Here is a 70,680-nt window from a genome sequence, read left to right as displayed (position 1 = left end):
TTAAAGAGAAACTTTGACATGAAAGACATGGGTCTAGCCGATGTAATTCTTGGAATGAAAATTCTAAGAACATCCGATGGAATCATCTTAACCCAATCTCATTATGTTGAGAAGATATTGAAGAAATTCAATGCCTATGATGGCGCGCCGGTTAAGACTCCAATTGAACTCAATGTTCACTTGAGCAAAAACAAGGGCGAACCCGTTGCACAAGAAGAATATGCACGGGTCATTGGGTGCATTATGTACTTAACTAATTGCACTCGGCCGGACATTGCTTGTGCCGTGAACAAGTTGAGTCGCTACACGAGTAATCCAAGCAAAGAGCATTGGAGAGCTCTTGTAAGGGTTTTGAGATATCTAAAACATACTCAAAATCATGGGCTACACTTTTCGAGATACCCCCCGGTACTTGAAGGGTACTGTGATGCGAATTGGATATCCGACAATAAGGACTCACTTTCAACAAGTGGATACGTCTTTACTATTGGGGGTGGTGCTGTCTCATGGAAATCCACGAAACAGACATGTATAGCCCGTTCAACTATGGAATCGGAATTCATAGCTTTAGATAAAGCCGGGGAAGAAGCCGAGTGGCTTAAGAACTTCCTTGAGGATATTCCAGGTTGGTCTAAGCCAGTGCCACCAGTGTTGATTCACTGTGATAGCCAAGCCGCTATCGGGAGGGCGAACAATGGCTTCTATAACGGTAAGTCTCGACATATTCGTCGACGACATAATACCGTAAGACATTTGATCACAACAGGCGTGATTACAATTGACTATGTGAAGTCAATAGATAATCTAGCGGATCCGCTAACCAAAGGGTTAAACCGTGATCAAATGAATAAGTTGCTAGAGGGAATGGGTTTGAAATCCACAAACTAAAGAATTGTCATAGTGGTAACCCAACCATGATGACTGGAGATCCCAAGAACTTGGTTCAATGGGAAAACTAAGCTATGAGAGTTCGTGAGAAACACTCATCTACATCTATTCCCTAGAGAGCAATAGAGTGTTTGAAAACTTGCCTTGTGGTGAGGATAAGTCTATGACTTTTAATGATTTCTAAGGATCTCAAGGAGATTGAGTTCTCAAAGAGACCGAGTAGGGCAAGATACTCGAGTAGGAATCACCTATGTAAGTGTGAAGTGTGGCCGCTTCAAATTACACACTTATGAATCCAAAGTGGTGTCCAAGGCCGCAAAGGACACAAAACGTGAGAACGGATGAGGTTGAGGTGTTTAAGTGTTAACACCATTGTCTCGGTGCACGCCGTGGGGGACTAGTTCAAAGCATCGCGCTACTAGGCCGCCTGTGTATCCGATGGCGTTGACTATGGAAGGTTCAAAGCTAAAAGCTACCTATCCTTATGCTTATATACCTCTCGAGGGTTGAGCTTGTGTCTGCATGCATTTGCATTTGGCTATTTCCACTCATGTGGGGGATTGTTGGAATCTATGCCCGGTCAATGAACTTTGACCAATTATAATTTCAACGAGATATTTAATTTTGTGAAATTAAATAATATAGTGTCGATCTACGTTCGGAGTAGATGACCGTGGTATATTTATTTTCTCAAATCCGATTCCCGGTGAGTGAGAAATAATGGATTAAAGTTGTGCAAAATTGCAAACTTAATGAGCTATGAGAGAAGCTTAGGGAATAATTAAGAGAGTTAATTATCCCACATTGGAAGTTACAACCTTATTAAACTAGTATTTAATAAGAAGGATTATTACATGTAATAATTATAGTGGACTAAGATGGGCTGTAAGAGCCCACACGCGCGCACACGCGCGCGCCGCCCGCCCCGCCGCGAGCCGCGAGCCTCGAGCCCGCCCGAGCCCGCGCCCGCGCCCGTGCTCGTGCTCGTGCCCGTGCCCTTGTCCTTGTCCTTGGACTTGGATCTTGGCAATTGGTCTTTGGGTGGTCTTTGGGCTGTTCTTTGGGCCTGGTCGTGGGCTTGGTGCTTGGGCCTAGTTGCGGGCTTGGCCCAAGTCTAGTGGGTCTAGTTCTTTTTAGACCACCACCGTTTCCACGTCAGCGAGCCAAGCGGGATGCCACCTCGTCAGTATGACGCGGTAAGCCAACGTGGCTGACACGTGATAGTCCACGTCGTGAACGAATCTAGAAGCTTCTAGACTCAGCCTCTCTAGCTCTGAGCGTGTAACGGCTCGTAACGCCCGAACGTTACAGCTCGTAACCGACGACCGTTACGGTCTAGCATTAATGACGGCCATTATGGCCGTTGACCCCCTGCAGTGGACCGAGCCTATAAATAGGCTAGCCATTCCATGCATTCTACACACATCAAACACTAGAAAGCATTCTGCATCATAAGCTCTCTCTCTCTCTCTCTGCATTGTTCTTCTGTCGAAGCTCTGCCCTCTCCTCCATCCAGTTCGCCGGAGCTCTGCTGATAGCGGTGCTGCTTCACCAGAGACGCAGCCGTTTTATCTTTGGGGACGAAACGCCAATCCGAAGAGCACTACCGGGGCGTATCTCGTCTTGCGGAAAGAGGCCTCCTCGACTCGGCTATTTCCTGTTCTAAAGTTTGTAGTTTCGATTTCCATTTGTATTTTTTCGTTTCAGTTCTTTTCTGTATTCCTTTTTGGGTTGTATTACGCCCTATTATCTCTTGTAACTCCCTAAAACCAACAGAAATATCAAGTGCTTCAGTATTTGGGAGACTATCGCACATCTCACTTGGGAGCAAGCCTGATATGCTATTAAACCTAATTCTAATTTTTCTAAGGGAAGACACATTGAAAATAGCATGTGGTATGGGCCCACTCAACCGATTATGGTTCAAGTTTAATATTTGTTGTAACATCCCGAAATTTCGAACCCTAATTTTAGAGCCATAAAATTTTTATTGATGGCGTAGGAGACGTGAATTAAATGATGAATGAATTTATTTCATGAGTTCTTATGACCAAGTCGCGTCTAGGATTGAGATTTGGGTTGAAAAGTCAAACTCGTTGAGTATATAACGTGGCTTATGAATATTTGAATTAAAGGTGAAATTATGTGGTGAGCGAGATTATTAGGATATTTTCATAAATACTATAACCACGTTTTTATTTGAAATTTTCGACCCCTTTATATTATTGGAGAGAAATCCTATTTTTTTGGATTTAATTTATTCCTTGGGATATTTATCCAAATTAAATCCAAAACCCAATTATTCTCTACTCCTCCATGAGAAAATCGACACCCATGTTTATCCTAGGGTGATTTTCGAAAATCCCCTAATTTTGGGAAGAAGAAATTATTTTATTTGTTTAATTGATCCCTTATTTGATTCCTTCCATACATAAATATAAATATTCTAGCAAATCTTACCATATATCAAGGAGATCTTGCCATATCTTATTTTAGTTAATATTTAAAATTGATTCCTTATGGAGGAATCAATATACACGCCTATTTCCAATTATTGGTGGGAAAATTATTATTTTATTTTGCTCCGTGATATTTTATTCTACTCCGAAAATATACCAAACAAAATCTTGGCTAAATAAATAGCCAAGATTTTCGAAAATTCCTTATTTTCCCACCCTAATTCACGCCACTTTTTCTTCCTCCCTACTTCAAAATATTTATTTTATTTAATTGTGGAGAATCAAATCTTACCAAATATTCTATTTAATTACCTAAAGATTTTATTGAACCCTATAAATAAGAGGCAAAACCTAACCCTAGACCACAAAATTTTTGCCCCCCACCCCATATCACACGCCTCTCATCTCTCTTCACTCTCTCTCAATTTTCTTCTACTTTTCTCCAATAATTCTTCATCTTTTGAGAAGAATTAGAGTTTGAGCCTCAAGAATTGTTGAAGAATCAAGTCTCTACTCCGTTTCTACCGTTCGTTTTGGCAAGAAAAGGTACCTACATATTAATCTTTCTTCATCTAACCGATTAATCGGTATTCTTGAACCCCCCATGCATCTAGATTGAGTGAAAGTGGGATAAATGGTATATAGGAAGTGCATGTGCGTGTGTGTGTGTGTGTGCGCGTGTATACGTGCGTGTGTGCGTGCGTGTGTGTTGTGACGTATGAATAACGCCCATATGTGACATAAGTCGATGATAGATCTAAACAAATTTGTTGAGTGTATAAACTATATGATGAACGTGTCTTGGTTTTGAATGATAAATGTAAACCGGATCGGTGGGAAAAGGGGAAGCATTGGGACATGCATGAATTAGGAGTTGATGTTGAAGCTAATACATGATATGTGCATATGTGATTAAAAGGTGAAACTTTGGTTGCGAAGCCGGAAAGAGGAAATCATACTTGAAACCTAAGCAGTCAAGGTGGGCTTTACTCACTAAACTCCTTTATTTTTTTTCCAAAATATTGATTATGGTGTTATAAGGGTGGTTTAAACTGTTGTGTCATGCCTGTGATTGTTTTGATGATGTTGTGCGCCTGATGCCTAGTTTGAGAGTTCGTTCCATTGGGCTATAGGGCTATGGATATGTATAAACGAATTCGGGTCTGAGTAGAGCCGCAAACCCTACCAGGCTAGTGTACACGGTGGGATCGGGAGCCGTCCTTGCTAGTCGGCCGGTCTCGTGGGCGAAAAGTGTGGCCACACTTTCGTCGCACTATGGAAATGTTGTGATTGTGGAAATTGATGAGGAAATTGGGGAATTGTTTGACTGGCCAGTCTATGAAATTATTTTTTGTGATACTCGATGATATTTCTTTTGATAACTGCAAAAACTCGAGTTCACTATGGTAAGGGTGGCATAATTAATAAAATATTTTGGCATGAGTCCACTGGGTATTTCATAATACTCAGCCTTGCATGTATTTTCCTTATGTGCAGGTTGAACGGCGACGAGCGTTAGCGGGTGTTGAGCAAATTTAATTAAATAAGATGGATATTTTGAACTTCGAGTGTGGTCGTGTCTTCATACATGGCTTCACTTTCTCTTGGTTGCTTCCGCTGAATTAAGAAACCTATTATTATCATTTGGTTGTTTTGAACTTATTCCTTTTGAATTAGAAGATCGAGACATATTGTGTTTTGTTGAATTTATGTCAAACCCCTAACTTTTGATCATAGTTTATGGTATCTATTCTTCATTGTTTTTCTTGAGTAAACCGTTGACTTATTGCTTTGATAGTTCGTTTAATACCTTGGTCAAATCTCTTTAAATGAAACCCTAGCCTATGTTCGTAGTGATTTTAAGTCCGACTTGGTAGCAGTCGCCGTATTTATTGTACCCTAGAAATTCGGGCTGTTACATTTGTAGCCTGGAATTGTTAAAAAAAGACGCAGGAATTGTACCGAAGAAAGTGTTGTTGTACAAATAGAGTTCCTCCAACTGAGATAAACTGCCCAGCCATGTTGGTATTTTTGTAGTAAATGAATTCACTCCCACATTCATCCACTTCAAAAGACCCATTTTGGAAAGCTCAAAGGGTAAGATCCCCGTGAAACTGTTGGAATTGATGTTGAGAAACGAAAGGTTTCTGAGATGTGGAGCAACAGTTCCAACAAGCTCGTAGCCAGAGAGATTAAGAGTAGTGATGCGACGGTGTTTGAGGCCACACGACCACTGGCGGATCCAATTCATAACAAAGGGGGACAAAGGTACCCCAAAAACTCTAAATAGCCTAATGGTAATCTGCTCAACTTTCGTAGCATCCGTACGGGATCGAATTCTAGCAGGAACAATTGTTGCTATTTTATCTTCATTAAATGCCGCTATATTCTACCCCTCTTCATGCGCTATATTCTATCGTCATTATTATTTATAGTTTCTAATTATGTTAAATGTTGGTTACAAATATATTAGTTTATTTGCACGCTGTTTTGTCTTAACTAACAATTACTGTCTCTATTTTAGGTTTGATTACATATAATAACTCTATTTTAGGTTTGATTACAAATAATAATTTATTATTTACTCTCTCATTTGTTTTATTCACAATAAAAGTATGGTTAGATATAATTTTTAGTATTATTTATAGTTTCTAATGCTTATATTTGATACAATTATTTTAAAAATATGATCGTTTTATATTTGTTTATATATTTAAACCAGAATAAATTCTTAGTTATATATCTAAGAGCCTCTATCTCAATTAATGAAAATTTTTAAGTAAAATAAAATAATAATATATTTTTATGCACAACAAAACGAGTCACTAGAAAATAAATAATGGAAATAATAGAAGAGGTTAAATTGAATTTTAAATCTTTATCTCGGTGAAATTATTTATCGCACCCCCAATATGAAATTTCTGGATCCGCCACTGCACATGACACACCAACCCAGTTACAAACTGATGTATTTTGAGACCAATTGTTGCTCAAGATAGCATAAGGGTCGGAAGTGATGGAGTTTTTGAAGAAAATAAGTGCATGTTTATCAGTGGTGATAGAATTCAAGGAGAGGGCAAAGCTATGTAATAACAAGACTGAAACGGCAAATGACAAAGTAAAATTCTCCATTAGTTTTCTGCTTAGTTTCATTTGGTAGACGGTGTTCTTTATAATGGATTCTTTATAGTTATCCTTTTATATAAAGGGAGTATGATTTTTAATTTTATATATATTTTTTGTTGATGTTATTTGAATCCATTTGATTTGTTCAATGAAATATACGCCAAAATAAGCATGTGGAATTTAATCCGATTCTTCTAAACGTAGATGTGATGATTTAGAAGAATGATACTTGGGTGTTACTTTCTGTAGCTAGAAAATGATAGGAGTATTGTAATGTGGAAATTTATAAGTACTAACAAAATTAAGAACAGGGTAAGAAACAAATGAAAACAATTTCCAGACCATCAACATGTGTATATATTGTATTGTGTGATAAATGGGACAAACGACGGTCGCCGTGTCAACACAACTAGGCTCACTTCTATTTTGTTTTAAAATAATGCAAACAATTAAAAAAATATAATAAGATAACTATTATATGTTGTTTCAATTAGATTCACAAATATGAAGATTTTGAGTCGTCATACGTAGTCAACTCAACCTGTCATTAGTGGGAAATATATTTTTGTATACAGAGAACAGTTTGGATAGCTAAATAAAATTAGAGATTTTATAATAAAAAATATAAAAATTGATAAAATTCTCCCATTTCTAATAAAAATCTTACTTATGTCAAAGTACAATTCAGTTGGCATGACACGTATCTTCATATCGATACATAATTACATATCGAGTTGGGGTTATATGCCGGAAAAATACCAAGGTTAAATTTTATATATTTTGAATACTTTTCTTATTATTTGATGATTAAGTTCTCTATATAATCTTATTCTCACATTTTTTTTTCTTTTGTGTATTATCCTACAAGCCTAATCTTATTTGCAATTATTTTTGCAGAAAAAAAATTCAATTGGATTTGCCCTTCTACATGTCATTGAAGTGCAAAATATCACATCCCATATCATGAGTAAATTAAGTTGCAAGCAATGTATAATTGCTATCTCAACTTAATTAGTGTAAGGCTTAACTACAATAAAAGAATCTGTTAAGGATTAAGAACGCTAAGGACATTAATTTATGTTTCTAAATATTAACAGATTAAGAACGCTAAGGACATTAATTTATGTTTCTAAATATTCTTATTATTGGTGTCATAACTAAAATTAGAAAATGCAAATGGAAATGTCCTAAAAAAGTACTCCCTTCGTTCCATAGTAATGGAGGCGTTTCTTTTCGGCACGGAGATTAAGAAAAATTGTGTCAGGTGAGTTAAGTAAAGGTAGAGTAAAGTGAGAAATGAAAAAAGTAGAGAGATGAAGAGAGGAAAAAGTAAGAGAGAGTAAAGTAGATGTGGAAAAATGTGTTGATTTTTACTAAAAAGGGAAATGACTCTATTACTATGGAACGTACCAAAATGGCAAAATGACTTTATTACTATGGAACGGAGGGAGTAAAAGGTTAAGTTAATTTGTCCTTAATATAGATACGCTTTCTTTTGTGTCCTAAACTATTGTTACCTTTAAAAAATTCCAACATAAGTAATTGGTCTCAATTTTTTTTTTCTTAAAAATTATCCCTTCCCGGTAGTTGATGCATTTATTTTCGGCACTCAGTTTAAGAAAATTTGTGTTAAGTGAGTTTAAAGAATAAAGTAAGAAATAAAAAATGTGGAGAGAGGAAAAGAGAATAAAGTACGAGAAAGTAAAGAAAGTGAGAAGAAGTGTGTTGATTTTTATCAAAAAGGGAAATGATTCCACTATTATGGAACATATGAAAATGGTAAAATAACTTTGCTATGGAATGGATAGAGTACTTTTTTGTAGCGCTTATTGAAATGTCCCAAAAACAAAACTGTGGTCGAAAATATGAGAAACATAAATAGTGAAGATCTACTATGTATGAGTTTTGGGTTTTGACTGGCTCAGAGATCGATCTGAATAGTTTTATACATGCATTAAGGGCTAGTTAATACTGATTACTTATGGCTATAAAATTCATCTAAAATTTTGCCGTCCATAACTTTTTTTTTGGTTAAAATTATTCGAACAAATACTTATGTATCAACTACGACATCATGATTTTGCTTTGTTATAAGATATTTATAATTATATATATTGACGAAATTCTGGGAAAACTATTTCAACAGTCTCTTTTACGTGATCAACAGGGCAAATGAGGCTGGGTCGTCGTCGACTCAAGTTTTCGGAAACATGATTTTACGTACGTTAAACAGGAAAATAAATCTATCAAACAGTGCATTTTTGCAATTAATTCAAGATGTTCACGAGTGACATAGGATTTTAGGAGTTGTTAGGTGGAGAAAAATAAAGAGAAAAAAGTAGTTGAATATTTTAATAAGGTGCGAGCGAGAGAAAGAGACTTACTTCCAAATATAGAAAATGGACATCTTGTGTGGGACACACAGAGAAGGAAATTAAGGTAGACATCTTGAGTGGGACGGAAAGAGTAGTACTCCATCAATCCCATTAGAAATAAAACAATTGTTTTTGGGCTCGGTGTTTTATGTACTTAGTATTGTTTTGTGAGTTAATAAGGAGAGAATAAGTAAAATAGATGAAAAAGTAGATCATATATATAAATTTTTTATTATTTCAATAATTATTGAATCTATATATGTATAAGCGAAAAAAAAAGGAAATAAATAGATTTTAATTAACACAAAAAGGGTTAATTAAGGCAAGTAGCTTACAAAATTTGATTGGGGCCGATCTCTAGCAAACCTTGACCTATTATTATGAGCTTGGCCCGATAAGATATGGGCTCTAAATAAAAGGGGTAGGGTTCGAACTTACAAAAATCTATAAAGCCCAATATTTGCATTATTTACCTTTATTTATGGTTCTGTTATTTAAGTATTTTCTAATATGAAATATAAAGAATACCTTTCTTTTCTTTGTACGTATAATACAATAGGAATCCATAAGCGGTAAAGAATCTGCACTTTTTTGGGAGACGTTTCTAAATATGTACTCCCTCCGTTCGCCAAATATATCCCACTTTGATCCGGTACGAATTTTAAATAATGTACTAATAAAAAGTGAATTGAAAAAGTTTATAAAATGTGAGTCCTACTTTTATATATTAGTTTTATAATAAAATGTGAATATGAATGAATTAATAGAATATGAGATCTCCTTCTAAAAATGATAAAAAAGTGAAATGAAGCAAATTTTGTGGGATGAGCAGAAATAGAAAAATGGGACAAACATTCAGGCAGTGATAGAACTACATAGGGCCAAGCCCCCGGGGGCTTGGCTAGCACCGGACCCAGAATTCCCTTGCTACAGTCGTCCTCCGCTAGGTCTCCGCCCCAGATAGCTTGAGGTCTGAGGAGCCCTCAATCCAGACAGACGCCGATCTGAAACTGGAGATTGAGAAAAGGGGGAAGACGACTATTTGGGCTTTCATTGTTTTGGGCCTTTTATTTCATTAATTGAGCGTTTGTAGAATAGGATTGTTTATTACTCCCTCCGTCCCGGCTAAGATGACACATTGCTTAGCCGGCACGGGATTTTAGGAGTTATTGGTTAAAATGTTTAATTGGAGAGAGAAATGTGGGTGTAAGTATTAAAGTAGAGAGATAAAGAAAGATGGATATTTTAATAGGAGTGAGAAAAAGTGGTTGAGTGTATTAATTGGAGAGAGAAAGTTACCAAAAAAGGAATGTGTCATCTTAGTTGGGACAAACTAAAAAGGAAAACGTGTCATCTTAAGCGGGACGGAGGGAGTAACATTATATACTATCAAATTTCTCTCTCGTAGGTAAGATAAAACAAAATAAAATAATAAAATTAATTGGTATTTGGACCCACTTGATAGTATGACAAAATTAGTGACATTATATGTTGTAAACTAAAAAGCTAGTAAAAAAGTATAATAATGAAATTAATTTATAAAATTATTTTCTTACTTTCCTAATAACAAATTATTGTTATTGCTTACTTTTATTATGTATCAGTATTTTTTTAAAAAATCAAAGAATACTCTCAAAAAAATTAAGGAATAATACAAGTATTTGAATTCTAAATTCAAGTTAATTGACACTGATTCTCTCGATCGTAACAATTTATGTCAAAAAAGTAATTTTTTTCAATAAAACTTACTCTCTCCGTTCGATAGTAATTGATTCATTTTGTCCTTTTGAAATATTTTATAGCAATAGAGTCATTTTCCTTTTTAGTAAAAATCAATACATTTCTTCTCACTTATCTCTACCTTTTTCATTTCCTACTTTATCATTTCTTTACTTAACTCACTTAACACAATTTTTCTTAAATCGCGTGTCGAAAAAAAATATCTCCACTACTATGGAACGGAGGGAGTATTAATACTTTAAATTAGCAAAATAGAATGAGATACAAATGGATGGCTGATATCTTGTATACACATTAGAAGAGAAATTTCAAACAAAAAATGAAAATGATACCTCTTCGGCGATACATGTCTACTCGTCCAAAACCACTATCATCTAGTGTTCGGTAAAAATTGTGCATATATTACATGTAAAATTCCACTGCATTTTTTGTGATACTCCCTCCATCTCTCTGTAACTAAGTTGTATTACTTTTTGGTTTATTCCACTGTAGCTAAGTCATTTCCTTTTTTGGTAAAAAAGTATTTTATTCTCTCTTCGTCTCTCTATAATTTTTCTTAAATCTCGTGCTAAAAAGAAATGCTTTTATTACAGAGAGACGGAGAGAGTATATTTTTTTTAATTTCAGTCCCCGCTTGGTTAAATTTTTGGTTCCATCACTGCATTCAGGGATGGAGGGAGTACAATAGGCCTCGTTTGATTGCCCTGATAGCCATAGATAGGGCAGCTTATCTCGACACTATCTAGTTTTTGATCGCCCTGATAGCGCTGCACAACGACCCGGGATACAACCTCCAACCCGGTTGTAATTAAGATACATATCTGGAGATGGTGTATATGCCTACCCAGGCTTTCGCCTCCGATAGTCCTCTATGCTACCGATCCAGATTTCGTCAACAACTACCCATTGTCTAAAAGACCCCTCATTTAGGTTTTGAAACAATTTTTCAAGCAACTTGTTCGTCAAAAGCTTCTGTAGAACTGTCAATTTTGCAACTTCGCCGACGATTTTGATAGCCCGCGCCGGTCCGTCGACGGAAGTAGGTTACAGCTTTCAAACATTTTTCTTATATTTGGCATCAATCGTATTTGTGATTGAATCATTGACAACTTGCTTTAAATTCAGAGCACTGTGAGCAATCGATTGCGCTGCGCCGGCGTTCTGGGAGCTAGTTTTTCCGTTGGAAATACCGAATTTGAGTCGCATCTCCATGGCCAACGAAGCTAATTCCGGCAAAGTACGCAAATAATTCACCTACCACCAATTGAACCCAAATGAACTCACCTATTTGCAGTAAATTTAGATATCAATAATTCACCAATTGTAGTTGTTTGTTTTTTGGGTAGCTATGTGAATTGAGTTTGCCCAAACTAAGTGCTTTGTGCTTCACTGTTTAGACTGGGATTATTTTTGTATAATTTGTGAATTTATTGAGCGAATGGCATTATTACTGCTAGTTGTAGACCATGTTGCTTGGCTTTGTGTTGCATTGCAAAAGTGTTTAACATAGTTGTGCTTATTTGAACTGAGTTTGTTGTCAGTTTAGGCTTCATTTTACACTGCACAAAGTATGCATAAGATAGAACATGGAGCCTTCTTCGATGAAAAGAATCGACGAGAGGCGCGGACATTTCATTTTGGGCGCCACTCTGATTTTAATTGGAGGGGATATAAGAGGTCAAATGGGGCAATATGAAAATAACTTAAGGGCAAAAAGGACAAAGCCCCTTCTTATAAGTAGTTTGTGTGTGGGTAATCAAAAACAGTATAAATTATCCGATGTGCCTTATCTGACCAATCAAACATCTAACTGAGATAAACACTATCACCAATATCACTCAAACCCATATATAAACACACTATCTCATCCAACCCTATCACCAATATCACTCAAACCCATATATAAAAACACTATCTCATCCAACCCTATCAGGGCAATCAAACGAAGAAAAGTTTCAACGCATAATCATGCAATATTCAATCAACTGAAATTTAAAAGTCCTAAAAAGTAAAAACGTATCAAATCCGTGTGTATCAGTCACCACTAATAACTAGTTACTCAAAACAAGAATTTATTTTGGCCAAATTTTCTAGTTCGGGATCCCTTGATTAAATCGTAAAATATTCATATTCACATGAAAATCAAGGATTTGTGCGAATTCATGTATAAAAATAAAAGGTTTATGTGGAACCGAAGTTTCATACAATCACATAAACTGAACGATTTCACGTGATGGTACAAATTCATGAAACAATATCAAAAGTTCACAAAATGAAAGATTTTACCGGATGCAAAAAAAACAAAGGTTAATACAAAATCAATTACTACAAAATTTGGTCAAATTTTGGTCTCCATGATTTTTAATTTCAGTGAAAAATATTATGAAATATCTAAATTTGCAATTATTCCATTGTAGACTGTATACCATCTATAAATTTCTTAGTAATATCACAATTGATGCGGAGCAGGAAACTTTGTGATTTGTTTTAAATATTTTAATCTCCAATTAATTAGTTATATTTTATTAGTTAGTTTCCTTTTATTAATTAGTTTCCTTTTACTGTTAAAGTCATCGTAAATGATTCCTTTAGGGTTTAGAATTCCTTCTTTAAATTAAGTTGTAATCGTCATTAGCCGTCATCTTGGTTTTGAGATTAATAGAAACGGATCTTCGATCCCTCGCCCTGCGCACTCTGTGTCAACAATGTAGAGTGAAAGTGATCGGAACAGTCCATAAAAATAATCTCACTTTTAGATAGAATAGATTTTAACGCAAACTTGAGAGAGATTCCATTAATCAAAAAATAAGTCTATTTTTTTTGGACACACTAGAATGATGAAAATAGTACTTACAAAGGGTAAATATTAAATTAAATTTTTATCCAAGTCAAAAAGTAAAAAAAAAAGTTACATTTCACACTTCTATAATAAGATCGATAACATAAAGCAGTAAATTACGATACCATAAAGTAAGTACTGATAAAAGTTACAATAATGTACACAATTGAAAGAATTCCTATCTTTATTCGTACTCTTCCTAATATTATAAAAATGAACATAATGACAAAACCTTATGAAAATAATTTGTGGTGTGTAGATCATGACCAATTTTGCAAATTTCAACACCCAAATTTTAGGAAACAAATGTAAACGATTTCCAGACTGTCATGATGTCTATACATTGTATTTACGTGAGCAACGGCAATATGAGTCGTCGTCTTTGTCAACTCAACTTGGCACACTTATATTTATGTTTTACTAATGCAAGCAAATATACAAGATAGCTTTTGTATGTGGTGTCAATTATATTAACAAAAAATGAAGATAAACTTATTTAGAAGATCGTACATATAATATATAGAAAAATATATAAATGCAACCTAATATAATATTGATATGGTCGCAGTCGAATTCAATTGACAAGATGGTTATCTTCTAATCAATATATAGGGAGTTGGGCGTACATGCCGGAAAATCCAAATGGAGGTTGAATTTTTCTAAATTTTGAGTTTAAGATTTAGATCGGAATCCCGTTTGTAATGATTTACAAGTCTAATCTTATCCTAACCTTTTGTTTCTTATTATCTCACAAGCCTAATTTTATTCTAATGTTCGTCAACAGAATTCCTAGCTATTAGTATAAAAAAATTTCAATAGATTTTCACTGCCCTTCTACTACAAGATACTACATGATACTTCATTCGTCCCTACAGGGGCGGAGTCAAAAATTTATAGGGAAGGGGCAAATTTATATATGAGGAAATTTTAAAAATTTGAGGAGGGGCATTTAGTGGGAAATTGGAAGAAATAAATGATAAAATATACAATATATACATGGATATGAAAATACGAGGTGGGGCAATTGCCCCTCTTTCTACAAATGTAGATTCGCCCCTGCGTCCCTATATAGTAGAGTCAATTTTTTTGGTAAAAGATTTAAGAAAATTATGTTAATTAAGTTAAATAGAGAGAAAGTAAAGAAAAAAATAGTTTAATAAAGTGCGTAAAGAAATGAAAAACAAATAAAGTAAAAGAGAGGAGATATGTTGCTTTTAGGGTTTAGGACGAAGAGATTACTATTTAAGTACTAATTAATGTGAAATCGATGTTTGAGTCTTCGTCAACGCGCAGCGGACTATTCTTCTTCGAAGGATGGAATAAACTTTTTGAATATATATTGTACTCCATGTATAATTGGATCCTTATGCTTTGATAACATCATCGACGTATATGTGGTGGGGAAATTAAGATTGAATAATGGAAATAATAATAGAAAAGAATGAACGATTATATTCTATTTTGGGTTTAGCCAATACATATATTGTTCAACTCTAAGCTCTTCGAGTCATCTAGTGCATGAGTACGTAAATTTTAAATTATATATATAGTATCCCTCTTTCTGCTTCTGGTCATTTATTTGATGGTTGAATGAAAAAACAAATCAAGATATTTACATAATTTGTAAAGTATGGAAATAAAAATATATGTAGATGTGGAAAAAATTAAAGCCAACGTAGATTAAACATGAAAATATGAAAACATGAAAACATTTTGGATTTTGACGAATTGTAGAAAAATAGTAATATTAGTAGTATCTGATTTTCCCAACAAAATACAGGTAGAATTTCATTGTGATTTTATAATGATATGAAAATAGTAATTATTATTGATATTGTTATGAGTTTTGTTGTTAAAAATGCAAATTTAAGAGAAACAAAAAAAATAATATTTGGGTGCTTCCTCTTACTCGCAATCGATTATGTGATACGTAATTTATGAAAAAACGTATTAATTGTTTGGGTGTTTGATACTGGCATGGTTAGAATTTTTTTCCATTTTCTTCCATTCTATAAAATTAATCTTACTCATATTTTATATTAACCATTTTTTTAATGAAATGAGATCCATAATCATTTTCTATCATTTTTTTTTTCTTTTTATATCATTTCTATTTTACTAATTGTGCATTAAAATTTGCGTATTATCCCATAACCTTTATTTGTAGAAGATGTATGGAGTATTACACTTTTGGCAATATGTTAGGAACATACGAGGAAGATGGATGATGGCTAAGCCGCCTCAAGTCTCAACCAACCCTATGCATATGAACTTTCCTTTTTTTTTATTTTTGACACTTAAGTAAGTGAATCTTCCTAATGAATTGTACATTTATAAATAGCTATGGTACATCCATGAATGAAAAAGCAAGCACAACACAAATCCCACAAAATACAAGCAACATATTTTGATGGAGTGCAGAAAATTCGAAATAATCATTGTTTCGGCCGACAATCTTCCAGACGTCCGGAGCTTTGGGAGGATGAAAGTCTACGCGGAGGTGTCTATCAATGGAGAACCCGACACAAGCAGGCTTACCACTGTAGACACGGAAGGAGAGACAAATCCTAGATGGAACTTCCCTCTCGAATACACGATTGAGGAGGCCTCTCTCCAGAATCCGGAATTGGTGGTTGGGGTGAAGCTCTATTGTGAGAGGACACTGGGAGATAGGTATATCGGTGAGGTGAATATATCGGTCAAGGGTCTCTTTGACTATGGACCTAGGGGTGAAAATGTGTTGAGCTACACCGTGGATGGGGCTGGGAACGGGAAGCTTAACATTTTGTATAGTTTTGGAAACAAGTTTATGGCACCAAAGCCCTCCTTTGGAGAGAAGGTGCTTGATGTTGGGCTCAGCGTGATGGAACAAGGGACGTTGTTCTTCTTATCTGAAGACGTTTAATGTTGATTCATGTTGTTTTATCATGTCAAGCTTAGCTTGTTTTACAATTGCTAGACTATTGATAATTTGTGATAATAGTATCAAGTTGTTTTATCATGTCAAATATTGTTCGTTTTAAAGTTTCTACTTTCTAGAGTGTTGATAATTTGTAATAGTAGTATTCAGAAAGAGTGCGACACAAGGACTTCTCGAAAAAGTTGTATAAACGTTTCAGTTTGTTTTTAAGTGGAATTAAATTTATATTTTTAATCTCTCTCTTAATTTGTTTTCCCACCCTGAAATTTGAATTTCAATGTTCCCAACACCTAGTTGGTCATATATATTCCCAAAATGTTGTCTGACTTGTGGACACAAAAGTGAATAAATGGTTTTATTCAGCCATCAGCCACTAGTAAAGAAAACTTGTTATTTGGTTATTTCACGATAGATTTGGTATTTCGTACGCTCGTTAATTTGTCTTTGTAATCAGGCGGGGTCTGTTTTCACTCGCCCCAAAAAAAAATACTCTTTCTTTCATCATTGAAAGTCATATTTAAAATTGTTGCCAATTTAAAAATATGAAAGAAAGTAAAGTAAAAAGTTAGTCAAAGTTTCCACTTGTACAATGTTTTAAAATAGTAAGTAGAAAGATCAAAATTTGATAATTTAATAGAAAATGACAGTTAGAAACATTGAGAAACAGAAAATAAAAATTGGGGTTAGAAAACTGGAGCAAAATACGCTAGTAATTCTTTATTTTATAAAACTCGATATATATGGACATACGGTGTCCGCCAACATTATAAAAATATCTATATATCGTGAAGCTATAATTCTTAAATTTTCTATGAAAATGTGAAAAAAATATAAAGAGACCCTTATTGACCAAAATAAAACAAACAGAAAAGAAGAATGAGAAAGAAACACTATATCTCAAAATAATTTCTTCCCCCTGCCATTAACCGTGCGAATTTAGAGACTTCCGAATCACTATAATTATTTATCGCACATTTCAAATTGAGAAGAATAGTTAAAATTCATTCTTCCTGAGGATCCTACTTCATATGGCATTCCATTACATTCTCAAAGTTACGTTACCCAACTTGTCAAAAAAAAATTCATATATATTTTTACTTCCACGTGGGATTCGTTGCTTCCATCACACCCACGCCGGAGTTCATGATAACACCTCCTTCCAGTCGAATCACAGTGTGCACTTTGATCTGTCGCAATTCTCTATTAGAGCATCTCCAATGGTAGGCTAGCCACCGGCTAGCCGACTAACGTGGTTAGCCGGTCGGCTAGCCGAACCATTGGAGTAGGCTAGCCGAATTTCGGCAAAAAAACCGGCCAAGGCTAGCCGATTGCGTGTGGCTGGCCGATGCGCTGGCCGCCATTGTGGCGGCTCGATCGGCCAGCGACGATTTTTGATTTTATTTTTTATTTTTTTTTAAAATTTTTTTAATTCTTTTTTTTTAAAAAAAATTAATTCTTTTTTTTAATTTTTGAAAAACTATATAAACGCGATTTTCTCTATCTCTAAATTTCTGTACAAGAGCAACATCTAGCGATGGATAACAACAACTAGCCCAATACAAAATTAAGACCTAAAACAGAAACATGTCATACCTTCGGGTAGAGTGGGGCGGTGGCTCGTTCGGCTAGCGGCAAACGAAACAGCGAGACCCCCGTTCGGCTAGCGGCAAACTATAACGGATTCAAGGCATACTAACATTTTTTAATGTATTTTTTTAATAAATTAGCGAGGAGTAGAGTGGGGCGGTGGCTCGTGTGTGGAAGCCCGGATTTTTTTTTATTATGTAATTTTTTTATTTTTAGTTAATGTACTTTTTTTATTTAAATAAAATTAATGAATTTTCTCGTATATGTCTCGTAAATTTAATTCGGTAATTTAATCGTGATTTTAATTCCGTAAATGTAGTATATTTTGAATTATTTTTATTGCGGCTGGCCTATGGCTAGCCTATGGCTTACCTAAATCTGATGTGGCAAGTGGATTTTTAGTGCTGCTGACGTGGCAGGAGAGAGAGTGGCTGACCTATTGCTAGCCTATTTAGCATTGGAGCATTGGAGATGCTCTTAATAATACTTTAATTATTTTATATATCTATGTCTTTCTTTATTTACTATTTTGTATTAAAATTTCATATTATCTACTGTCAGCACGAGTACACGACATTGGATTCAATTGGTCATATTATTTTATTTCATGTTTGTTGACTCGTATGGTTATTGTTGACTAAATCAGGTCTTGGGCAATGAGTAAATCGAGATCAACTTGCCTAAATCATGAATTTATTAACTCATCACCACGTACACTACTTCAACTTGGCCGTGCAACTTGAAACAAGTGATAATATTTAAGGGCTTCCACTAGTTGAGTTATAACAACATATATTAGGAGATTTATTTATAAAAGATTCATAGTTAAACTAAGGGCATGATTATTGTTGGGGCAAACAATATCTCACATTAAATAATGAATAAAAGTTGCAAGCATATATATATAGGCTCTCCTAACTACATTTGTTTGAGGTTATTTGGGGAGTACTCCAAGAGTAAAACCGTGAAAGCTTCGTCCAAAGTGGACAATATCATACTAATGTGGAGTTCGGGTGTGTATCACCAATTCCTTAACAAATATATACGGGTAAACCAATTGGGTAAGGTCATAAGGTTGCTTGAATAAATGAATTTGTATCTAGCTCGTATTAAATCTCACATTTCCATTTCCACTATGTTGAAATCTAAACCACATTCTACTACATTCTACATCGGAAAATAAATAAAGTTGCAAGCAATATATAAGTATTATCCAAACTTCATAAATATGAGGTATTTGGGTAACTAACTTAAAGCAAAACTGTGAGGGCATAGTCCAAAACAGGTTATATTACACAAATGTTGAGATGCAGTTCGAATGTTGTCACGACCGCACTTTCTAAGGATAGAAAGCCCGGTTGATCGCGACTAGGGGTAGACGAAAGAAGCGGGGAAGAAAAGGGAAAACTGTGGCACAACTGAACATGAACTGAAATAACTTGGAATATATATATATATATATATATATATATATAAATCAGAGTGCATGGTACACAAAAGGTAAACTCGACTTTTACATTGCAGCGGAAGAGTCAAGAGCAGATGACATCATGTATGTAGACACGACGCATCCAAGTACTAATCTATCGAAGGATCTTCATTTTTCTGCGCTCAACACCGCCCACCATCATCACTGCTCAACCTGCACATTTTTAAAACATATGCAGGGTTGAGTACTTGATGTACTCAGTGGACACGTGCCGAAATATATTTTACTGAAAAGGAACTAGTTTTGTCAAGCCACTACTGCTCGGGGTTTTTATCTTAAAGGCCCGAGGACACTAAAAGCATTTTCTAAGTAAAATATGTGACTGCAGTCTATTTTTCCTGGAACTAAGGCCATATCTGAAACTGTGTGAACTGGGTATGTATGAGCTTATCCCACTTACAGACCCAGATTCGCTTAAACTGAAATGGTCTAGTAGGGCCCTTGCTAGACAAACAGATAGGCAAAGTTCAAAACAAAACTTGGCAAGACAAAACACGCTGATAACTTGAATAACAGAAAGCGCATTCATAATGAGAATGTAAATAACTGAACTACAAAACACACTGGGAACGTAAACAACTCAAAGCATATCATACAAAGCTCACGTAATATCATTTCACAATAACACTTTTCATAAAAGTTGTACTTTAAACTTAAAGGCATCATTCGTATCTTAAATAGAAAGCCCACCTTGTTAGCTTAATTTCCTTAACTTAAATTTTCCTCACTCCGCACTGAACTCGCGAAGATAACCTTTTAGAAAACAACACAACTTACTAATAAGACTTCATGATCTAATACTTTAATAGGAATGCATGCCCCTAATTAAACCTTTTATTCTTCATTTACTTCTTCCAAAAAATTCTAAAACTTGCATACTAATTAAATTAGGAAATTTAATTAATAGAATTTCTTTCTTAAGATTGATTATTTCTGTGACTCGAGAACGTCGTTTCCCTCTTTCTTTCTATTTACTTAGCGGTCTCCCATGGTGTCACGGGGCGATGCCGGTCGGCCCTTCACGTCTCCACTTAATTATTTTCCATCTCCGGGCTTAATAAATTATCGCACATTTAACCGGACTTCGAGATAAAATTCCATAGTTTCCAGCCCAATCATAAATATCCTAACCTGGCCCAAAACTCCAATTAAAAAAAACAGCCCACTTAGAATTTTGTTAGAGTCCATTTTAATTTCCTTTACCAATCTTGGCCCAATCCTCAACTAAAATGTGTTGGCCCAGTTATACAATGGCCCAATTGTACTCCCTTCCTCAACCGTGACTTCTCTTCTCCCTCATTTCACCTTTTTCTTCATTTTCCCCAAAATTAGAAATCCCAAAATTGAATCTGGAGAGCAGTGGCGCGCCTCCACTGCCTCTCTCACTCTTTCTCCTTTCCGACGAATCGCCGACCGCCGGAGCTCCGTCAGCATCGTATACTCATTCCATCTCTCTCTGTGACAGAAACGACACCTCTTTCCATCTCTCGCATTCTCCAGCGATTTCACCGATATGGGAGGGGGCGTCGCCTCTCTTCCACGGCGTCACTCCAGCCGTCACCAGCGGCTGCTTGTACTCCCTCCGGCGATGCGTTTCGACACTCGGCGTCAATTTCTTCCATATCTGCCCTCGCCGTCACTTCGCGCGATCGCCGTCGGCTGTGCAGTGGTGCATGCGGCGGTCACGCCCGCCCAGCTCTCCTTGCTGGCGTTTGGCGCTGTTCGCCGCCGTCCAGAGCTGAGCAGCCGCCGCCACCGTCCTTCGCGAGCCGCGGTTGCTGCTGCGCTGGACAGCCACTGCTGGAGCTGTTCGGCCGGTGGTCTCCGAGGAAGCCCCTCGGCCTTAAAGCTACGTTCTTTTACTTCCTTTCATTACTAAGTATTTTGTTGAGACTTGGGCAGTAGCTATGTTGGAGACTTTTTGATTGTTGTGTTTTAAGGTTGTGATCTTGGAGATAAATTAGTTCACTGAATGTTATGGTTTGGCTAGGCATTGGCTCATAAAGATCATATCTTTGGCTATTGATGTTATTTCCATGACTTCATAAGTGATCATGCTTCTATGGTTCTAAGTTCTGGAAATTACTCTTGTGACTGTTCTATTTGATGCAAAGGGTATGGTGGTGTTTACCTCTTGGAAAGAAAAGGAACTGTGGTGATTGGGGAGTTCTCCTTGCTGACTTCAAACTCTCGACTCCAACTTACTCACTGTTAAACTCTCTCCCTAACCTCTATTCTTTGGCTTCTGATTGTGAAATGGATTTGTGGTGAGAGGATGGAAATGGCTGGCTATGTATTCATATATATAGAGGCCGATACAAATGTTTGTTGGGATTTGGTCAAAGGGGTGTGTGCAGAGAGCAGTCTGCTGTCTTGGCTTCTTGCTAAGTATGTTGGGAGCAGATTTTTGTGCAGGTGGGGGATCAGCTATTTTGAGCTCGGAGTTGGCTCCCTTTTTCAAGTCTTCTTTAGGCATATCAAGCTCATTTTGGGTAAGTACTGCATAACATCAAGGGGCTGTCCCCTAACTGATTTTGTTTGATGTGTAGGACACCCTGAAGCTGTCGGTGCAAGAGGGGTTGAGGTTGGAGCTGATAAAATATTTTCACAGGTAGGAGGTTTGTCAAATTTGTTTTATTCTTGCTGGTCCTCCTTGGTATTAAATGTCTTTATTTGTTCACTGCAGGAAGTGGGAAGGGGGATAGGTGGGCTTCAAGTGGCTGATTCTCTAGCTATTGGGCCAAGCATAAAAGAATTTGGGCTCAAGAGAAAATAGGCATAGCCCAATACTTGTATTTTATATCATTGTGGACTTGATTGTTTATTTGGACTTGAATTCCTTTGTACTAAATGAAATTCGAAAATTCTCTTGATCGGTCATAAACATCCAATGCTCCTTTAATCGTCTAGTTTGATCGAAGTTTTCTTCACTTTGACCGCGTAATTGAAAATAAACATAAAAATACTTGAGCTCTTGATTCATAAATCAAAATCATAAAATAGTACTTAGTTCTTGGATAACAACCCCATAAATTCCCAAAATATAACATGGACGGTGTTCGATTTAAAGTTTGACGCTCTTTCAAGAATAATAAAAGATAGCAAAAGTTGGAGTGTTACAGACTTCTATGTTGTCCTACTTTTGACACTGATGAATCCAGCACAACAATATAAAATTTACATGCACAATCCCACTATTACTATATAACATGCTCAAAAATTCCAACTTCACAACTTATACATGCCACATGAACTGTTGACATAGTATTTTACACAATATGTGTTCGCTGTGCCACAAGCATCATAACCCATTACTGCCAATATGTGTTCGGTTTGGTTTCCTTGAGGCGTGAGAGGGCCGGTGGAGGACGTGGTGGATGTCGGCTCGTATCATATAACATGCACAATAATCAAGCCGCGTTATTGTGAATACTAACAGGAAAAGCATATCGTGGACGACGTCCTTCTATAGCTGCTACAATTGTAGCATATATTTTGCGCAGAGCTGCGGCTGCTTCAATCATGTTGATTCTTTCATCTATTGAGGCAGCCGAACATTTCATTGCTAATTCAAATATTAATACGAAACATTGCTCCTTCGCTGATAAATGTTGATCTTCACGTGATAATAGAGCGGGCGCCACCAATTCAGTTGCTGTATTTTGCTCTAATGCTTCACTTACCCACTCTTTTATGCTCCCTTCTTCACTGAACATATCATCAGTTGGCCTTTTTCCAGTGAACATCTCCAGCAGCAGTATCCCAAAACTGAATACATCCCCTTTTGTTGACACTATACCTTCCATTCCAAATTCTTAATTGTATAACATGCATTCAGTACATTGCCAAGATCAGTTAAAAAAATTATAATATGCTGAAATATAACTTTAAAAAACAAGCATCATGCATCACCTGGTGCTGCATAACCGATTGTCGCCATTGTTTGAGTTTGGATGATAGTTGTCCCTCCATCAAAAAGCTTGGAAATACCAAAATCAGCAACATGCGCAATCATGTCTTGATCAAGCAATACATTGCCCGGCTTTATATCACAATGAACAACTGTGGAAGTATGGTTGTGGTGAAGATATTCCAAGGCTACTGCAACATCTATTGATATTTTCAATCTTTGTATGAGATCCAAACCATTGATATCAGAATGTAACCACTTATCCAAGCTTCCATTTGGCATGTATGTGAGAATAATTGCTTTAAACTCCATGTTACAACAACATCCTATAACTCGAACCAAGTTTCTATGCCGAATGTTGCTCAATATTGTAGTTTCAGCATCAAAGCTCTTAGTTGATCCTTGTAGATCCAAGTTGAACACTTTTACTGCAACTTTCAACCCATCAGATAGTGTTGCTTCGAATACAGAACCAAAACTACCTCTTCCAAGTAGGTTGGTTTCACTAAATGAACTTGTTCCCCGTTCAAGTTCAGTGTAAGAAATTCTTCTGTACTCAGCAGTTGGTGGTGAGATATCAGTGGTGATTGGTATTTCTTTCTTTCTACTCATTCTTATAAGAACAAGGATAACAATCACAACAACGACGGCTAAAATCACTGATGGCACCAAGAGTTTCTTTAACCATGATCTATGACGATATGTTGGGCAGGGCGGGACTTCAAATCTTATAGCACCACAAAGAGCTAAGTTGTGGGAAAAAGACTGAGCAGTGAAGTTACGAAAACGACCCTCTTCTGGAATTTTCCCTTCCAATTTGTTATTGGATACATTAAAACTTTCAAGAAAGTGAAGGTCTTCTAAGAACTTGGGTATTGATCCTGACAGATTATTGTAAGACAAATCCAATTCTATCAGACCTTTAACCTTTCCCAAGGATTGAGGAATGGATCCGCTAAGAAAATTTTTTGATAAGTTGAGAAAAGCTAATGTTTCGCAACGATCAATTAAGCTGGTAATATGACCTGAAAATTGATTAGATGACAAATCCAAAGAATTGATCAACTTCAAATTTCCAATGTGAAATGACAATGGACCGCTCAAGTGATTGGAGGACAAACTCAAAGTCACAAGGTCTGTAAGACTCCATAATTTGGTGGGGATGGTTGAATTCAATTGGTTGGAATCTAAGTTGATGACTCTTAAGGATTTAACTTCACCCAAACATTCAGGTATTGTACCAACAAACATGTTACCAGGAAGGATCAACTCACCTAAATGATTTATTTGACAAAGATCATTAGGGATAGACCCTACCAATAGATTGCCACTTAGATCAATTCTTTGGAGTTGCTTCATTTTACCAATTGTTGGTGGAATGAGTCCACTTAGCTCATTACTACCCAAATATAGTAATAGCAAAGTGCTTAAGTTTCCTATTTCTCGCGGAATAACACCAATGATGTTGTTGTTTACCGCTACAAAACTCTCAAGAGATGGGGAAAGATTTCCAATTGAAGGGGGTAGGAAACCATTTAGTGGATTTCCTGATACTTCCAAGATCTTCAAATTTGGACAGTTAGTTAGTGAAGACAAAAATGTCAATTCATGAGTTGGAAATTCTGCTCCACTCAAGTTATTTGCCGCAAGGCCAAGTACTTGGAGGAGTTTCAAATTACCAAAGTCAGGTATGAAGCCACTAAATAAGTTGCCAGATAATGACAAGTAGGCAAGTTTAGAAACATTGGTAATAGAGGTTGGAATTTTGCCACTAAGTTTGTTAACATCCAAAAGAAGTATTTCAAGATTGACAAGTGAATTCCCCAAGTCTGATGGAAGAGTACCTGAAAACTCATTGTATCCAGCTTGTATTTTCTTTAATGTCGATATATTGAATATGGACGAAGGGATGGAACCATATAAGGAATTGTTGAACACATCCAACACCTCGAGTATTGGTAGATTGCCAATATTTTGTGGTACTTCACCTGCCATGTATATCGACATAAATGAGGTAGTAACATTGATTATTTATAAGACTAAAGTGTAAAATTGGTCTTATACATTAGCTTAACAACATTTTGGTTCTATATAGTGTGTTACTTTTTGATCCAAAACAATACTCCCTCTGTCCCCAAAGTGTATAAACTATTTCCTTTTTTGTCCGTTCCAAAAAAATATGAACTTTCTAATTTTGAAAAAGTCAAACCTCAAATTACCCATATACATCATTTTATTTACAATTTATACTATTACCATTAACAACTTATACCATTACAATAATGTAGACCTCACTCTCCACTAACATTATTTTCACTCCCCTTCTCTCTCTCTCCCTTACTTTTCCTCTTATTTATTAAAATCCGTGTCAAACTCATTGTTCATACTCTTTGGGACAGAGGGAGTATATATGTTTTAGTACATATTTAATGATTCCGTATAAATTAATTTTCAACCATGTTTTAAACTCCAAAATTAGTCACGTACATTTGAATAAAAACCTATTTGTTCTTACGCATTTTAAGTTCATTAGCTTTTGTTCCTAAATAATACTATGATTTAGCCTATATTTAACTCATCAATTAGGTCAAAACGTGGTAGTCTGTTAATGTTTGACGAAACTGTTAAATATGAACCAGTTAATAGTATTATTTAGGACAAAAAAGTATCAACCTAAGACCAAAATGTTTTTTTTGGACAAATGTAAAAGGTCAATTATGGACTTTAGTTTGTATTTAAATTCTATTAACACTAAATATTATAGTACTATGTATCAAATTTATATATTCGGTAAATGTATTAAGAATTAGAAATAATTTTCTTAGTTAGATGTATTTGTTGAAGAAATTTTTTTATCATAAAAAAATGTTAATGCAAAGAATTTAGTTGTTGATTAGGAAAAGACCATGTAAGGAATCTCATTAAGCATCCAACTTCAAGTTGAACTTCATTCGAATAATGTGATGAAATCATAAACGAAGGAATAAAATAATGTAAGCATCCAACTTCAAGTTGAACTTCATTCGAATAATGTGATGAAATCATAAACGAAGGAATAAAATAATGTATGGTGTACCTGTGAAATAATTGTACCCCAAGTACAATTCTCTAAGCATGCTCATATTTCCAATTGCACGAGGGACGTTGCCACTAAAAGTGTTGAAACTAAGCACCAAGCTATCAAGATGTTTACATTTCCATATATTTGATGGAATATTCCCTTCAAGTAGGTTCTTAGAGAGATCAAGTTGATTGATGTAGGGCATACCATTGCACATGTCATTTAAAGCCCAACCTAAAAGCGTTTTACCTAAAATATTAGTGCCTTTTTTTTGTAAAGATGTTTCACGAAAAGATAGCAATATATACAGAGAAAATTTGAAATTACTACCGAAAAAATCCCACATTTCCATTTTTATATATTTCTCTATTAGTTTTATTTCCTCAGTCCCACTCTAAGTGGAACATTTCTTATTTGATACGGAATTTTATGTAGTGTTGTTTTGTGAGTTAGGTATAAAGAAAATAAAGTAAGAGAGTGTATTTCTATTCTAAGAAATGTGTCTTTTAGAGTGGGACATCTCAAAAACAAAAATATGTCATTTAGAGTGAGATGGAGGGAGTGTCACTTAGAGTGAGATGGAGGAGAAGTATTTAAATTCTAATAGATATGCGTTGATAATACATCTGTGACATACTCCCTCCGTATATGATTAATTTGCATTAGTTGACTTGGCTAGGATTCTGAAAAATGTAATGAAATATGGATCTTCATGGAGTATTAATCTGTACTTATATGAATGGAGTGAATTAGTGGAATATAATGTTAATCAAAAGTAATATAAAGTAAAAGTATCAATTAATTGTGGACAGATAAAAAAAGTTATATCAATTAATTATATAGACAGAGAAAGTATATTATAGGATTTGATATACATACCTGTCAACTTGTTATTATAAAGATATAACTCCTCAAGCTTCGGTAGATTGTAGAAAGTTGAAATATTTCCTAACAAATTATTGTCAGATAAATCCAAGTATATCAAGGAAGACATGTTGAAGATTGAAGATGGAATATCTCCATATAAAGAAACATTTTTTATGCTTAATTCCTCTAGTTTTGAAAGATTTCCTATCTCTGCTGGAATTCCTCCTGAAATTACAAAAGGAACATAATGAGATCCTTGTATAAATAATAACATATTTTCATATACATAGAGAAAGCTTTCGTGGTGAGTAAATAATGATCAATTTTACATGCTAAGAGAGTATTTTTTTTAATCATAATAACAAAATCATATATTGGAATTAGAAGAAATTTATGCCAAGAAAATCATTATCGTATATCAAAATCTAATTGACGTATGTAGATAAGAAATACATTTGCGATACTATACATACCTTTGAACTTGTTATTATCAAGATATAACTCCTCAAGCTTTGGTAGATTGTGGAAAGTTGGGATACTTCCAGACAAACTATTATCGGATAAGCTCAAGGATGTTAAAGAAGACATGTTGAAGATTGAAGATGGAATATCTCCGGTTAGAGAAGCTCTATCAATATCTAATATCTCTAGTCTTGAAAGATTTCCTATTTCAGCTGGAATTCCACCTAAAATTATGAAATAAACATAACGAGAAACCTTGTATTAATAATCATTCGTAGAGAAGCTTTTGTTGTATGTATATATGATTATCAATTTTGAATAAGTGAGAAGAAATTGATACCTCGATAACCATTAACATACCCCATGTACAATACTGTGAGCATTCTTAGTCTCCCAATTTCACGTGGGATGTTGCCAGTGAAATTGTTGTAGGATAATGACACTATCTCAAGCCGTGTGCATTTCCATATATTTGGCGGAATCTGCCCTTCAAGTCGGTTATATGAGAGTGACAATATTTTGATAATGGTCATATTGTTACATATATCACTTGGGAGGTGACCTGATAGACTATTATTTCTAATTCTAATTTCTCGAAGGGAAGACACATTGAAAATACCATGTGGTATGGACCCACTTAACTGATTGTCATCCAAGCTTAATATTTGTAACAGGAGCTTGGAATTGTTAAACAAAGATGTAGGAATCGTACCTAAGTAAATATTGTTATCCAGATAGAGTTGTTCTAATTGAGGTAGACTGCCTAACCATGTTGGTAGTTCTCCGGTGAAAGAATTCGTTCCCGCATTTATCACCTTCAAACGACGCAGTTTAGATAGCTCAAAGGGTAAGATCCCCGTGAAACTGTTGGAACTGATGTCCAAGTATCTGAGAAACGTTAGGTTTCTGAGATGTGGAGCGATAGTTCCAGCAAGGCCATAGCCAGAGAGATTGAGGGCAGTGACACGGGGGTGTTTGAGGCTGCACGACACACCAATCCAATTACAAACTGAAGTGTTTTGGGACCAATTGGTGCTCAAGATAGCATAAGGGTCGGAAGTGACGGAGTTTTTGAAGGAAATGAGTGCATTTTTATCTGTGATGATAGAATTTGAGGAGAGGGTGAAGTTATTTAATAACAAGATTGAAAGAAGGAAGAATACTATAGCAGTCTCCATTGCTATTTGTTTTCATTTGTGTGATGGTTTGCGTTCGTTATATATTCACTGGCTGCACTCTCACAAAATTAATATACTGGGCTCCACTTGACTTACGAGTCTTGGTCAAAAAGTAGATTCCCTGCATCATACTCCCTCCGTACTATAGTAGTAGAGTTATTTTGTCATTTTGGTACGTTCCATAGTAGTAGAGTCATTTTCTTTTTTGGTAAAAGTCAACACATTTTTTCACACCTACTTTGCTCCCTCTTACTTTATTCTCTCTACATCTATTTATCTTTTTCATTTCATACTTTATTATTCATTTACTTAACTCACCCAACACAACTTTTTCTTAATCTCCATGTCGAAAAGAAATGCATCAACTACTATGAAACGGAGGAAGTAGCAATTATTTGCATACGAACGGTCAACCTTGTCACACTTCTATTTTTTAATAAAAGTAGTGCAAACTATAATACATTAACAAAAAGTAGAGCTACTCAATTATTGCAATTATACTTGTAGTTTTAAATGGAGCATTTGCTTTTCAACACAAAATTTTATATAATGTTATTTTGTGAGTTAAGTGAAGAGAATAAAATAAGAAAGAGAAAATAAATAGAGAGTGATATATTTACTTTTAGAAATGTGTCATTTAGAGTGAGACATCCTAAAATGAAAAATACGTCACTTAGGTAGAGACGAAGGGAGTATGTCAACAAATAATAATATTCTCTCCGTTGTCACACCTCTATTTTATTTGAAATAATGCAAACTACAGTATATATAAAAAATAGAGCTACTCCATTATTGCTATAATATGTAGTAACAATCATAAACAGAATATTCTCTATGTTAGAGTCAATTTTTTTATTTTAGAAAATTTAATGATAATTGAGTAATTTTTATTTTTTTTAAAAATAAAACTCACAATGTATACTCCTTTTGTCTCTTTTTAGTAGATGCATTTATTTTCGACACGGGAATATTAAGAAAAATTGTGTTAAATGAGTTAAGTAAATAAAGAATAAAGAGATCAAGAGATAATAAAGTAAGAGAGAAGAAAAGTGTTTCTTTTTTGCTAAAATAGAAAGTGACTAAATTACAGTGAGACAACCCAAAAAGGAATACGACTCAGCTATAGCGGGACCAATGGAGTACTTTATTCTCTCTTAATACTCCCTTCGTACCGAAAAATATGAGCATTTGAAATAGTGCGAAAATTATTATAAAATTGGTAAAATAAGACAGAGAGGAGAAGAGTAATTAAAGTAGTATTAGTGGATAGTTAGACTCACATTATTATAAGTGTTTAATGAGTTGTAATAGTAAGTCATAATGGTATAAGTTATAAATAAATTGATCTAGATGAGTAATGATTTGGAGATAACTTTTCATGAATGGAAATGTCCATATTTTTATGGAATTGACTAAAAGAGAAAGTGCATATATTTTTATGGGACGAATGAAGTATTATTTACTTTATTCTATCTGCTACTCCCTCCGTCCCAGCTAAGATGACACATTGCTTAGCCGGCACGGGGTTTTAGGAGTTATTGGTTAAAGTGTTTAATTGGAGAGAGAGAAGGTGGATGTAAGTATTAAAGTAGAGAGATAAAGAAAGATGGATATTTTAATAGGAGTGAGAAAAAGTAGTTGTGTATTAATTGGAGAGAGAAAGTTACCAAAAAAGGAATGTGTCATCTTAGTTGAGACAAACTAAAAAGAAAAACGTGTCATCTTAAGCGGGACGGAGGGAGTAGTATTTTATTTTCCAATTCACTTGACACGTTAAACATTTATTTCTTAAATCTCTATGACAAAACAAAAATATTGACACAATAACGAGGAACTAAGCTTTATACGGTTTAGACACCTGTTAATAAATTACTATTTTCAAGTTATAGTAACGGACTTATTCAAAATTTCCAACAGCTTAAATTATTTGAGCATATGATTCTAGATTTGTTGGAATATTTTCATGATTGTTGGAATTTTTTCATGATTTGCTGGAATTTTTCATGATTGTTGGAATTTTTGCATGATGGTTGGAATTTCTAGACATGTCTATTTAATGTCATTATAGCAATTAATATAACCTTCTAAAATAAAAAAATTTAGTTGACGAATAATTATAAAATCAATATAATACTCTCTCTGTCCCATTAAAAATGAAACGTTTTCCTTTTTTTAGCTGTCCCATTAAAAATGAAACGTTTCTTAAAATGGAAACAACTCTATCTCTACTTTTTCATCTCTCTTACTTTCCTCTCTCTTCTTTAACTCACAAAACAACACTACATAAAATCCCGTGCCGATTCTCAAATGTTGCATTTAAGTGGGACGGAGGGAATACATTTTAGTGATTCGCATCTACCAGAGTCCTCTTCATTACTACTCCCTCCGTCCAGCAATAGAAGTCCTGTTTTTCCGTTTTTGTCCATCCGGCAATAGGAGTCCCGGTTCTACTTACCATATTTGGACAATATAATTACCCTCCCCCTTCTCAATAATTAACTATATTGCCATTACAAAACAAACCCCCCCCCCCAGAATTAATTTGTCAGCCTCACTCTCTCTCATTCAAATTCACCAACCAAAACTCTCTCTCTCTCTCGGTCTCTCACTCTCATCTCTGTGGAAACCCTAAATAAGCCGCCTCCTCTTCCTCCTCATATCGCCGCCTCCTCCTCCTCTTCCCCACTCTAGCGTAAATGGATGCTTTACCGTCTGAAACCCTATCCCCCATCTATGGGTTAGATTCGGTCGATTCGATGTCCACCATAGTTCCTGACACTCCGATGGTGGAAGTCCCTCCCTGGACCGATTCTCAATCCTATATGTTCCTTGAAACCCCAGATCTGGAAGCTATGCTCGATTCGGAGCTTATCGTCCCTGATACGCCGGAGACCATGCTCGATTCAGAGCTTATTGTCCCGGATACGCCGGGATTTGAGAGTCCTGAGTCCACCGTCGTACCTGAAACTCCACGGGTGAAGAGGCGGAGGCGTCCTGTTGAGGAAGAGGAGTGGTTCAAGGAGATCCTCCTGATTCTCTTGCCCGGCATGAAAGATCTCCTCTAATATTGTGAGTTGTGTAAGAATCACCCCCTTATCTAGGGTTTGGAGATTCTGGCTTGGTCTATATTTAGGGGTTTCCATAGGCTTATTTTGTTATGTTGATTTAGCCACCCCTTTTTGGGTTAGGAGGTTTAATCTTGCCATATATGCTGAAATTAGTAATGTTTGACTGATTATATTGATGGAATCTGTTGTTGGTTGCTGGAATTTGTGCATTAGGAGGTTCTGTGGTGATTGTATTTTGTTTAAGCCACCCCCAATTTGGGTTAGGAGGCTCAATCTACTGCTATATGATGAAATTTTTGATGTTTGGCAGATTAATCCAATTGTGGTGTTTATATTATGTGTAAAAGTTACCCCCTGAGAGGCTTTTTTTGCTGCCATATGATGAAAATTTGCTGAGGTGCTTTTGTGATGGTGAATTGGTGCTATACTTGGTGGAATATGTTGTTGGTTGTTGCTGTGATGATGGGGTTTGTATGTGTTGATTATATTATGTGTAAAAGCCACCCCTTAAGTAGGTTTGGAGGTTTTTTTTGCTGCCCTATGATGAAAATTTGCTGAGGTGCTTTTGTGATGGTGAATTGGTGCTATACTTGGTGGAATATGTTGTTGGTGGTTGCTGTGATGATGGGTTTTGTATGTGTTGATTATATTATGTGTAAAAGCCACCCCTTGAGTAGGTTTGGAGGCTTTTCTTGCTGCCTATGATGAAAATTTGCTAAGGTGCTTTTGTGATGGTGATTTGGTGCTATACTTGGTGGAATATGTTGTTGGTGGTTGCTGTGATGATGGGGTTTGTATGTGTTGATTATATTATGTGTAAAAGCCACCCCTTGAGTAGGTTTGGAGGCTTTTCTTGCTGTCCTATGATGAAAATTTGCTGAGGTGCTTTTGTGATAGTGATTTGGTGCTATACTTGGTGGAATATGTTGTTGGTGGTTGCTGTGATGATGGGGTTTGTATGTGTTGATTATATTATGTGTAAAAGCCACCCCTTGAGTAGGTTTGGAGGCTTTTCTTGCTGCCCTATGATGAAAATTTGCTGAGGTGCTTTTGTGATGGTGATTTGGTGCTATACTTGGTGGAATATGTTGTTGGTGGTTGCTGTGATGATGGGGTTTGTATGTGTTGATTCTATTATGTGTAAAAGTCACCCCTTAAGTAGGTTTGGAGGTTTTTTTTGCTGCCCTATGATGAAAATTTGCTGAGGTGCTTTTGTGATGGTGAATTGGTGCTATACTTGGTGGAATATGTTGTTGGTTGTTGCTGTGATGATGGGGTTTGTATGTGGTGATTATATTATGTGTAAAAGCCACCCCTTGAGTAGGTTTGGAGGCTTTTCTTGCTGCCCTATGATGAAATTTTTCTGAGGGTCTTATATCATCATCCTGAATATGTGCATTACATTAGGTTTGCACTATGTCTATACACCAAAAAAAACAAAAACAGCAGACCCTAACCCAAAAAATAATAGGGGCTGACCAACACACCAAAAAAATCAGACTACCCTATTCCATAAACTTCACTTTGGCTTACTTAGAAGCCAAATGCATTTGACAGAGGGCCAATATCATACATTGACCCATCATTGTTCTCTGGCATTTGTAAGTAGTGTAGCACATCTCTCACAACATCCTCCTCCACTTCAAGCACATTGGGCAGTCCCACAGTTCTTTGTAGCCTATCCTTGTTGATGTGTGGAACTTTGTAGCCATTTCCACCTCTGCACAATAGGATTTCAGTGAGGCAAGCCTGCAAGCTTAGGAAAACTCTGTTGAGAGTTTGTGGTGAAAGCTCTGCAAAAGAGCTACACACATTCCCCACAAGTTCATCCACAGTCTTGCATGGTTTCTCATACTGCAGTGACTGAATTGCTCTAAAAAAGCCCAAGTCTAAGATATTAGTGTCAGGGGAATTAGCTGGTTGACAAATCAGTTGGATTTTAAATCCATCTGAATTGGCAGCAGCTTGAAAATCTGGATCCATGGCTGTTATGTGTGGGGTTGCATTATCTTGCTGAATGTAAATGTCCTTACTTGCCCAAACAGGCCACTTGGCCTTAATTGCAGGTATGATCTGGCATGAAGAACAATAACATAGCTAAATGATGATCTTTATTGAGTTTTTAAGATCTGATAGAATGGAAAAAAGTAGAATACCTTGTTGATAAGGCAGTCCCTCATCACTTCCTTTGTGACTGAATGGATTGCCTTGGTTTCCATGGTCCCTCTGGGCCTGTTCTTTGATTTCCTCTGTGCTGGCAGTACTTCAGTGAAGGGAAATATTCCCACCTTACCATCATAAGTTGCCTGCCCATCCATACCAAAATGTGGTCTACTAACAGCACACATAAACATGACTTTGGTGATGTATCTCTTGGATTTGCATGACCTATATGGCTCATCCTCATCCGGCAAGAGGTAGTACCTGTCTGATGCCTTGGTCATATAGAACCATTTTTCATCTATATGCACTACATTGTGCATGCTTTGATATTGAACTCTACCTTGAGTAATTTGTGGCTGAAGTTGACTAAGACTCCATCTAACTCTTGCTAGCTTATTGATATTGGTGAGGGAAGGTTTGATTGCATTTGTATGTGGCCTTAGTTTACCTTCCTTTACCCACTGACCTACTGTGCCCTTGCTCACATTCAATTTTGCAGCCATTTTTCGCAGTGAAGCTCTCTCAAGAACAGATAAGTGTCTAACCTTTTCTTCATCAAGTTCTAATTTGTCAGCATGATGGTAGCCTTTGATCTTTCCTTCCATGATTGCAGGTTCTCCCCGTTGCATCTGCTCCTTGGCTGCCTTCCATAGCCGATACACTGTCTTCCTACTGACTTCAAATGTCTCTGCTACCTCCATTACAGCCCCTCTTGCAAGCACTCCATCATGGCTGTGCTTGAGTAGAAACTGCACCATATTGTTCTTCATACTGCTGTTCAAGTGTTTGGTTTGCCTCTGCCCATTATCCATCCCTATGATGAATTTTTTCTGAGGGATTTAAATCTACATAAATGTTGGGAGTTTTTTTTTGGGAGATTTTTTCAGATTTGAGGTTGGTAAGAGATGTCTTAAATGATGGTAGGTGATGTATTTATAGTAGATTTGGAGGTGTACTTTTTGGAGTTCAAATTTTCCTCAAACATTTTGTAGAGGGAAATTTGAAATTTTCATTTCCCCCTTTATATTTTGAGCAAATTTGGAATTTGTATTTTGAACAGAATTGAAGTTACTGTGATGAATTAGGATTTGAAGGGATTCTGATTATGTTGAGTGTAATTTTTAAATCCATTTTTTAATTTATGTCTGTGAATAAATTGAAAACAAGACACAAAATTTGGTCATTTTTATTAATGCCATTGAAACTCCAGCACTTATTGATGCCATTGAAAATCCAGCAGTGATTCAACCAAAAAATTACGGCAGATTCTTAAATTTTGGAAATTTTTTTATGTTTTGGCAGCTTCTTAAATTTCTGCCACTTATTCAAATTTGGCAGCTTCATCTATTAGCAATAAACATGCATGGAAGAAAAAATGTTAATACAATTGTGGTGGGTCCCAAATTCTACTATCACACACCATTTATTACACACTTCAAAACTTTCTTAAAACCCGTGCCTTGGAGAAATGGGACTTCTATTGCTGGACGGAGGGAGTATTATTTATTAGAGTCTTCGTGGACTTCTTTTAATTAGGTTGTATTCACTTTGCAGGCCAGTTGTGGAATTTTTGTCACCTAAATTTGAATTACTTTATCACTCACAAGTTCACAACACATTATTTTATACGAGTCTTCGTGGACTTCTTTATTTTTTTATTTTTTGTGAAACAACAAATGCTCGAGCATCCAGCTTTGGCGAGATAAAGTCCTGTAGTTAAATGGCCCAACAAAAAAGCACAAGAAACAGCCCGGGAAAAACTAACCAAGAACCTAACCAAAAGAGCAAACACGTAAACACCAAGCCCAAAATCTAACAAGAGAAGAAATTAAAAAAAAAAAAAAAAAAAAAAAAAAAAAAAAAAAAAAAAAAAAAAAAAAAACTACTCCCTCCGCCTTAGCTAAGATGACACATTTTTTAGTCAGCACATAATTTTAGGAGTTGTTGATTAATGTGTTTAATTGGAGAAATAAAAGGTGAGTGTAAGTATTAAATGAAGAGAGAAAAAGATTTGAATATTTTAATTGAAGTAAGTAAAAGTGATTGGATGTATAAATTGAACCAAAAATAGAAATGTGTCATCATATTTGAGACAAATTAAAAAAAGAAAGTTTGTCATCTGAGCTGGGACGGAAGGAGTAACACAGAAAGCACTTAACCAACCAAAAGAGGGATCCCAAGATCAAGACACAAACCAAAATCAAGGTCAAGCACAAGAATGAGGTCAACTCTGCCATAAACGGATATGGAGAAAAATTAGTTAAAATTATGTAGTGGATGGTGGGACACGTGAATGATAAAGTAAAAGAGAAGGAGATCAAGGTTGTTATAAACTATTTCTATAGGACAGACGAAAAAAGAAATATGGCCTATTTCTATAGGACGAAAGGAGTATATCTATATTATATTACTTCATCCGTCCCACAAAGATTGTCCCACTTTGACCAGACACGGGTTTTAAGAAATGTAATGAAAAGTGAGTTGAAAAGGTTAGCGGAATGTAGGTCCTATTTTTATATATTAGTTTTATAATAAAATGTGAGTAGGAATGAGTTAGTGGAATATGGGATCCACTACCAAAAATGGTAAAAAAGTGAAATGAGACAAACTTTGTGGGACGAACCAAAATGAAAAATGGGACAATCTTTGTGGGACGGGGGGAGTATTTGTTTAATTTTTAAAATTTAAATTAATGGACTGTGTATAGCACGAGTGTTATACTACTCTCTTCGTCCCAGAATAGGAGTCCTATTTAGTTATGACACGAGTTTTAAAAAATATAATGAAAAATAAGTGGAATAAAGCAATGGAAGGAGTATATATTTAAGCAGAGCTCACACCAAATTTTATCAGAATTTAATTCTTAATCATTTGTATATATCTTTCTCCAAAATTTATCTTTGTCCTTAATATTCATTGGCCATCACTAAATGAAAATTCAAATTATAAGTTTTAGACAGCCTATTGAAACAAATAAGATTCAATTCTTTACCAGTAACAGAGCTATGGAATAAAATAAAGACGGCCTCGGCAAATAAGACTAATATGTACTCACAATCACTAGAGACATACACAAATAAATCCAACTCCACAAGCATCCTAAACAATAATAATCCAAAACCTTTGCTTTGGATCATGTCTACACCTCCTACAATTTTTCCTTCAACCTCTAACCTTAAGCATTCACTCACCCTCTGCAAGATCACTCCTCCTTTTCTTGTAAAGTCGAAGCGATGTTAGAGCGAAAGAAACATATAAAGCATCAACCTTTGTATATGCATCTCACAAGAAGAAATCTGAGTTTGTGGTAGAGTTTTGTGATTCCCATAGGCACCTGCATTCAGGCAAAGGATTTGAGTATATCGAGCCCTTTCTTGTCGACTTTTTAGCTCTTGGCACCATTATGCTCCTCCGATCACTTTCTGCTAGCATCGTATCCATTTCATCCTTGAAACCTTCCCAACTGCAAGCCAAGTATCTGTTTAGTCCATGGATTTATCATTACAATAAAAAGAGTTCTATGTGGATCAATATTACCTAGTAGTCGTGTTCTGTAATAGGACTACGAGCTTGGTCTTGTCGGGCATGATGGTCTTGGCGTGTCCGTTGTAAATGAATCTTCTTTGGCCCATCAGAAAATTAGGAAAGTTTCCACCTTGAGTGGTCACAAAAACCTCACTATACAAGCATAACATATAGTCCACAGCAGCAAGCCTCGAAGAATAGCCCTACAATACGAGGCGAATCTTTGCAATTACACTCAATCAAGCAAAGATTTTTGGAAAAAAGTTTGATGTTTTTACCTTTACTGAAGCAAGTTCATCAGCAGTAGCAAGTGACCACTTAGTCTCGAGAAGTGGAAACATCTTTCGAAGAGGCTCTAAGTATGTATCCTCCTTGTATATTCTTCCGGATGCCAGATAAATGGGAGTGTTTTTTGAAAATCCCATGCCTCTCAACATCAAACCAACCTATGCTGACAACATGGTTGTGAAGGCTTGTATCATTTAAATGTAACGATCTTTTCTACTCATTTGTCTAAGAAAGAAAAGATCAGAAACAGAATTTGGAAGCGAAACCAACCTCCACTGGTGTCATTGGGCACTTTCCATTTACGCGGTTTAGACCAGCCTCAGAAATCTGATTTTTGAGAGCGAACTTTTTCCCCCAACCCCTTTTACGCGCTGCCTCCATTTCTGATTTCTCTGTTTCTCCTTCATCGTACACACAGCATGAGAAAGCCACCATGTCCTACTTTGAAGGCCAGTTGAAGTGGTCAGGCTTAAGACATTTTTAACATAGGTTAATCCGAGTGGAAAAAAGTTTACCTCTTCAAATCGGATATGAACTGAAACGTACTTCCCTCCATAACTCATGCTCTTATTAGTCATTCGATTGGCAATCGTTTTTGCAAGATCCGTTATGGTTGATGAGAACCTCAGGGCTTTATAGTTTGCTAGACATCTTATATGCTGAATTTGTGGTGGAATGCTAGTCGACAATCTGTTAGCGAAAGGGGAGATTCGGATGACCCTTCACAAGGAGATAGCATGAGGTGAATACAAATGCAGCATAACAAAAGTTCATCCTAAGATTAAACATATTCCATATTTTTCATGCCAATTTTCGAAGGAGACAAGATTTAGTGCCATGTACCCTGTGTCTTGCAAGACGGGATAAACCTCATTCATGTAATAACGAGCAGGCGCCCAAGCTGGGACTTTAATGCTTGGGATGGCACTGATGCTAGAATTGTAGCTTTCCATTAATTCGTCTGGTAGGTTACGAACCACCATAATGTAATCTTTTAGGGAGGATATGAAATGATCCTCATCATAAATATCAGCAAACTTACTGTAAAAGTACAAAATGAGAGAGATAAATTGTACAGTCAGTACTGAGACGATGCTCATTTAGCAGCAACGTATATCACGTTGTTCTTTACATAACTCACTCAAATGTGATTTTTTCCTTTCTTTTTTTTGAAAGAAGATGTGGTGTTAAGAACATGGAAGTTACCTTGGATCTTTCCAGACTTTATGAACATCAAAGTGTGGGATCACAAGAGTAGCATTGAGCATTCTAGCAACAGCCACCGCATTGCAAATCTGTAGATGCAACAATGTAAATATGTAATAGCTAAGACTACTAACAAAAGTGACCAGCAATGCATAAAAAAAACGTCTTTCATGAGAGGCAGCGATAGGGTGTATATCAATGCAAGTTCAACAAGAATTGGTTATCTATCTATGTTCATAGTGAGGTTGGTTAGAGAATGAGCAACATTCAGGAAGCCTAATCAGTAATCAGACATAACAATCAGATTCAAGATTATGTGAATGAGCCTAATTTCCATACCGATGAGCGCTGTTGGTTAAGGCCACCATTAGCCTCTATCACCAGATAGCGCTGAATCCCAGGGGAGACTGATGGAATGAAACAGAAAAACGAGATGTCAAATAAGCGAAAAACATTAAATCCATCTCCCAATATCATTCTAGGTAGATAGAAATACATACCTGGTTGCTGATAAGCATAACCATTTTGACAAAGCTTTTGCTCTTTCAGCTTTCTTCTATACCTCCATAGATTATCCAACTGCATCAAATAAATCTCTCAATTAACTACTAACAAGATGTGCAAATCCACTTCAAGGAATTCGAATGCAACGCCTAGAAAACCGACATTTTGCTTGACGATACAGTGGTAAATCCTCAACTAAATGGCTTGAGTAACAAAGAGAAACAAAACAAAGTGGTCTATTTGACTTGTTCATTATAAAATCACCTCAACAATCCCAATAACATGCTCACAAATTCCAACTTCAAAACTTATACATGCCGCATGAACTATTGCCATTTCCCAATATGTTTCCAAATCCCCAGAATTTAGGTTGTCCACCTTAACCAAATAAGTTAAGCAAAGAAATGTTTAAAAAATTCAAACAGGGGACTCAAGAAACAATGGTAAAAAAAAATGAACAAATAAAAAAAATCAAATCTTTTCCAGCAAACCCTTGAATTGAACTCTCAAGAAACTCTCTCCTTAACTCAAATGTGCTTTACTTTATCATAAAGTGAAAAAGCAATTCCACAGTAACTATCAAAAAAAGTAGGAAAAGGAAGTTTGCACCAAACCAAGTACACACATTTAAAAATCGAATCTTGAAATTAAATCAGAGCAAGATTAACATTGAAAGACCTCAACGGCGGAGGAATTATCCGACTGAATCTCCGGCCAGAGCTTGAGGAAAAGCTCCTGGCTGCGGTAGAGTGCTCCCGGCGGCGGCGGCGGCGGAGGCTGCAGGAGGCTGAGCAGGGGGCCGGCGCAGGTGATCAGACCAGTAATGTAGAGAATTGTCAAGAAAAGAAGGTATCTTTTGTGGAATATTCCGGCGTAGAAGAAGCAGACGGGCTTTCTGTGGCGGTGCTTGCAGTGGAGGTGGAGCCTCCGCCGCCCTCTGCAGGCGGCGGCGGTGGCGGATTCGGTGGTGCACGTTAACGCCATGCAAATGTGGGATTAATCCTCTGTTTCTTGGTGGTATTTATGGGAGGGAAGAGAGCAAATGGCGCTTTCAATGTTTCAAAACTTTTCAGGAACGAAACTGTAAACAGTGAAATGAGTCAATTTCATTTTGTTAGAGATGTCGCACCACAGACCAAATTAGACCTTTAATTATTTATGGTGTTGTCACTTTATTTTATTTTTATTTCACTCTTTTTTAATAATCTTTAATTTTATATATTTATTAAAATTGTGATATACTTAAAATTTTTAAAAATTCATATGCTTTACTGTCGAGCCCACTTTTTGGCCACCTCGGGAAATTGATCTAAGCCGCGTTCCACTATTTGTTTCCGGCGTCACCTTCCGCTTTGCCATTTTTTACCGATTGGGAGATCACTATCACCGGTGCAACTTCGTAGGACTTAATAATAAGTTAATATTACTATTGTTATTGTTATTGTTATGTTGTAAATTATGTTTTCATCCTAGAATAATCACATTTCCACTTTTAAAAAGAAATAAACACTAATTAATACATTTAACCATTTTTAATTTCTCTTCATCTACATTTGTTCTCTTTCCATTAATATAGTCAAAATACTTTTATCTATTTATTTAATACTTTAAGCTAGTGTCCTATTTTAATGTTTATAGCATCCTAATCTAAAATCAAGACTAAATCTCCACCCTTGGATTTTAAAATGAGTGGATGAGATTAAAGCTCACAAATCTCAATAAATAGTAGACAAAATATCAACAAAAGGGTAATATCGTCATTATGTTATCATATGATAATTTTCGTGAGTGATTTTTTATATCAACATAGTGTATTACAAATATCAACAATATGACATTAGAATATCAATACAAGGACAATAAAATATCAACACATTTTTATTGAGATTGGACATGCATAATATTGAGATTTTTTGTTGCATTTGTTGATAAAAGCTGCTTATCAACATGTACGAAAATTAAAATATAATTTATCAAATTTCATCACCCGAACATCGTCGGAACATATGCAATTGAGATCTCGTTGGAATCCTTATAAATTATCTTTAATTTGATATATTTTTTGCGAAAAAATAATTTAAATTGAGAGAGTTACGTAAATTTAAAGATTTGAGATGATTTTAAGGAGAGAGAAAGTAGTTAGTTATAATTACTACATATAAGATTTGAAATTAATACCCTTTTAATTTAATTAATAATTATTTAAATTTAAAATATATTACACTTAGCATTATATCAACCACAAGATCTTCTAATCTAATGGTTAAAAATTGATCTCAATTTTGGATTGCTAATTAGTTAGCAATTGATCACCTCCCTTTTAAGCTAATCTCTTAGAATTCCGTGTCATGGCCAAGTATGACAATTACTATAGCACCAAGGGGATAATTAAGAAAATGTTAATATACTAGTACTTAATTATCATAGTAATAAATAAGTATAATTATATTAGTAATAATTTATTCTTTTATTATTATTATTATTATTATTATTATGTATATGAATTCATAGCTTATAAAGAAATTATAATATAATCATTTCAATCATGAATCTTATTAATAATAATAATAATAACAATAATAATAATAATAATAATAATAATAATAATAATAATAATAATAATAATAATAATAATAATGACTATTATTTGTGCCAAATTGATAATTTAATTAAATGTAATTTTTTTACTATAAGTACAGACTCGTAACTAACTTTTCTTAATATTTTCAAACATAAAAGAAGTAACTTATCAGGAATTATATTATGAGGAATCATAATTCACACCAATATTACCTTTCTGACAAACAATAATATCTAATTAACATTTAATAAAATTACATTGATATAATGCAAATTAAGTAATTATTGTTCACAAATTCATTGGTTGGAGGCCGACTTACCAAGTTAGGATTATTGCGTTAACTTGATACGAAAAATGCATTTTATTATGAGAATTAATGAGACTTTGACTTGTTACATTTACGATAAAATTAATTGTACTCGATAAGAACAAAATTCTCGTTAAATTACCTTCGTCAGCATAATAGACAAAAATGAATTTCGGTGAACATGTGCTCAAAAGAATCTATTTTTAAATGTATATATAAATTAATAGTTGTACGAGAACCGTTTAAACTTAGATAAGTATACTAATTACAACCACAATAATTTATCACGTTTAAATATAATAGTATAAACTTTCAGAAAGCGACTAATCATATATTTTAGTGTCATTTTTTGTTACTGTTTTGTGATGAAGATTTAATTGAGTTTTAGTCTAGTTGGCAGAGATAATACGTAACATGACTTTGACAAAACAATATTTATCAATAAATGTAGAGTCATAGTCATTATTTCTCCTTATTTTTAATAAATGTAAATTTTTTTCACTAGTACAATTTTGGCTGTGTATGTTTGTCGTCGTCGAATAAAGAGAAATATCTATGGAATATTATGCACTTACCACGAATTACCAGTAAAAGAAACAAAAAGTCAATGTCAATGTATTTAACTATTTTAATTTTTTTAGTTTACTTATTACTCTTGACGTTTATTAAGGAAGATGTAGTGGGTGATATTTTTCCAATATAAAAATTATAATCTCCAAAATTAAATTAACATAGTGATTTTTTACATATTTAATGACAAAAAGAAAAAATAACACAAAAGGAAAACAACAAAAAAATAAAAAGATAATTACTACATTCTTATATTTCTAGTACAATCTTATATTACTACTACATTCTAGTTTCAATATAAAAAGGCATAATCTATTTTACATATTTCATATATTGGGATAAAGGATTTCAGTGTTACTTTCGTACTCTTTTCGTTCCATAGTAACAGAGTCATCATTTTTGCTGTTTTAGTATGTTTCATAGTAATAGAGTCATTTCTCTTTTTTAGTAAAAGTCAAACACATTTTTCCACACCTACTTTACTCTCTCTTACTTTTTTCTCTCTTCATCTCTCTATCTTTTTCATTTTTCACTTTATTCTCCCTTTACTTAACTCACTTAACACAATTTTTCTTAATCTCCGTGCCGAAAAGAAACGTCTCCATTACTATGGAACGGAGGTAGTATATAGTAGTGTAGGAGAGCGATCAATTGCTAACTCATTATTTAATTGTTAACTACAACTAATTTAAGACCATAAGATTTTAGAAATCTTGTGGTCTACATATGCAAGTGAGATCCCGTTAAAATCCTTATGAAATTATCTTTAATTTGATACTCCATCCGTTCTGCGGTAGTTGAGTCATTTTGTCATTTCGGTACGTTCCACAGTAGTTGAGTCATTTCCTTTTATAACAAAAGTCAATACATTTCTTATATCTTACTTTACTCTCTCTTAATTTATTCTTTCTTTATTTCTCTAGCTTTTTCACTTTTTACTTTATTCTTCCTTTATTTAACCCACTTAACACAAATTTTCTTAAATTTCGTGCCGAAAAGAAACGCCTCTACTTCCACAGAACGGAGGGAGTATATTTTGTGTGAAAAAATAATTTAAATCGAGAAAGTTATATGCGTTTTAAACTTATGTTATGTGATATTTTTCAAAAGTTAATTACAACTAATTTGTTGTAAATTGACCTTAATACCCTTATTGACGTTTTTTTTATCTTATTGACATTTCGGGATTGATGATCTAGGTACTTAATTTGAATATCTAATAACTATTATTTAATTGTAGTTAGCGATTAAGTATGAAGTTAGCAATATAACAATTCCCTGATAGTGTATATATATCTAAAAATAGAGTCTATTACCAAAAAGTAGAACTTTAGTATAGTATATATTTTATGTCTGAGTGCTAATTTACTCCAGTTATTCTTGTGTTTTTAAATTACGGTGGATTACAGTTTACTGATTGATTTAAATATGGATGCGATAGTAAACTATGTAAGAGAATAATTGACACCTTGACGTAATAGAATCAATATTTAAGGCTATAATATATTGAGGGTTTTTTTATCTTAAATGCTTTTGGGAGTTGTGTGCTAGACAGACATGTCGATTGTACCGAGTAACTCTCGGTTTAGGTGATTCAATATAAGGTGTAGACTAGAGTAGTGAGCGTGTAATAAAGTACTCTAATTAAGGAGTATGTAATATTATTAAGTTTATGGCCATCCGCAATGTTATCTCTTATCCGTCTTTTAACCGTATCATCTCTTAACTATTCATGAGCCCCACTATACTTTTCAACTCATCTCTTAACTAAGAGCACTCCCAATGGTCTCCCTTACTTCTCCCTTATTTCTCCCTAACTCCTGCCACATCAGCACCAAAATTTATCCCCAGTTTTTAGCCAACTTTTAGCCAACTGCTCCAATGATTTCTCCCTTATTTCTCCCTAACTCAACATTTCATTTTTACATCATCATTTTTAATATTATTTAATTTTCCCTACAAATGTGTTTAATAAATAGATTTATAAATGAACAATTCGTCGTTGTATTAATCATTGGAAAATATAATACAACGAGAAAAAAAAAACTACAAATAAAAAACCATAAAAAACAAGGATTTAAAAAACTAAGAGGGAGGAGCGTCCGGCGAGAGGCCCATCTTGATCTTCATATTTTGGATGGTCGACCAGAGGGACTGCTTCTCTTCTGGGGTTCCGCCGCCGGTGAAGTACAGCGTGTAAAACTGCGCCAGAGTGGCGGCATTGGAAGAGAACGTGGCTTGTTGTAAGAACGGGGATTCCGACTGGGCATCTGACGATGTGCCCTTCCCCTTCCGCCTCCCCTTCGCCTTCTTCGCTCCCACAGGGCGCTCGTGCGGACCATCCTCAGACAAGTCGATGGGGATCGCGCTGCCCTCACTCTCCGCACCGCTAAGTCGCGAGCGCACCGATTTCCCATGCAGCACGCTGTGCATCCCCGTCCGGAATTTGGGGAGATCCTTCAGCGTCTCATAGATGTTCCAATACTTGAAGCCCTTCGTCAAGTACTTGCCACTATACCTCTGCATGGCCTCATCTCGGACCATGTGCTCGTTCTGGCCACTCGTCATGTTCGTCATCAAGTTAGAGTATATACCGTTGAAGTGGCCGCAGTCCCTCATGAGGCGCTCCCAATGCCGGCGGATCGACTCGCTGCCATGGTCCTTCATCGAGGCAGTCTTGTTGGTCTTGTACTTCTCCGCAACCCGCTCCTAGAAAATGAGCTCAGTCTGGTAGTTGCCGTGCGTTCCGAGTCTTGCGTCGTGTCCGCCCAGCAGCTTGGCTATAAGCTCGGACTCGCCAGAGTGTAAGTAGTCCTTGCCCGCTTCGGCTTCTCATCGGAAGCCGTATCGTCGCAGCCGTCGACTCCGGCGACGGCGCCTTCCCCTTCCTGCTCCTGGAAGGCGGGTCGGCGGGCGTTTCTTCCACCTCGTAGTCGTCCGTGCTGAGTGTCGGATCCGTTGTGTACGTCGCGGCCTGAGATCCTTCGTCGTCTGGAGTGGCTCCAGGGGTGTCGAACAACGATGTGACTATCTGGGGGCGATACACATCGTCGGTTGGAGAGAGAGCATGCTGAGGGCAGACTGGAAGTACGGAGAAAGTCTGCGCACCGGAGGAGTCTGCAATGGAGACGGACCCGCATATGGATATTGGCCGGGAGGAGAACCCATCGACAACAACGAGGCCATCCACTGCTGATTTGCTTCATCAGTGGGGTTGGGATTTTGGGAACTCGACTCTTTGCCTTTACCTTTTCGAGATTTTTTCCTATTTGAACTCATAATTTTGAAGATTGAATATAGAAGATTAAGAAAATGAGATTGAAAATTGAGAAAATGAAGATTGTGTGTGATGAATGGAGGAGGAGGAGGAATTATATATAGGGGAAAAAATAGCCGTTGGGTATTAAAAAAAAAAAAAAAAAAAAAAAAAAAAAAAAAAAAAAAAACGCCGAAAAACGCCGAACGCGCCTACAGTGGCCGGCGTTCACTCGGCGTTAATTCGGCGTTTTTTCGGGGGCCGGCGTTAATTCGGTAGAATTAACGCCGGAAAAACGCCGACTTCACCCCATTGGCGGCGATTTCTCGGCGAAATTCGGCGATAAAACGCCGGATTTAACGCCGCCGGCCATTGGGAGTGCTCTAAGAGGCAGCACCTGCAACCCTCCATCTCTTAACCATCTCTTAACTATTCATTCAATTTCATTTTTTATTTTTAATTCCAACAAATTCAATTAATAAAAACACACTTCATTAAAATAAAATAAATATTACAACTTAAAAGCCTAAAAAATAGAAAAAAATACATAATTTAAAATCCTAAAAAATAAAAAAAAAGTACATAATTTAAAATCCTAAAAAATAAAAAAACTACTCCGCCGCGCGAATCATCATCCCCCGAAGTCGGCGGTACAACTATACCAAGTTGAGCTCTCATATACTCAATTCTCGGCCATACAGCTGCAACTTAGCCAGGATTCATTTTTGAGAGGTCCGCCATCGTGGCGACTAAGTACATGGACATTAGGGTGTGCGAGCCCGTGCCCGTGCCGGAGCCCGAGCCCTCGCCCGCCCTCGGCTTGGTCCGCCGCGGCCCATCCCTCTCGCTCGCTTCTCCCTTCGGCTCTAGCCGCCTTCGCCGCCTTGGTCCCTTGCGGCCGACGTCGTGCATCGGAAGAAGACCCCCCTACATCATCGGTTGGCGTGCCCTCACGTGAGGTGTTGCCTTCGCCGCCATCACTAGACGAGTAGTGGCCACGCACCGTGCGCTTCGTGCGTTTCGAGCCCGAGCCCGACTTGACACCGCCAGCCCACCTGTCAAGGTAGTGGACTTGCGACCAAACATCGACAAGCTTGAAATCTTTGCCGACGTCGTCTTTGAAGACCCGCAACGCCGCTCTCAGAATGTCGGCTCCACTGGCTCCGCTCTGATAATTTGCCTCTTTTCCCCTGTATATCGCGCAAAATTTTTTGACATCTTTGTCGCTTCGCTCCCAATGACCGCGCGGAGCATCTTCACGTTGCGGGGAACGGTATTCGTCGGCCTTCGGGCGTTGTAAACTTCGGTGACTTTTAGCCAAAAACACTTGTGGGTTTGTTGATTCCCGACGACAGGATCGTACGAGACGCCGATCCAAGCGTCGTACGAGCCAACGTCTCGGCTTGGCTGTATGCATGCCGAGTGCACGTCTCCACCAACCTCTGCAAGCCGCGCTATCCTCTTCCTCCTCGGCATTGACGCCGAGATCGAGGCTTCGATCCCTTGCCGAGCCGGGCCGGAGCCTCCACCCAATTGGCCGGTCGGGCAGGCTAACGTCGGCGCCAAAAATTCTCCGAATTTGGGATAATCCTGGCGATTGCCCGTACCTCAGGGGGGAGGGACGATAGTATGCATCCACATCAAAATGTGGTGTTTGGTACGCCGGCGGGGTGGTCGAGCCTTGGGTGCCCGGCGATGAACCGGGAGTACCCAAACAGTTGTACATGCTCGCCCAATCGTCGAACGAGTTCAAGTCGAACCCGCCGGAGCGCCGCCGCTGGAGTTTCCATCGCCGGACATTTTTTCAACAATTTGAGAGTAGTGTTTGTGTGTAAAATGGAAGAAGAATGAGGAATGAGAGTTGTGTTTGTGTGTAAAATGGTGAATGGAGTATGGAGTATATTTATAGAAGAATAAAAAAATAAAAAATAAATAAAAAATTTTGAAAATTCGACCGTTTGGTCCCCTACGGTCATTTGACCGTTTGAATTTTATTTATTTATTTTTTTTTATTAAATTCGAATTTTTTGAATTTATGAAAAAAAAAATTATTACGTCATAATTACGACGCCCACTCGCGGGCCGGCGAGTGGGCGTCACGCAACGCTCCAGCGCGCGCCACGTGGGCGCGCGCGTCGTCTCGCCAGCTCGAGGCCGGCCTCGCCGTGTCGCGTCGCGCGACGAGATGTCTCGTCTCGTCGAGACGAGACGAGACCGAGCCAAAATCGAGCCCGCGTTGCGGATGCTCTTACGTAGTTAATGAAATTGAAGTCCTATGATATTTTATTTCTCTCCGTCATTTTTATCTGCTTTATATGTAGTTATTAAATGAAAACTCATTTTATTGATAAATTGGTTGTTGTTACATTTCTTAAAATTAGTGTATTATTCCATCCGGAAAACGATACACATACTTGTATACTCTGATTGCCTAATCCATTTACAGTAAAATTATACTACCTACGTCATTTTTTAAAATAGAATCTATTTTTATTTTGGTCCATTCTTTAAAAATAAATTTTTTTAAAACTTTTTATTTAAAAAGTGGATCTCATAATTCACTAATATTACTTCACTACTTTTTCTCTCTATCTCTCTTACTTTATCAATTTTTCTCTCACCTCTCTTACTTTACAAATTCTTCTATCTTATTCTACTAATTGTGCATTAAAATTCATGTCGTTTCAATTTTTCATACTTTACTCGCTCTTCATATCTCTTACTCCCTCCGTTCCATAGTAATGGAGACGAAACTTTTTGGCACGGAGATTAAAAAAAATTGTGTTAGGTAAGTTAGGTAAAAAGAGAATAAAGTGGAAAATGAAAAAAGATAGAAAGATGAAGAGAGAAAAAAGTAAGAGAGAGTAAAGTAGGTGTAGAAAATGTGTTGACTTTTACTAAAAAGGAAAATGACTCTATTACTATAGAACGTACAAAAATGACAAAATGACTCTATTACTTACTATGGTACGGAGGGAGTACTTTATTTCCTCTATTATTTTACTCGCTGTATATCAATTTATTGAATGTCGTGTTTAAAAGAAATGCCCTACCTATCTTGTGAGGGAGAAAATATGACTATATGAGATTATGGCTAAAGGCGCGAAATGCCATTCCCACACTAGCACTTTCGCTTTCCGCCAGAATCCACGGCTAAATTGTAAGGATTTTTCAATTAAAAAACAAACTTTTTGTTCACTTTAGTTGCTTCTATTAAATCTATTGGGTCTAATAGAAAGGACAGCTAGATATAATTGAAAACTTTGAGTTATATTTCTCTTTCATTAATCTGTTTGATTGAATATGTCCCACATGTCCCTTCGAAAATTAAGAATTGTATACTAGAATTTTGATTTGTTTATTTCGAAGCTATTTTGGAGATGTACTTTGGAATATGTTTGACATGATTAACTTGAATAGCTAAAATTGTTTGGTTTACAAAAGAATTCTTGAGCATTGCATTGCGAAAATGATTTATTAGATAGTCTTAGAGCACATTGACTACATTATATGCACTCCCTCATCCTAATACATATGAAACATTTTGTTTCTGGCACATAATTTGTGAATTTACTTGTAAGACAGTATGTTCTTGAACCGGTGGTTGAAACATCCCTTTATATATACGCGTGGGACTACGAATCCCTTATTTTATTCTAGTTTTTTGTGTTTGTTTTCAATGAATCCCATGTTTGAAAAAAAAGGATATATGGTGCTTCACCTCAATTGTGGGTGTTGTTCGTTTCATTGCCTCATAAGTGGAATCATCATGAACAGTAGTAGCATGTGATTTGCTTTCATTACTCAAAGGACTAGTAAAGTTTCCTAGATTCTGAAAAATAGAAATGAAAATAAAAACAAAAGAAAAGTGGCTTCCCCAAATTACTACTTGTACTATGCAGTATCACTCTCTTAAGCAACTCCAGTTATTCCAATAAAAGACACATGTACACATACTACATATATCACAAAAAACCTAGAGTTAATTAGCATCTTGATGCTACTTTTTTGGATTGTTGTACCACCTTAACCTCATCATAACAAAGCTAATATGCACTTAGCTTTATCACCCATATGTTGAATGCTTTAAACTTTTCCTTTTGACTACATATATAAGAATTCATCATTTATCATACAAGTCCCACTCCCACCACTTTTTCAATCCGAAACGGATTCACAGAGTCGGGTTTCCAGTTTACCCACAACAGAGGAGGACCCGCAACTCTAAAAGGAGCCACCAACTGCCCGAATCACATCTCAATACCCCGTCACGTGTATAATTAAAACAATACCATCGGTACTTTTTTCCGAGTCATGTCAAGAAGGTCCCCTTATTCCCTAATGATGAGAGAGAAGACTGGATGCAGATTTCATTGTTCATTTCTCACACTACACATTGAGGTTGGATTCAAATGTAATAAACCAACCGACAAGGATGTAGTAGTTGTGGACCTTCACCATGGATCAATGGCTTTAAATGGTAATTATTTCAGGCTTAATAAAAGACTGGTACTTGTCACATGCCTCAACCCTCTAACTCTACTTATTGCCCACTCCATCAATACAACTACTTGAGTCCTTAAATTCACCCTATGTATCACACAACATATGTGAAATATTTTCTTGAATATTGCTATAATTGGGTTTCACATCTTATATATAAAAATCGAATCTTGAAAATATAAGCAGCAAACCGACAGAAACTATCACCAGTGAAGATCAGAAGATCAGAATTAACTTGAGCAGAGCAAACATAAGAGAAACATGAAAGCCTATGTACATGATATTTTTTAGCCCACGGGCTTCAAATTTAAAATTTTTAATTAAATTGTGTAAAGTGGTTTGGCTGTACCATTTTCTGCAGTCTGGGTAGCAAAAGAACACAAAAGGCTAATATGGAGAAAGGATTATGTCAATGGAATACATATTGAAATGCATATGGGAAAAACTGTCTAAAACTCGAGCTCAAGCTTACATACAGGCACCAACTCTGTCTCGAGGAATCAGGCGCAGTTCCGAGCCATGTTTGAGAAAGACGTTTCCTAAGAAATCAATACACAAAAAAAGAGTTACCTGCAAACCATGCATTGACCCAGCCCACAAATGCATTATAATTCAAAATTTCAGAACAACTCAACTAAAATGCCACAAAAGCACAAGATTACTGAATTCCTAGGATTCTTGTTGGGCTACTCTTGAATCTTGATTCAGGGATGTTTACGTCTATATGTAATAAATTGTGTGCATCGGAGGTAGCAGTGACTGGGATTTGAATTTGTTTGGCTATATTACATACATGATCATAAACAACAACCAAATCACATAACCTAAGTGTCAAAATTAGCCAGGTCTGTTATGTCTGAACCAAGATTTGGTAGCTTGTAGTAGTAATTTTGTCGAGATATGAAATCTTTGTGAAGCAATTTGAGCTTGGAAGATACAGAGAAATAGGTATAGTAGACATGTACTGTAATACCACGTATCTTTGAATTTATACCAAATAATACGATTAATAAATTCAAAGATACAGGGTATTACTATTACATCAAAAAAATTATCCATGTTACATGTACATAGTTGCTACTACTAGTTAGTGTACTACGCAAATCCCGTATACAACAGGTCAATCCTAAGGAGAAGAAATGCAGCATTGTAGCCAGTATTAATATCCGAACGAAGCTGCACTTGATTACAGAAACCTCTTCTATCATTTCTATTTCAGGTTCAAAGAAGCAAAACAATGTGGTAGGTCAAGGTATAGATCATAGAAATACCAAAACAACAAAGGTGAAAGCAATAGATGCAAATGTCAAGAAATAACAAGGCCAGGGCATAGATCTATAAGTGTGGAAACAGAGGCCAAGTAACAAAACTAGCTGATCAAGACACATATCCATAAAGTTGATAAATCAAACCTATGTAGAATCGACATGAGTAAACCAAGACAATGTAACTATTCTCTAGGTAGCCATCAAGAACAAAAATCTCCAGCCAGTCGCAGAAAAATGAAAAAGTTCACACATATACAAATTGAGATTATGCAACACAATAATCTGAATAGTGAAATAAAATAAGTACCTGCACTCTGTTGAGGATTGATTCCCACTCCATCTGATCAAATAACAGCATTAGACATGCAGAAGACGCAAATTTTATAATTCAAACACACGTAACAGGGACGCAAAATCCCAATAAGTGAATTAGACTTCTATATAGCCATCTTTTAAACGATGATCTTTACAAGGGCACTGCCAAAATATGCAATTACATATTGATAAATCAAAACTCATAAAATTGCAGACAAATGCATAATCTGTCTATATAATCAATTATCATACCCCAAGTCTAATCACACTAATTTCGTTTTCAGATGTAAAAATGCACTTCTAAAATTACATTATCTACATTAATCCTAGATCCAAAAAGGAGTTGAATCAAACAAAAAATCAATTTTTAAGCTTATGTAGTACTGCAACCACGAGAAACTCAATTCGCCCAAATTGAAAGCATAAAATTAGGAAAAATTAACAATTAGAAATAAAAAGGCATACCGTTAGTGATGATGGCACTGGTTTGGGGAGGCACTTTGAATTCCTCCGCGGCGAATTTCAGAACTGCCGTAAAGGGGGCAGCTTCCGGTACGCTAAATCTATAAAAAATAATCAATTTTTATGGAACAAAATAAGATAATCAAAACTTGAATGGATCATGATTAATCTACAGAGAATAAGCAGAAAAACCTTACACTTTGAATGGGAGTTTCGGATCAGATGTCAGCGTAACTTTGAACGACACCTTTCCGCCACCTCCGCCGCCGCTCGCCATCTCTTTCGAATTTAAATTTATTTTTTCTTTTTATTCAGTAAATTTAACAGAATTAGTAGTATTGTTTGAGGAGTATTTGGAATATACTCCAGCTAATAGAGAACAACCACGTGTCAAATGAATTTTTAGACAAATAATCTAAATTTTTTAAAGTTTGGTCAAAATCTGAAACTTTCAAAATCGAGTGGAGAAATTGGTAATGTTAAACATTATTCTCAATTATCATACGTGGTCCCTTTGGGACTGATGTGCCAAACGGAAAATCATAAGTGAACAAAACAGTCAATAACTTAATCGACTCCGTCTATGGAGTATTTCAAGAATTTTTGTTTTATTCTATTAATATGTAAATTGTGTCTAGTTCTTTAATACTCCTTCCCTCCCAATGTAGATGACACACTTAAGAAATGACACGAGATTTTAGGAGGTGTTATTTTGTGTGTTAAGTCGTGAGAGAAAATATAATTTTATAATTAATGTGAGAGAGAACTTTTTCCAAAAGAAGAAATATGACGTATTTTGTGGGACAAACTAAAAAGGAAAGTGTAACATCTACCTTGGGATGGAGGGAGTACTACTACATATGTCCGAGTCGTTTATTAAGAATATGAGATTTAAGGGAAGTTGTTTAGTGAGCGAAAGAGAGAGAAAAAATAAAATAAGATAGAAAATAAAATAAAATAGAAAAAAAAGATCGGGTAAAATAAGAGTAAGCGAGATTATATACACCAAAGAAAATACTATTCCATGTACAATACCATTTTGGACCAAAAAATTGAATTGAATTATAAATCTCTAGCATTATGATTCTCAGCCATAAGATAGTATGTTGAAGGTTGTATTAGTATTTACAAGATTCAGGCACCTTTCTGAGGCAATGTTTCGAAGGCTGATTCAATGCAGTGGCGTGCCACTTTTCTTGATTGCGCAAGCTTGCTTGTCCTCCAATGAATGGGCAGCGTGCTTTCAACATTGCGAAAACATAATTGTTCAGTCTTCTCTTGCTTTCTTCATGGCTTTCTGTTTTGATCAAGGTATATATCAGACACATCGCATGTGTATGCGTGTGAGTGTTCATTTTCATGGGGGCTGAATGAATCAGAGATGGTAAAAGAGATGAGGAAAGGAAAAAACATCATACAATTGGAGGAAGTGTGAATTCCTATGGGCTGATGTGATTGATGCAACCTCGACCTCTGCAACGTTGAGGACTTGGTGTGAAAAGTCGAACAGCTCAAAGTGCAACTGTTGGCCGAGTAAGTATTTCGTTGTACAGCAAGCAACTGAATCCCCCAGCATTCTGTGGTGGCCTGGTTGTACCACAACAGCTTCATATAGGTATTCCTGCAACTCAACGACGTAGTTTTGGTTTTGGGAGGACAAAACAGAACAAAGGCTATTGGGGAGTACCATCTTTGCTTTCAACATAACGTTACGGGAAAATATGCCATCATGATTATGCAACAGATGAAGGTCATAGAGGATATGATGCTGAATCCTACAAACTGAACTACTCTAATCTTTCGGATCATATAGGTAGCTTTCACTGCCTAAGAAGATTACCTATACTTCGTATGCTCACTAGTTTGACGAGGAGATAAAGAAAGAAATAAATACTAGCAGCTTCTGCTTGCCTTGGCACGACTCTGAATGATGTTGAATTTGAGAAGCTAGGATTCGAAACACTAGTAACTGCAATCGATTTAAACAGACTGATGACAGGGCTATCTTCGCCATCTTGGAGTTGTAGTTCCAAGGAGCAGTTTGAATGAATTGGCTAGTGTCTACTTCTCTCTGTAGAGTGAAGATTAAGTGTATAAGAAGCTAGAAACACTGAAACATCTTGACCAAAACGATTTTTCGTAACTAAACCATTGTTAACATGAGAAGATAGATGATAAAATTTAACTTGCATATCGTCACATACTTGAAGTCTTGCTCCAGACAAATTATCTAGTTCCAGAAGTTAAGCTGAATCAAGAAGCCCATGTTCTAGGGAATGTAGGTAGAGTTTTATAGATCTTCATAGTTGGTTGATTTACCATTTATTGTTCTTATAAATGCTTCATCATAATTCCATAAATCTCCTAGATCACATTGAAAGAAATGGCCATAGAAGACTCAGCAGAACGATATCAAGCAGGCTCATCCAGTACAAGACGCTTCCTATTTTCTTTATTCCACGAAGAGCCTCAAGTTTCAGCTCTGATTTCGATTGCCAGCAATTAAGATGCTCCTGAACAACTTTTACGCAACTTAGAAAAAAGGCGAGAATGAATTATAGACGCAGAGGAGAATTAGCTTGTGAGTGATGCATGATACATCATGTACCTGATACACCACTATCAAAAGGAAGCAGTCCTATCGATTTCGGTAGAACCTCTGCAGCCGGTGATCATTGGTTCAAGAGTTGTTATCTGAAAAAGAAATTTAGAAGAATTCAAATGCCACTAACTTTTATAGTTGTATCTAAATAAACAGCAGATAGGCCTGGTGATAGAGACAGAATATATTACAAATGGCAGGTCAAATGACCATCAGAGAAATTCTACAACATGCCTTGAGTTTATATCACAAATTTTAATTACTTAAACAGGTATCACATGTTTGTCATTGATAGTTTCTATTCTGCATCTTTATAAGAACTCAGGTATGGAAGACCGGAGACATGCTGACATGAATTAAGAAATAGGAAGAAAAGTTCAATGCGAAGAAGACAAACCTTATTTGACACATGATCTAATAGTGCTCGGGTAAGCCATGGCAATGATCTGGACCTCAGAAGTTTGACAATGGAATGCAAGTGAGGAATACCAAAAAACGCACTGTGTAATCGGGTAAAGCTCTGGTATGCTGAATTTAGGTCCTTCATTAGCATGAACAGAAATCAATAGAGGGAAGTAGCACCAGACACACATTAAATCAATAGATCAGAAATCAAATAGTCATGAAGCAAAAACTTAGTGAAAAATGACCAATTTATTAATTGATAAACTAATGATAAAATCTTATTTTTTGTCATTTGATCCATCACATGATTATTCAATTATTGTGGTTTTTGCTCAACATTAGCACTAGAAAAACCAATAGAAACTCGAGGTCTTTTTTTAAAGAAATTTATCCATTAACCTAAAAATAAAGTAACACCCTTTAAAAAGTTTAAATGTGTATTCAATCATTAATCATTTATTATATGCTATAATAAAACTTATAATCTAGTCTCGGAGAAGGTGAACAAAACAAATAAATAATCAAAAGAAAAGCTGCAAAGGTAATTGCTATGTCTACTTAAATTGGATACCATAATAAATTATTGATCAATTTAATAGTGTTGTAAAGTGAAAAAAAAAAAAAACAAATAATACTCCCTCCGTCCTAAGGAAGATGACCCCTTCCTTGGATGGCACGGGATTTTATGCAACTTTATTTTGTGTGTTAAATGAAGATAGTAAAGTAAGAGAGAGGAAATAAAGTGGAGATAAAAGGGTTTCCATTTTAAGCAATGGATCATCTTGATTGGGACAAACTAAAAAGGAAAGTGGGTCATATTCAATGGGATGGGACGGAGGGAGTAGTATAATAGTACTAACTTAAACTTGAATGATGATTGTACATACTAAAAAAATTATCACCGCCAATTGCTAAATAAATTCCTTCGAACTTCTAGTCTTTCGCACAAAACCTTTTCACCTCTTGTATTATCCTCCAAATGAATTTAATATACAGACTACAAAATAAATGGTTTAATTACTAGTATTAAATTATTAATAAGTGAGAGGACCAATTTGTAAGCTCAAGTAGTAATCGGTAAGAATCACCTAAGGCAAATCTTAATTCATCTCCTAATATATACACACATACATGAGTGATGGACCCCACCATCATTTATTATGTATATGTGTATGTATTAAGAGATGGATTAGAGTTTGCAGTAGGTGATCCTCTCTGATTAGTAATACTAAAAATTGTGTTTCTTCTTCTCTGCGGTAAAAGCGGCGGCGCCTGTCAAACCTGGTTTGGGGCAGAACCTTGGCGGCTTGGGGTCGGCAGCTGAGGAAGGTATTATCCAGCGATTCGCTGGGATGGCGGTGGGGTCGGCTGTCCCCCTCTGACCCCACTTGGATCTGCCGATGGGCGCATGACATGCGTTTTTGTTAATAAAATGCATGACTAACATGCGTTTTTATACTAAGACGCATCTCGGTCATGCGTCGTAACAAGATCATAAATGTGAATCCATGGAGATGGATATGATGAACACCGAAGAAGATATTTTGGAGAAGAAAGAAAGTATGATTTCTCTTATTGATTGAATGAAATCGATACAGAAACCCAACACCTTATATATCAATGGTGGATGGTGTAGATACATCAAAAGCATGAGATAAAATCTCCTATAACTAACTAACTTCATTAACCGAATGTGACAGCTAGCATAAGCAGTTATCGAGTGTGCATGAGCCACACGCTGCATAGCATATTCTAATAGCCTCCCTCAAGATGGACTGTATACGGTAGTGAAATCCATCTTGAAAAGCAACGTTTGAAAAGGAGTTGTGGCCAACGGTTTGGTGAAGATGTCAGCAAGTTGGTGAGAATTATGGACATGAACAGTCTTGATAACTCCCTCAAGAATTTTGTCACGAACAGTATGACAGTCGATCTCAATGTGTTTCGTGTGCTCGTGAAAAACTGGGTTCGAGCTGATGTGAACAGCAGCTTGGCTGTCACAATACAGAGGCACCGGTTGATGCACTTGAAGGCCAGAGTCTTTGAGTAAAGCCACAATCCACACAACTTCACAGCAAGCAAGTGCCATTGCCCTATACTCGGCCTCAGCCGAAGATCTAGAAACAGTATGTTGCTTCTTTGATCGCCAAGAGATTAGTGAGGTGCCTAGACACAAGGCGAAGCCTGAGATGGATCTCCTAGTGTCAGGGCAAGTTGCCCAATCCGCATCAGAGAAGATGCTTAAAGAAGGTGAAGACTTTGCCGAGTAAAACAAGCCATGACCAATAGTGCCTTTTAAGTACTTCAGAACTCTCTCACCAGCTGCTAAGTGATCTGAGCAAGGTTTAGAAAGAAACTGACTCAGTTTGTTGACGACAAATGTGATATCTGGTCGTGTTATGCAGAGATACACAAGCCTCCCGATCAATCTTCTATATACAGTTGGATCATCTAGAGGCTCCCCTGCATCCCCAGCCAGTGATTTTGCAGAATCCATAGGAGTAGAGGCTGGCTTAGAGCCTAGAAACCAGCATCTGTTACCAAGTCTAGAGCATATTTGGGTTGACAGATGAAAATTCCAGAAGCATTCCTAGCAATTTCAATGCCAAGAAAGTATTTGGGTGTGCTTAAATCTTTGAGCTTGAAGTGCCCAGCAATGAATTCCTTGAACTGATTTACCATTTCTTCACGACTGCTAGCCACTAAAATGTCATCCACATAGATGACAACTCCAGAGAAATTCCCATCATCAGAATATTTGTAGTAGTAGGAATGATCAGAAGCAGATTGGAGCAAACCAAAACCAGATAGTACTTGAGAAAATTTGATATACCACTGTCTCGAGGCCTGCTTGAGGCCATATAGGGACTTTTTCAATTTGCAGACAAGCTGCCCAGTTCCCGTAGGGGGATCTGTGATGACAAGGCCAGGGGGCAGAACCATGTATATTTCCTCCTCAAGATCTCCATACAAAAAAACATTATTGATGTCAAGATGAGCAAGTATCCAACCTTTAACAGCTGCTAGAGCTAGCATCATTTTAACAGTAGTGAGTTTTGCAACAGGGGAAAAGGTATCATGAAAGTCAATTCCTGCCTGTTGAGTGAGGCCCTTTGCAACTAAGCGGGCTTCATAGCGTTCAACTGTAGCATCTGCCTTGAACTTTATTTTATAAACCCATTTACATGAGATTGGAACCTTGCCCGCTGGTAAAAAAGTGATCAGCCAAGTATTGGTTTTTATCAAAGCTTGTAGTTCTTCCTGCATAGCCAACACCCATTCTGGATGTTGAGCTGCTTGTTTGTATGATGTAGGTTCAGTGAGTATGGAGAGGAGAACAATGGATTTCTGATAGGGCTGTGAGAGTTTGGCAGAGAAAAGTAGTCAGCTGTTGGATATTTGGAAGAAGAAGTCACTGAGTTACATATGTAGTCAGTGAGGTGAGATGGATGTTTTATTTGTCTGCCTGATATGGATATGTGAGTGGGAGAAGCTGAGTTTGAGGTATTTGATGATGTTTGAGGATTGATGAGAGTAGAATTGGAAGAGGATGCTGAATTATGAGAAACATCAGCTGGAAATTGGGATGGAGTTTGATGTGAAAGAGGAAAGTCACACTCATGAAAAATGACATTCCTACTAATGAAAATGTCACTTGTCTCCAGATTTAGGACCTTATAACCCTTATAACCCGAAGGATACCCAATTAAGATACATTTGATGGCACGTGGAGAGAATTTATTTTTGCTTTTGTCCAAGGTTGAAGCAAAACAAAGACAGCCAAAGACCTTTAGGTGTGAGTATGATGGAGTTTTCCCAAAGAGATACTGAAATGGAGTTAAGTTGTTGGGTAGGACAGAGGATGGTGTTCTATTAATGAGAAAGGATGATGTGAGAATACATTCCCCCCAAAATTCAATGGACAGATGGGATTGGAACAGAAGGCTCCTAGCTACATTTAACAAGTGTTGGTGTTTTCTCTCCACTCTTGCATTTTGTTGTGGGGTTTCAACACAAGAATGTTGTGTAATGGTTCCATAGGATGAAAGTAGGGATGAGAGATTGAACTCTGGGGCATTATCACTTCTCATGATTTTGATTTTCTTTGAAAATTGAGTATTCACAGTTGAGAAGAACTGTGTCATGACTTGTTGGACCTCAGATTTTTGGGTTAGGAGAAAGGTCCAAACAAAACGTGAAAAATCATCCACTATGGTCAAGAAATATCTGAATCCATTGTGTGTAGGAGTTGAGAAAGGGCCCCAAACATCACAGTGGATCATGTAAAAAATGGCAGTGGATTTGTAGTTTGAGTCTGGGAAGGGAAGCCTTTTTTGTTTGGCACGGGGAAAGATTTGGCATGTATTAAGATGAGTATTTGATGGAGATAGGACATCAGATAAAAGCTTCAATTTATTCAGAGAGGGATGCCCCAACCGTTGGTGCCAAATATCTAAGCTAACAACTGAGTTTACAGAGGCAGAAACAAAATTTGAAGGCTCAGTGTGAGATGAAGTTGAAGCTACACTTGAATAACCCTTTGATGTATCTGGAAATTCAAATATGTAGAGGTTACCAACATGACTACCCCTCCCAATCACTGTCCCCAGTAAAGCTTCCTGAATGATGAAGCTATTATGAGTAAATATCACAGTACATGCAGTATGTTTGGTGAGGGCACTAACAGAAATTAGATTGAAGGAAAAGGAGGGGTCATATAAGACTGAGGAAAGAGTGATGAGAGAGGTCAATTGGACAGTACCTAGGTGTGTGACTGGAGCAGTATGGCCATTGGGGAGATTGACAACAACATTGGCTATAGGTGAAGCAGAAGTGAGTAGTGAATGATCATGACACACATGGTGAGTAGCCCCTGTGTCTAAGATCCAAGTAGAAGAACTAGAACATGAGATAGAATTAATATGAGAAGAGAAAGAAATTGTACCAGAAAAGTTGTTTGTGAAAGGATCTGAATTTTCTGTGGCAGAAGTATTGATTGGTGGGGATGAGGTATGGAGTTGCTGGCTTTGCAGGAGACTAACAAGCTGTTGATATTGATCAATACTTGGAAGATTAACCGTAGAAGGAGCAGGCAAACTCAGGGGAGTTGTATCTTCTACCAAATTAACAAATCGATTCTGAGAAAAAGCTTTTCCAGAGGAACCAGCAGCTGCATTACCTCCATTGCCTTTACCCTTTCCTTTGGAAAACCATGGAGAAGAAAGCATTTCCCCACAGGATGGTTTGTTTTACCACAATGAGAGCAGAGAAACTTATTTTTGCTCAGACCACGGCCATGAGAAACTGCAGCATTAGAGAAAAGTTGCTCACTGGGAACTGGAGTATGAGCATGAGCGGGCTGTGATTGTGAGAAACCTTTCCCATCAATGTTGCGCTGCCTTTCTTCCTGAATAACTAAGGCAAAAACCTTTGACAGAGAAGGAAGAGGCACCATAGAGAGTATGTTAGATCTAATTTGAGAAAATGAAGGATTCAAACCAACAAGGAACTGCATAGTGCAGTCAGCTTCCTGGTGTTGATGCCATCTTGAAGCACTATCACAAGTGCATCTAGTGCAGGTACACCATGTCAGAGGCTGAGAGTTTTTGTATTCATCCCATACACTGCGCAGATTTGTAAAATAACCGCTAACATCTGCGGATCCTTGCGAGAGAAACATGAACTGTTGCCGTAGTTGATAAATCCTAGCTGAATCGCCAGTGGAAAATCTCTCCTTCAAATCTGACCAGATCGCATATGCATCATCAATATACATGATGCTTGAACAGATTTCAGCAGAGACCGAGTTGCGGAGCCAAGATACGACGATGCTGTTGCACCTGAGCCACTGCGGATAAAGAAGGTCATCACGCAGGGGACGATGAATTGAGCCATCAACAAACACCAATGTGTTTTTGGCGAGGAGAGCTGTTGTGAGCGATCGACTCCAAGTCGAATAATTCAAGCCACTGAGTTGTTGATGAACAGGATAGTTCCCGGACTATCGCTAGAATGAAGATAATAAGGACTAGAAGTGTCCTCAAATGGAGGAGGGCGATCACCGCCGCGATTACCTCGACCATTCATCGTGAAAAGAAAGCGAATGAAGGAGAAAACAGCTACGAAATCAGAGTAGCAAGAAAGAACGGAAGATGTTTGTCACTGATACCATAACAAGATCATAAACGTGAATCCATGGAGATGGATATGATGAACACCGAAGAAGATATTTTGGAGAAGAAAGAAAGTATGATTTCTCTTATTGATTGAATGAAATCGATACAGAAACCCAGCACCTTATATATCAATGGTGCATGGTGTACATACATCAAAAGCATGAGATAAAATCTCCTATAACTAACTAACTTCATTAACCGAATGTGACAGCTAGCATAAGCACTTATCGAGTGTGCATGAGCCACACGCTGCATAGCATATTCTAATACGTCGTTAAAAAACACGTTTTTTTTTAAAGACGCATGAGTCACACTTGGGCATTGGTCATGATCAGGAGCGGAGGCAGGGTGGGGCCAGGGGGCTTTGGGCCCCTCAGCCATTTGAATAAGTACTATACATAATATATGTATGCGAAAATTAGTAGTGTATGAAATGCTAGCGCAGTTGGTTCACGTTTCTCCTTCTGCACCATGAGGTAGTGAGTTAGGTTCCTGCCTTGAACATTCTTGTATCTGAGTCCCTATTTCTTCTAGTTTTGTTTAGTAATGTTGTATAAATAATTTTAACCTATAATTATAAATAGTATATACTACCTCTGTCCCTGAAAATTTGATATACTTCACTTTTACTATTTTTGGTAGTGGACCCATATTCCACTAACTCATTCCTACTCACATTTTATTATAAAACTAATACTTTAAAAGTAGGACCCACATCCCACCAACTTTTTCAACTCACTTTCCATTACATTTCTTAAAACTCGTGTCGGGTCAAAGTATAGCAAATTTTGGGGGACGGAGGTAGTAATATAATACAATTAAATTTGATTTTGAAGCTATGCAAGTAGTTCATTTGCTGCTTCTTTTAGTAATTTTTTTAGTTTTTTAGTAGTTCTATAATAGAAAATAACTCTTTGATCTAATAAATATGAAAATATTTCATATGTATAATATTAGTAAAGTATGCGCGATGCTCTAAAAAAATCTTTTCACTATTAACTTTTTCATCATTCGTTTCTCATGCTCTGCTTTTTATATTGCTCACGTTTCCACGTCGTTAGCACTGAACACACTGAATAAATTTTAATGGTAGTTTGGGCCCCTCACCGTTAATATTCTTGCTCCAGCACTGGTTATGATCCACATTGTGCGAAAGATGGTATTGTATTTGATTCATTTGTTTCATATTCCGAATTACTTGCAAGGATATGTGCTACAATAAAAATTGATGTGAATCAACACACGATTGAATTATCATGGAAGCATATTATAGGGCACAATTATATATGTACTGGAATTCACAATGAATCAAAGTGTGATGTATATGTTTTAGGAAGCTCAAAATTCTACTGGTCATATTGAATTAATTGTTGAGTATGCATCCATCAGAATTTTAGAAAGGCAACCTACAGTTGATTATAGTGTAGTTGATTGTGGTATTTCATCCGCGCGAGTTGAACATGTGAGTGTTGATTGTGGTATTACTGAGCAAGCAAATGTTTCAGAAGTTGTTGATGTTGGAATGAATAATCAAGTAGATGTGGCATATGCTAATGATATTCCTGACAGTCACCATCCTGATATTTCATCTCCATCGTCAGAAGACAGTTTTAGCGAAGAATCTGTTGGTGGTGATGTTTTATCTGATGATGAGATAATATATAAACCTGTCGTGCGAGGTGAACAACCACTTCCAAAGTACGACCATACCGGGTTACCATTTTTTCGTAACTTACCACGTGGAGGTGGTAAAATTGAAGAAGACAATAGGAATTGGAATGAGAAAAAACCGACTCGGATTTTATTGGGAATGAAATTTCAAAGCAAGTTGCATATGAAGACTGCGGTAACTTTGTGGCATGTGAGGCGTCATCGATATTTCAAGGTCGTTGAGAGCAAGCTAAGAAGGTGGCATACCGTATGCAAAAAGCCGTTCGGAATAGATGTAGACACTAGTGATGAAGAGAATCTCACCGAAGCCGAACGAGCAAATAAATGTACTTAGGAGGTTTCAGTTACCCAAAGGAAGCATGATGATCATATGTGGGAAATTAGGAAGTGGGTGGGACGATATAGTTGTGAAGGCCACCGTAATGACAGAGGTCATACTAACCTTTCATCGTCTATGATTGTTGTGATGATTCTACATCAATTGGAAGAAGATGCTGAATTCAAGTCCTCCTCTATAAGAAAATTTGTTGCAGAGAGATTTGATGTGACGATCACTTACAAGAAGGCATGGTATGCACGGAGGAAGGCTATAGAGATTGTATTTGGTGGAGGGAAGGAGTCATTTAGACAGTTGTCAAGCTACATGGCTGAACTGCAGTCACAAAATCTGGGCACAATTGTTGATTGGAAGTATGATACGAATCATTTATCATAGGATCTCTCAATTATTTAGTTATATTTTGATTCACCATATCTTTCCCATATTTGTTAGATATTTGTTTATTGTTGCATAAGTTAGGGTATTAGTATTATAGTAGTATAAATAGGAGAGCTTGTTATCATTTTAATAAATCAATGAATATATTATTTTCCCTAAACTTGTCTTGAGCAACAAGTATAATTTTCGTTCCTTATTTGTTGCCCATCGGAGAACGTCCGTGAAACAGCAAATCGTGAGCTTTCCTTCGAGCACGTTGAAGGCTCGATCACCTTACCATTCTGAGAAGTTAGTTAACCGGCCTCATTATGGAGTACGTCTGTAACAACCGGTGCTTTTATTCCGTACTCATCCTCTATCTTCGTTCATCTATATCAAAAAAAAAAATGTTTCACCCTCCGCAGCACCACCATCACCGCCGCATCTCACCCTCCATGTTCTGTAAAAAAAAATACCTTCTTCACCAAAAATAAAGTACCACCGATCACCTCCCACTGTCGTGCTTCACTGCCGCCATTCAACGTCACCATGTCACCCAACTACACCGGATTGGGGCGTTATGAACAAATGTTCGATCAATTGGATGCCGCTATCTCCAGGTTGGAATCAAGTCGGGAAGCAATCGATCGACGTGTGACAAAATTGAAGGCATCAAAAGCAGCGCATCGACGTCACTCGTCCAACTATGACACTGATCCCTATCAGCAACCTACTCGTTTTCGCCCCTGCCACGAACAGCCTCCCGGCTGGCCGCCACCACAACACTCACCCCCAAGTTATTGGCCCGCACAGCGGCTTCGGCATACCTACGGGAAGCAGCAGCAGACACACGCCTATAGGCAGCAACACCAACCCGTTGCTGCACATATGGAGCCCCTCAATCGGTTTGGTGATTCTCGGCCTCAACATCAATCAAACCCAACACCGGTCTTTGAGCATTCGCCGTACAACTGCACGCGTTCAGACGCGGCGCTGCAAAATCCTGATGCCGAATACTAGCCACGTGAACCACCAGCGCGTATGGAGCCCACAGACTGTATTTTCCAACCCCTGCCTCAGCCACCACAACTGCATTCCGTCAGAATGCAGCAGATGAGAAAAGATGACTTGGAGAAGTCATTACTCATACACATTCACCAAAACCTGACGAGTGTTTGGATAGTTATGTGTGTGGATATGCACATGAATTGAGAGACCGAGACGAAGATAATTCTTCTTCATTGAGTTTCGTTGCGCCGATTGGGTATTCATGCGAGGTTACAAGAGATTTTGACTGTTATTCTAAGCGCAGGACGGTGGAAGAGGAGCATTGTGAAAACTTGGGCAGTATGCTTTTAATGGACTCTAAATCAGAGATAGAAGTGGAAGTAGCGATGATGCTTCTAATTCGGATGCGACTGGTGTATCGATTTCGTCTATTGCCTTGCTTGGTGAAAAGCATGGAGTTGAGGAGGATAGAGCTGTAAGTCCTGTAGACCACCAAGTTTCAGCTTCTAAAGAAATATATTGGTCGTGCAGCTCCAATGTGAATAACATCCTCTCAACAGCGCCACTGCCCGCTGCTGCATTATTGCCGGATGTCGACAAGGAAGTGTTTGATGTGGGGACATACACACAACGAGTGGGACACCTGCTTGGTAAGCAATCATTCCGTGAAAGAATATCGAGGGATACGTTCAGCTATTCGGTGTGTGTTTGATACAGGAGTAGATGCCTCGCCGAAGCTTATGCTTTCAACTTTCTTTGTTGCTTCGTGGTTCCCACCTTGAGGACAAGGTGGATTTCAACCGTGGGGGAGTTGATACGAATCATATATCATAGGATCTCCCAATTATTTAGTTATATTTTGATTCACCGTATCATTCCCATATTTGTTAGATATTTGTTTCTTGTTGCATAAGTTAGGGTATTAGTATTATAGTATTCAATGACGGACCCAGGTGGGGTCGAGTGGGGTTGACCGACCCCACCGTCGTCCGCCGAGAGCTGCCGGAAACTCCATTGATGGACCTCCTAGACCCGGCGCAACTCCACCTTCGACCCAGGAGCTCCGTCTTGACGTCAAGCTACAGATATCCACCGCAATTCTTCACCCTTTGCCGGAAATAAAACGGGTAGAGTCGTAGAGTATAACACTTGAAAGAATAGATAAGAGAGATTGAGAGGAAGAGGGAGGCCTTAGCGGCAGCGCCAGTGGGAAGAATAGATGGAGAAGAAGTTTAAATAGTTATAGATAATTTTATTAAAAGTTTATCTATAATGTAAGTTTATCTCTTAATGTGATAAAGTTTAAATAGTTATAGATAATTAAAAGTAATTATATCTATAATGTTATTTTATTAATGATAATTTTCATTACATTTTTATTTTATTTATTTTTTAAAATTTTATAAATATTTAAATCTAACTTAAAAAACAAAGATTTAAGTAATAAAATCAAAAAGATTTATTTCAAACATTTTTAAAATAATTATTTATTATTATATCCTATTGTGTTCGTCCCCACGGGTTTCAATTCCTGAGTCCGTCATTGATAGTATTATAAATAGGAGAGCTTGTTATTATTTTAATGAATCAATGAATATATTATTTTCCCTAAACTTGTCTTGAGCAACAAGTATAATTTTCGTTCCTTATTTGCTGCCCATCGGAGAATGTCCGTGAAACAACAAATCGTGAGCTGTCCTTCGAGCATGTCGAAGGTTGATCACCTTATCACTCTGAGAAGTTAGTTAACCGGCCTCGTTACGGAGTACGTCTGTAACAAAGTACAACGAGCTATTGAGTCATGGATCTAACAAAGTGTTCTGCTATGTTTTTTGGGCATTAGGGCTTGCTATACATGCTTTTCAGCTACGAGGACGACTTAGAGGTAAGTTGCTTGTTGTTTGCGGCTTTGATCTAACCAGAATTGTTTGCTTATTGCATAGCTATTGTTGATGAAGAAACTAACAACGGCTGGGAGTTGTTTATGAATCTTGTTAGAATTCATGTGGTAAAATACCATAGAAAAGTGTGCATCATATCTGATAGACATAAAGGAATCTTAAAGGCCATGAGTTCTCGTGAATGGCAATAGGAACCAAAATATCACCACAAATATTGTTTGATTCACGTGAGGAAAACTATCGTGCAGAAGTACAAGGGTAGAATTAAAAACGCATGTTGGTCTTGCGTTTCATTAACAAAAACGCATGTCTGTCATGCGTCACTCCCTTTGTGGGAATTAAAAAAAACTAACTCTTTTATGGAATGTTTAAAGTGCCCTAAAACAAAAAAAGAATTTTCTCGAAAAAATACATCTTCAGCTTCAGTTACCAATTCTATCAGTACAGGGTGCAATTGAATTGATTTGCAGAATTTGCAGAATTCTATCAGTATAGGGGTGCAAATAAAGCGCTGAGTACAAATCAATCAATCGAGTAGTTTAATTTGGAGAAATCGCGTTGACTATTGGCGTCGAAATGATATGCAAACACGCCTTTAAGTTTTAAGTTGCTCAGATTTGAAGTGAAAATGCTTGTTATGCCATGTAAGCATTGATGTTTATAATTTTACTCCTGAAAATAGGATTAATTTCTTTTTATAGAATGCAAGAAATAATTTCTCAAAAATATATTTAGTTATCCTATTAAGATCATTTGCTCTGAGAAATTTCTTGAATAATAATATATGAATTTATTTATACAATTATAGAAATCAAGATACTTTACGTCTATCGTTGAATTTTTTTAAAAGAATATTCAAACATATTTTATTTACCTAGAAAAAAAAACTGTCAAAATTTAAATTTCTTTTGCCATTTGACACTATACCCCAAAATTAATCACTTTCTATTTTTTCGAATTCTTTTTTACTGCACATTACAATGTGGATCTCATTTTTTCATACTTTATAAATTCGGTATTAAATTTTATATTTTTATCAATGTGAGTTGAAAGTATGTTAAATTGCATGGCTATCCAATTGAAGAGTAAAATTAATTGATAAAACAATTATAATTACAAGAACAATATGAGGGTAGGCCGTTCTTCAAAGATGCCAAATATATTTGGTCGTCAGAATTATGTTAAACTACAGTCACACCATTAGGAAAGTCCACCATCGTTGACTCAAAATTCAAATTTCCCAGTGTTAATTTTGACTTGACCCCCTTTTATCACCTTGAAGCATTTTGACGTTGGGAAGCGCTCAAGTAAATCACGTTGCGGTGGTTCGAGAAGCTTGCAGTTTCAAACAACAATTACCATGCATACATGTAAGCAATAGAAATTAGAAACAGATATAGAATTGAAGAGAGAGATACCTTGAGAGTGTCCAAAGTGAGTGAAACAGTGGTAGCATTTCCAAGTTGGTGAAGCAACCTAACACAATTCAGATGCAACCATTCCGGATTGGAAGTAAGTCCATGAATGTCTAAATAGATTTTCTCCAATATTGGGAGATTCATTCTAGAACATTCCAAAGGCAAATAGCCCTCGTATCGAAACGAGATGAGCAACGGAGCAGATATCTCTTGGATTTGATCAGATTCGAAGATTTCAAGAACTCTCATCTTGGGAGCCTTTAAAACAATGCCAGCCATCGGAAAGCCGCGCAGAGAGAGCTTCTCGAGCTCCATGAGGCCGGCAAACGGCTCCCTCCCGTGATCATCATTGAAGAACAAATGCGTTCCGAGATAAAAGGTTTTCAAATTTGGTAAGGAGAAGCGTTGTAGTACGTCAAGAGTGGTGTATTTCCGCCTGATCTCGAGCTCCCGCAGTGTGGTGGAGGTGAAAAGCGCGGCGGGAAGGGTTAGGATTAGGTCGATGGGCGCGTGGAGGCGGAGGGATTGAACGCCATGATTGATGGCGTAGAGCACGTATTCCTCCACGAGTGTGAGATGGGATTTGTCGTCGATTGAGAAGTGGAGGCTGTGGACGGGGGCTGTGGCGTCGCGGTGGGAGAGGAAGTGGTAGACGAAGCGGTAGTAGGAGACGTCGCCGTGGAGGTGCAAGCGGATATTGAGGAGGGAACGCCACAGGTGTTTCCATCTCTTGGAAAGAATTGAGGTTTTAATGGCTTGAGTTGTGTCGATAAAGGAGAGAATGTGTTGAAGAATTTCATCAGGGAGTTGGCTGATTATGTCTTCCTCCATATTTACAAGACATAATTTAAAAAAAAAACAATACTCCATATATTTTTTATTTATTGATTGTTAACCAAATTTCATAACATAGTATTATAATTTGTAGGATACAATTATATAAATGAAATACAATTAATCCAATAAGATTATTATAATTTGTAAGATTTTCTCCATTTCATTGAAGTGCCTTTTTGGTGTTAATGTCTTTATTTCTACTTTATTCATTCTCTTCTCTCCACTTAACATATAAAATAAATTGTATTTTTATCTTGTATCACCAAATGAAGGAGTCATCTTCCTTGGAACAGAAGAAGTAATACTTATAATAGTATGAAAAATAAATTAATGTAGAGATGAAAGAAGAGACAAATTAATATTCCCTCTGTCCTATGCTACTTGCACATTTCATTTTGGGACTGTCTCAAACTATCTACACTATTTCTATTTTAAATAAAAAATTATGGTATTTAATTAAGATATTAGAGTTAGTTAGTGTATCCCTTATTAAGGGTTGTCTTATTACACTTAAAATTTTAATTTAATTACACGAATTACTCACGTTCAAATTTACGCTGTCAAAGTGAAAAGTACGAGTAGTATGGAACAAATGGAGTATAAAAGGAAATCGATAGGTTGAGACAATTCTTCCTGACAAAATTTTGACCATGAAGAAGCCGATCAGCACTTCTACACTACAAACTCAAATGAGAAAAGCGATCATCAATATATATTGCAAAAACATTCTTGACATTCATGCATGATGTCATGTTTACAACTTGGATTGTCCAAAAAGGGCGCAAGAAGCTCTTGCAACATTCCAAACTTTTGCAATAGATCATGTTGAGACAATCATATAATTTCATCTTCTATTCCAAAGAGTAGTTCGAGTTGTTGTCCATCACTTTCGTCTTCAAACAAATCATCTGAATTCTTTTCAACCACAGTCACATCTTGAGGTAACTCCATCACCCATGAATAAAAATACAAAGTCCCCTCTGTCAAGTAGTTCATCACCCTTCTTAGCACCGTCGTAATTTCTCGACGTCCTTTCATCACTTTCAGA

At 36.7% G+C, this 70,680-nt stretch overlaps 8 protein-coding genes and 1 long non-coding RNA gene across 13 annotated transcripts in view; 3 read left to right on the top strand and 6 right to left on the bottom strand.

Moving 5' to 3' along the window:
• The first annotated feature begins 10,917 nt into the window (after positions 1-10,917).
• Positions 10,918-12,044, top strand: LOC125205986. The gene is made up of 2 exons (XR_007173873.1): positions 10,918-11,627; positions 11,714-12,044. It is a non-coding gene; the product is annotated as an uncharacterized LOC125205986 (long non-coding RNA).
• A 3,793-nt stretch (positions 12,045-15,837) lies between these two features.
• LOC125206617 (protein SRC2 homolog) lies at positions 15,838-16,332 on the top strand. Its single transcript, XM_048105858.1, has one exon. It carries the CDS (start codon positions 15,838-15,840, stop codon positions 16,330-16,332), a length of 495 nt encoding a protein of 164 aa, XP_047961815.1.
• Positions 16,333-20,718: 4,386 nt separating this feature from the next.
• LOC125205985 lies at positions 20,719-22,296 on the top strand. Of its 2 annotated transcripts, none has more exons than XM_048105228.1 (3): positions 20,719-21,895; positions 21,973-22,034; positions 22,110-22,296. In XM_048105228.1, the coding sequence occupies exons 1-3, from the start codon at positions 21,745-21,747 to the stop codon at positions 22,197-22,199; spliced, it is 303 nt and encodes a 100-aa protein (XP_047961185.1). In that variant the 5' UTR covers positions 20,719-21,744; the 3' UTR covers positions 22,200-22,296. The 2 variants fall into 2 exon arrangements, with proteins under 2 accessions (XP_047961185.1, XP_047961186.1); XM_048105229.1 differs by having other exon boundaries at positions 20,721-21,838.
• A 160-nt stretch (positions 22,297-22,456) lies between these two features.
• Positions 22,457-28,888, bottom strand: LOC125205983 (receptor kinase-like protein Xa21). 2 transcript variants are annotated; one of them, XM_048105226.1, is made up of 6 exons: positions 28,064-28,888; positions 27,735-27,947; positions 27,274-27,486; positions 26,410-26,628; positions 23,336-25,321; positions 22,457-23,237 (listed from the first exon to the last, which is right to left on the bottom strand). In XM_048105226.1, the coding sequence occupies exons 1-6, from the start codon at positions 28,254-28,256 to the stop codon at positions 22,834-22,836; spliced, it is 3,228 nt and encodes a 1,075-aa protein (XP_047961183.1). In that variant the 5' UTR covers positions 28,257-28,888; the 3' UTR covers positions 22,457-22,833. The 2 variants fall into 2 exon arrangements, with proteins under 2 accessions (XP_047961183.1, XP_047961184.1); XM_048105227.1 differs by having other exon boundaries at positions 28,084-28,888.
• A 4,614-nt stretch (positions 28,889-33,502) lies between these two features.
• LOC125206616 lies at positions 33,503-34,944 on the bottom strand. Its single transcript, XM_048105857.1, has 2 exons — positions 34,126-34,944; positions 33,503-34,042 (listed from the first exon to the last, which is right to left on the bottom strand). Exons 1-2 carry the CDS (start codon positions 34,942-34,944, stop codon positions 33,503-33,505), a joined length of 1,359 nt encoding a protein of 452 aa, XP_047961814.1.
• Positions 34,945-37,096: 2,152 nt separating this feature from the next.
• Positions 37,097-40,715, bottom strand: LOC125204478 (O-fucosyltransferase 10-like). 2 transcript variants are annotated; one of them, XM_048103141.1, is made up of 10 exons: positions 40,334-40,715; positions 39,652-39,730; positions 39,491-39,558; positions 39,152-39,240; positions 38,789-38,986; positions 38,461-38,665; positions 38,216-38,383; positions 37,936-38,103; positions 37,670-37,860; positions 37,097-37,595 (listed from the first exon to the last, which is right to left on the bottom strand). In XM_048103141.1, exons 1-10 carry the CDS (start codon positions 40,637-40,639, stop codon positions 37,415-37,417), a joined length of 1,653 nt encoding a protein of 550 aa, XP_047959098.1. In that variant the 5' UTR covers positions 40,640-40,715; the 3' UTR covers positions 37,097-37,414. The 2 variants fall into 2 exon arrangements, with proteins under 2 accessions (XP_047959098.1, XP_047959099.1); XM_048103142.1 differs by lacking the exon at positions 40,334-40,715 and adding an exon at positions 39,920-40,156.
• A 10,431-nt stretch (positions 40,716-51,146) lies between these two features.
• On the bottom strand, positions 51,147-53,269 carry LOC125204513 (ubiquitin-fold modifier 1-like). 2 transcript variants are annotated; one of them, XM_048103190.1, is made up of 4 exons: positions 53,115-53,269; positions 52,921-53,018; positions 52,448-52,480; positions 51,147-51,411 (listed from the first exon to the last, which is right to left on the bottom strand). In XM_048103190.1, exons 1-4 carry the CDS (start codon positions 53,192-53,194, stop codon positions 51,341-51,343), a joined length of 282 nt encoding a protein of 93 aa, XP_047959147.1. In that variant the 5' UTR covers positions 53,195-53,269; the 3' UTR covers positions 51,147-51,340. The 2 variants fall into 2 exon arrangements, with proteins under 2 accessions (XP_047959147.1, XP_047959146.1); XM_048103189.1 differs by lacking the exon at positions 51,147-51,411 and adding an exon at positions 51,808-52,082.
• A 15,463-nt stretch (positions 53,270-68,732) lies between these two features.
• LOC125206615 (F-box/LRR-repeat protein At4g14103-like) lies at positions 68,733-69,626 on the bottom strand. The gene has a single exon (XM_048105856.1). The coding sequence runs from the start codon at positions 69,624-69,626 to the stop codon at positions 68,733-68,735; it is 894 nt and encodes a 297-aa protein (XP_047961813.1).
• A 700-nt stretch (positions 69,627-70,326) lies between these two features.
• LOC125203495 overlaps positions 70,327-70,680 on the bottom strand; it is a 1,460-nt gene continuing 1,106 nt past the window's right edge. The window contains exon 2 of the mRNA XM_048101847.1: positions 70,327-70,680. This exon is cut by the window's right edge and continues 62 nt beyond it. Within this exon, the coding sequence (XP_047957804.1) occupies positions 70,467-70,680 (214 nt within the window). The 3' untranslated portion in view covers positions 70,327-70,466.

This window comes from Salvia hispanica, chromosome 2 (assembly GCF_023119035.1).
Source record: "Salvia hispanica cultivar TCC Black 2014 chromosome 2, UniMelb_Shisp_WGS_1.0, whole genome shotgun sequence".
Taxonomy (NCBI): Eukaryota; Viridiplantae; Streptophyta; class Magnoliopsida; order Lamiales; family Lamiaceae; genus Salvia; species Salvia hispanica.
Note: the sequence above shows the minus strand (reverse complement) of the source record. Positions and strands in the feature narration are given on the sequence as shown.

Excerpts from the sequence above, each read along its gene's own strand:
- LOC125206617 (XM_048105858.1), top strand. The coding sequence starts at position 15,838 with ATGGAGTGCAGAAAATTCGAAATAATCATTGTTTCGGCCGACAATCTT.
- LOC125205985 (XM_048105228.1), top strand. The coding sequence starts at position 21,745 with ATGTTTGTTGGGATTTGGTCAAAGGGGTGTGTGCAGAGAGCAGTCTGC. Across the intron at positions 21,896-21,972 it reads CTTTTTCAAGTCTTCTTTAG|GACACCCTGAAGCTGTCGGT; the intron begins GCATATCAAGCT and ends TTTGATGTGTAG. Across the intron at positions 22,035-22,109 it reads CTGATAAAATATTTTCACAG|GAAGTGGGAAGGGGGATAGG; the intron begins GTAGGAGGTTTG and ends TGTTCACTGCAG.
- LOC125205983 (XM_048105226.1), bottom strand. The coding sequence starts at position 28,256 with ATGACCATTATCAAAATATTGTCACTCTCATATAACCGACTTGAAGGG. Across the intron at positions 26,629-27,273 it reads TTATAATAACAAGTTGACAG|GTTGGGCTTTAAATGACATG; the intron begins GTATGTATATCA and ends AAACGCTTTTAG. Across the intron at positions 25,322-26,409 it reads GGGGTACAATTATTTCACAG|GTGAAGTACCACAAAATATT; the intron begins GTACACCATACA and ends TATACATGGCAG.
- LOC125206616 (XM_048105857.1), bottom strand. The coding sequence starts at position 34,944 with ATGGATAATGGGCAGAGGCAAACCAAACACTTGAACAGCAGTATGAAG. Across the intron at positions 34,043-34,125 it reads GGGACTGCCTTATCAACAAG|ATCATACCTGCAATTAAGGC; the intron begins GTATTCTACTTT and ends TCTTCATGCCAG.
- LOC125204478 (XM_048103141.1), bottom strand. The coding sequence starts at position 40,639 with ATGGCGTTAACGTGCACCACCGAATCCGCCACCGCCGCCGCCTGCAGA. Across the intron at positions 38,104-38,215 it reads GCCCAATGACACCAGTGGAG|GTTGGTTTGATGTTGAGAGG; the intron begins GTTGGTTTCGCT and ends TTGTCAGCATAG. Across the intron at positions 37,596-37,669 it reads TTACAGAACACGACTACTAG|TTGGGAAGGTTTCAAGGATG; the intron begins GTAATATTGATC and ends CTTGGCTTGCAG.
- LOC125204513 (XM_048103189.1), bottom strand. The coding sequence starts at position 53,194 with ATGGCGAGCGGCGGCGGAGGTGGCGGAAAGGTGTCGTTCAAAGTTACG. Across the intron at positions 53,019-53,114 it reads CCGAAACTCCCATTCAAAGT|ATTTAGCGTACCGGAAGCTG; the intron begins GTAAGGTTTTTC and ends TATTTTTTATAG. Across the intron at positions 52,481-52,920 it reads CAGTGCCATCATCACTAACG|ATGGAGTGGGAATCAATCCT; the intron begins GTATGCCTTTTT and ends TTATTTGATCAG.
- LOC125206615 (XM_048105856.1), bottom strand. The coding sequence starts at position 69,626 with ATGGAGGAAGACATAATCAGCCAACTCCCTGATGAAATTCTTCAACAC.